We start from the raw sequence: 71,677 nt of genomic DNA on the forward strand, positions 1-71,677 counted from the left end.
TTATTCCAAAATTAATTTCGAACCTGTAAAATAAAACTAAAGTTAAAAATTAAAAAGAGAATAATCATACAAACAAGTGGACAGCCAGAAAAAAGTAGTATTTACATACAATGAAAAGCATAAGAAAAATAAATGGTCAAACACTTGATGCCTTGGTTATATATATATATATATATAAATATATATATATATTCGAATATGAATGCAGATATCTGCTCATCAATTGCACTTTTATAGACTGTCCATTTTATCCTCTTGGCTTTTATTTTGATACATTTACTTTAACTTCCAGGTCACGTGTCGGTCTTCTTTATTCTTACATCTTTTTTCAATATTTTCAATACAGAAGTTACATAAAATAGGCTACATGCTCAGATTTTTCATTACAAAACAAATCTGTAAATATATTTCACAGTATAAAAACAATATAAAAATAAGATAAATTATACAACAAATAAAATGTAAGGAAAGGAAAATAAGTAAATAAGAAAAAAAGAAAAAACAATCGGGGTCTGTTAAACCATTGGAGTAAATTCGAAATGTCTAAATAATCTAATGTTTTTTTTAACAATTTAGAATTGTTGAGTTTTAAGTATTCAATCGTAGTCAAAAATGTTTTAAAATCAGTATCTTTAAAAGTGTAAAAGGAGGGTTAGTTTTTTTTAAGCCATATTATTTTATTGATATATTTTATTTTTTATATTAATCAAATTAATTAAGTAAATTTCATCTGCCAAAAAAAATGGGATTGTTAAAAGCGAGTAATATCTCAACCTTTGTTAGTATATCTTTTTCAAAATGTTTTGAGAAGTTAAAGTTTGTAAATCAAATCAAAAAGAGGTAGCATGAAAATAATCTAAATATATATATGTCCTCTGTGTCCCCACCCATAAATTACGCCCTTGCCTCTAACAGATGGTGTATCATGAGGTGCACGGTGGCTGAATTCAGAAGAGAGAGAATGATGAAATTATAATGAGGCAAAAGCAGACACGCTGCAGAACAGTTGAGGAGAGAAAAAGAACATCAAAGAAGCTGCATTTACCATTTTTTGGGCATCAATTAATCATTTTCAAATCAACCGTGATTCTCCGAAATCCTCTGTGAACACCACGGTCAGGACAAGCAACTTCTGTGTCTTATATAGATGATTTATAATGCCATGTCAGGGTGTTGCAATGGACAGAAATTCTGTAAATGTAGCTGTAAAATGAGAAAGTTTGCCACCATGTTGAAAACAATCAAGCTAAAACCAAGCATCGCCCACCAGCCGGAGCAAACTTTCTCCTTTTACAGCTACAAGATGTTTCTGAAAACATGATGAGGTGAGAAATAGTCATTACAGTAACAACAGTAACAGAATATTAATTCATATTTGCTCAAAGTTACCGACTGCAGCTTTAAAGTACATCATCTTATTTACACCCCAATAAACCAGAGCTGTCTGTGGGATCCAAGGATTCAAAACCCTGATGATCACACACACCAGGCTTCATTCAAAATCCATCACGTCCTGCTCTGATATTTCCCTCCCCTCCCTCTCCTTCTCCCGACCCACCAAATGGATTACTGAGCTCCCCGGGGGCCGATGATGTCATGGACAAATGAAATACTAATACTGCCGTAGGAAGACCAGCGTGACTTTGTGTGGTTTCTCTGACTGCTGTCCTTTGCCCTGGTAATAACTTCATAATGATGATGTCGTCGTCATGTCAGGGAGCTAATTGCAGCAGGCTTTATGGTGTGTGTACCGCGGTAGTAAATGGCGTTGAAAGAGGTGAATGTTCATTATCTAATCATGACCATAAAACACTACATTAATGGAGCTCTCCACACTTAACCTCCCATCTATCTTTGTACATATGTTCTATGTGTGTAGTGTGAAGAGGCTACAACTAAATGATAAATAAACGCGATAATAATGCAAATTCGTTTCAACACCACTAATTTCTTTAACACATTAACGCGACTTGTGATTTTTAGGTTGTAGCGGGCTCAGTTTTAAAGCTAGAGTGAAGATACTGGTATCATATGGAACTAATAAATCTAATGAATCCATTGTACCAACCATGTCATACTAGCTTCTCAGCAACGCTCCAAACTTGCACTAAATTTTGGAGAGGAAAAACTGTCATGGCCATTTTCAAAGTGGTCCCTTGACCTCTGACCTCAAGATATGTGAATGAAAATGGGTTTTATGGGTACCCACGAGTCTCCCCTTTACAGACATGCCCACTTTATGATAATCACATGCAGTTTGGGGCAAGTCATAGTCAAGTCAGCACACTGACACACTGACAGCTGTTGTTGCCTGTTGGGCTGCAGTTTGCCATGTTATGATTTGAGCATATTCTTTATGCTAAATGCAGTACCTGTGAGGGTTACTGGACAATATCTGTCAGTGTTTTGTGTTGTTAATCGATATCCAGTAATAAATATTAGGGCTGTCAATCGATTAAGATATTTAATCACGATTAATCGCAAATTAATCACACATTTTTTATCTGTTCAAAATGTCCCTTAAAGGGAGATTTCTCAGGTATTTAACACTCTTATCAACATGGGAGTGGGCAAATATGCTGCTTTATGCAAATGTATGTATATATTTATTATTAGAAATCATTTCACAACACAAAATAATGACAAATATGGTCCAGAAACCCTCACAGGTACTGCATTTACCATAAAAAATATGCTCAAATCATAACATGGCAAACTCAAGTTCGAGTTTGGAGCGTTATTTAGCCTCCTTCGCATATGACATGGTTGGTACCACTGGATTCCTTAGGTTTTCTAGTTTCATATGATACCAGTAAAAGAAGTGTTACAGAAATTAGTGGCGTTAAAACAAGTTTGCGTTAACGCGTTATCACATTAACTTTGACAGCCCTAATAAATATATACATACATTTGCATAAAGCAGCATATTTGCCCACTCCCATGTTGATAAGAGTGTTAAATACTTTACAAATCTCCCTTTAAGGTACATTTTGAACAGATACAAAATGTGTGATTAATTTGCGATTAATCATGATTAACTATGGACAATCATGCGATTTTAATCGATTGGCAGCCCTACTAATAATGAACCTTATATGACATTTAAAAAAAATAATCACATTACACCACATTTGTATTTTTTTTGCAAAGAACAATAACAATTTTTTATTAACTCGAAATAATATCAGATGCAGCAAACAAAGATTAATTTTTCAAATCCAAGGTGGCAATATTCAAATAATTACATTCAGCCAAAAGAGGAAGAAAAGTATTAAAAAGAGAAAAAAAAGAGAAAGACAGAATTGAGATTTCAGAGGGAGGAGAAGAGTGAGAGTGTGACTGATGCTCATGGTGATATGTAACAGGATGAGGATGGGACAGTACATTCATTTTGGGTCATCTATACTCCTCATACCCTGTTAGTTCATAGTGTCTCTGCTGGGCGAGTTGTATGGCTTTGCTCTCTGAACTCCCACAAGCCTCTCTTCATTTAGTGTGCGCCCGGTGTCACGGTGTGCACCCGAACCCCCCCGAGGGTTGTGGGACCTTTTAATTAAGACGATGGAGGCTAATGTGGGTTAAACACAGACCATCTCTCTCTGTGAAGATTACACTCTCTATACTCCTAGAGCAGTTTTCACAGTCTCAGTTGTGTCTCACAGGTTTTGTCCTAATATTCACCACCGGGGGCCGGCGGAGTGGCGGAGTGGCGGAGTGGCAAGCGCGGCGGTCCCCGGGCCCTTCAGCTTTGTTCTAAAATGGTAAGTAGGCTATAGGGTGACGGGGGCACCACCACCGACTGAATATTCATACGCCCTCCTGCGTCGACGCTGTCCAACAGATGTTTGATGTCTTTTTATAGCGCTGGGTTCTCCCGCCACTATCACACACTCGCAGAGAGAGAATCTGGAGCAGTTCTCTCTGATAAGTATCCAACATCCACGCTCGCTTGAAGCAACAAACTTCACCGCCCAGAGACACAGAAAGGAACACTCTAAAGACATCTGTCTCACTCCAAGGCCCTGTTCAGACCTGGCACTAACACGCGTCCTGAGTGATCTGATCACAGGTGGACAGCTCTAAGTACATGTGTGAATGACATGGCCATCTAGGATGAAGATACCGCCGCCTGCTGGTGTGGATAATTATTTCCTCTCACGCAGGTGCAGAACGTACGCGCTAACTGGCCGCCGGCTGTAGTCTTTGCGCTGTGTTCGGGTGCAACTTGTCGGCCAAAACCAAGGAGACGTTAGGCGATATCACTACTGATATTTGTGTCTGCTGTATTAGCCATGTGTTTACTAGGTTGGTCCCGAATACCAAGCTTTGGTGAGAAATATCCGAAGGTATTTGAAGCTTCTACCCTGTTTCAGTGCAGCTGCCGGACTACTGTAAACACACACACCTCTATACACAACAAACAGTGATATCCGTCTAAGAATAACTAATAATAATTAATGTTGAATATGAATAATGTTGTGGGATTATTCTTTATTTCATAAAAAAAAAAAAAAAAAATTAAAGCATTCAAATAATGATTTGGAGGTCGAATACCATGGCAACGGTCGAAGCTTGGAAGCATTCGGGTCATCGTAGTGTTAAAACCATGTGTTTACTACGTGTTTATTTGCAAATAGAGCAGGAAAGTGAGATCGGATCTCAAGTGGTAACTGGAGAGATGCATGTGGTGTGAACTGACGTACTTAGAGCTAGATCTGATCACTCAGGATGCATGTTAATACCAGGTCTGAACAGGGTGTTCTTCTGTTATTTGGGTTACGATATATATTACCGAACAGACAGCGAGGAACACTTTGTTTGATCTTTCCACAAACCGTTTTCTGGGACAGCGAACCTCAAAAGATGAGGTGAGGAGGAGGTGGAGAGAAAGGGAAGGGAGGATGCAGACGGAGTGAAGAGAGGGAAAAAGACACGAGGGTGAAATAAAAAGACAGACAGGAGAGAGATACGCATCTCCTGTTCGTCAGGCGGTTTCATAATCGTGGTCTAATTGCCTGTCGGCAAAGGTAGCACTCAGATGTCCTCTTAGTTACGTAATGAGCCCCCTGTGGGGATGTATGGGAGGTGGGAGGGAAAGAAAGAAAGGAGACAAGGAGGGGAGGAGGGTGAGGGGGCAGGAAATGACAGGACAGAGACAGAAGGATGGAGACGGGAGACATTCATCAGGCTGTCTGTGTGTGTGTGTCAGCGGGAACTCTTCTATTTCTATTCTTATGAGGACAAAATGTTCTCATAAGGATAGAAAGAGTGCCACTTCTACAAAAGGGATTTGGATTTAGGGTTCAGATTAGATTTGGATTTGGAGGACGGGGTTAAGGTAAAGGTTAAGACTGGATGAAGGAATGTGGTCATGGTTCTTGGAAGTATAAAAAAAAATGTGGATGTGAGAGAGACAGCTGCTGGGTGAATGGAAAAGACGTTTCAACCACAGCCCCACACTGCTCGGGGAGAGGATGGAGGACACTCAGAGACCGACACAGCAAATGCACTGTGTTGTGGACAGAGCAAGCTGATAAATAAATACAGGAGGGAGAGGGGAGGGGGGACAATGGTACGCTGTCGTCACAGCGCCAGGACAAAAGCACAACCTCGCCACGCCAGCATCGCCTGCCTTTTAATGTCAACCAAAAGGACAATGACGCAAATCGGCCAGCTGTAACCTCCAGCTACAGCGGGCGAAAACACACAGGAGGTGCAACAGGATGTCAATCAGATTTTAGACTGGCTCATTTAAAAAGGGAGAAGAGGAAGGAAGCCAAGCTCTGGCCTGAGTGACAGCAGATGTGATGATGATGATGATGATGATGATGATGATGGTACAACTTGGGAGGTCAAAGGTGACGAATGAAAGGCACAGCTTCAATGGTTCCCCCTGAGTTGTCGCTGTCTTCTCCAACTCTCCTGACTGGGTTTTCCATGTAGTTTAGTTCAGAAGTCCGATTTAGCAACGTCATCCTGTCTGTATTTTCAAAATAATTTCCAGATTTATGTACTGTATGCCTCTAGTTTTATCTTCAGCACCAGCAAAAGTTCAACCTCCAATCAGTTACACCAGACACTGTTTTAAAGGGAATCGCTGCATTGGAGGGGGTTTGGAATGGATATACAGCGCAAGCTTTAAGGAGCTTGCTGACATCGTACAATACACACAATCACACATTTGCACAAAACATACAGACTCGCACGTTGAGGCTTTCCTAAACAACATTAAAGAAAGATGTGGGGACTGAATCTGTGCTTTAGATAATTGTAGAAAATAACTACGCACACCTTTTTCTACTCACAAGCACACACACGGAGGATGCGAGACAAGTGGCGTTATGCAGGCGGGTGGGATGCATTGATGCTCTGGTCCAATGGGATTTCCTGAGTTGTATGAATGACAGTCCCTCTGGGAGAACCTCAACGGGGCTCCTCGTATCACCATGGAGATGGGAGTTTCTGCATGTGTCACATAAATATGCCATTTTGCAAATATCATAAAAAAGAAGGGAAAGTAGAGAATAAAAAGGCAAAGCTTTTCAGGAGTCAGTATGAGAGGAAAGAAAGATTTTGAAATAAAAAACAAAAAAACAAAGAGCTCTTTGTGAGGATCATGACAAATGCAATAACAAACCGTATCACAGTATCCTCTTTTGAAATAAAAAATAAAATTTTTGTTCACATTTTGTTTTGTTTTTTTTCCCAGTAAACTATATCACACAGTGATAACGAAGAAAAGGAGAAATCTACAGCCACATTAGCTTCGTGCAAAAAAACACATACACTGGCACGCCGCATAGGCAAAGAGATCAAAGCAAGACAACGCATACAAAAATATAGAAAATCTCCGACGCAACTCTTCACAGAAAAAAAACGTTTCTGTCTTTTCCAACTGCGCCACTTCCTGCCGAAACACCGATCGCCGAAGGGTCACTTCAGGAACATTCTGTCAGTGTTTGCTGTCGTCGCTGCTGCTGCTGCTGCTGTGTATTTTTTTTTTAAGACAACCAAAGTTCTCGTGTCTTCCATGCAGGAATCCACAGAACCTCAAAAATATCCAGTAGCTATAGTTGATCATTATGGCAGATGTCCATCATAATGATGTTTGGAATAAGGTGAACAACAACATGTCTGAGTGATAGAAAACTAGTACAATAAAAGCATATAATTTCTGTTATATCGTTTGTGACAAATCTTTTTTAAACTTTGTTATTTTAAAATACATACTATGCCCTGTCACTTTGAAGACATTCCAGCATTTGCTCATAATTGGTAGTGACAGGGTTAAATAGTTTGGCATACTCAGCAAGCCATGCCAAAAGGATGCTATTGTCTCTTGCAAAGGAGGGGGAGGGTGGGAGAGAGAGGGAGGTCCCAGGATGCACCTCTCTCCCATTGGAGACGTTGGGGAGGTGGGTGGGGGTTATACAGAACAGCTGAGATTGCAAACCGTGCTCAAGACCGGGTCGGCCCATCGATTTCAGCACTTGCAAAACACATGCAAAGATAAGTCAGAGTTTTGGACTCAGTCATTCTGTCTGCCGGTTGGTGGCGTCCGTTTTTAGAGTCGCTTCACAGGTGGGGACGGAGCCGGAAACTGCGTGCGTCATTCCCCGTCACAGGACTGCTGTAGCACTCCTGCTTTCACACTGATAAAAAAGATTGTTTGGACGCCTTCAAAGGAAATAGTTGATACATCGAATGAGGGACGAAGCAGTCACGAGGTGGAGAGGAGGAGTTGAAATGCTGCGAGTAAGGCAAAGACGGATGATTTATGTTTCAGTCAGAGGGGGGAGAAAAAAAACAGCATGCGTGGCGGTTCAAACTGTTCAGATACCATGGAGGAGAGGGGTTGCAAAAAAGAAAACCCTCTAAAGAGTTTAGAGGGGTTAAACACTGAGGTGAGATGAGAGGAGTCATTGGTTGTTTGGCTCTCCTGCCCTCTCCTCCTCCTCCTCCTCTTCATCCTCCTCATCGAGAGACACGACCCCAGAGGACGCCACGTCGGAGACCCTCCGGTGTGGATCGTACTCCTCTCCGTTGCCCTCCGCATCCACCTGGCACACGGTGCTCTCATAGTCCTTGCAGGGGGTGTCGTCGTCCTCGCCGGGTGACAGATACGTCTCAGAGTAAGACATGGAGTAGCAAGGAGAGTCCTGACCCCCGCAGGGCCTGATGCCCCGCCCGTCCCCGTTCAGGTTGTGGAAGCCAGAGTCCCCTCCGCCGCGCCCGCTCTGCCCTGCCCTCTGCAGCCGGGCCAGCAGCAGCTCCTCGCCTCCCTGCAGCGCCGCCAGGATCTTGGCGGCGAGCTCGGCGGCATTGCTGTAGGAGTGGTTGCCGCGGTTACCGCCCAGGTCACGCAGAAGCGGGTGTTGCTCGTCCAGGCTGCAGAGGCTGGAGCACAAGGTGTCCGGGGAGCCTGCCGTGGGGGAGGGCTCACCGCTGCCACCGCCCTCTCCGCCTCCTCCTCCTCCTCCTCCGACCTCGCAACAGGGCCCTCGCAGGCCCAGGTGTTGGCAAAGCTGGCTGTGGATCAGTTCCTTCAAGTAGGGCGGATATGATGACATATCTAGAGGGAATGACACAGACTGTGAGTATCAAGTCCTCAAGGAAGAACAACAACAATAAGAAAAGAAATACATAATGTTTCCTGTCGGGTCATCAGATAGGAGCACCAGAGTTCGATTAAAACGGACTAGATGTCAGCTTGTGAAAGCGCCCTTATATAATATGAAACTGTACCCAAAGTAGGCTTTTTATATGCAAAATACAGCACGTAGAAACATTTTTAAAATATCAAGATATATGTAGCAAATTAAACAATTTGATTACAGTAGTGCTAAAAAAAACAGTTGCAAAATCAAAATGTAATGTGAAAGAGAGAGATACTGTAACTGAATTATCATCTTTGACTTTGCAGATTTTTTTCTACCACAAAGTTCTGAATAATGTGTCGTCAGTCAGAAGATCATGAAGAGTTGATTAATATGGAGGCATGGTACCTGTGAAACTCCATTCACTAAATAAAGAAGCCATAGATGGATATATGAAGACAGAGCAGCAGCACTGAGCTGAATGTTATTAGCTGCAGTAGTTCAGGTTATCGGTTCAGTGTAATCAAGAAGAAAGCTCTGGTCTACACACACACACACACACACACACACACACAGCCATGGTCAAATACACTCTGTGTATTTATAACCCGCTCACACACCATCCTCACACAGACGCTGTCTCTGCAGCAAAGGAAATGATATTAAAGTTGCAGGAGGGATATCAAATTGCGCCGAGGAACAAAAAAAAATGTTGGGAGCGGATGAAAACTGGGGCACTGGGACAATGAAAGATACAGAGAGAGAGAGAGATTGATGAGGGAGAGGCTGTGTGATGGGGTATGATGGGGAGGAGGGGGACCATATGAAGGAAATAAATGTGATTTAGCTTTACCACAGTACAATGTGTGTGTGTGTGTGTGTGTGTGTGTGTGTGTACCTGTGCTCTGTGTGGTGGGCTCGTTGGCAGGCAGAAAGTCCTCGTCATATGAGTCATCGTTGGACTCGTCACCGTCCACAGATGACCAGGCCCTCAGCTTAGCTTCCGCTATGGCAAACTGCTCTGCCACACCTGCAGACAAACACATATATACACGTAAGCTGCACGCGCAAATACATGGTTGGCATGGTGACCAGGAGGCAGCGGTCCGTGGTGTCTCCATGTCATGTAGCTGTTTTTGATCTTCAGGTCTGCGTTGAGGAACAAAGTGCACGGCGCGGTATTAGACTGGACAGAGAGAGAGTGCATTCCCATTAGAGTTCCTCAGTGGTCATTTGGCTGGTGCACTTAAGATGGCTGTCACTGAGTGTTTGATAGTGTTGTTATGCAGGTTGCATTCCTGCCAGTGCAGAGGAGACGGTAAGTTGGAAGAAGCACAAAGAAGATCCGAACAAAAGCACAGACAAAATCACTGTAATGCCAGAAGACATATACTTCAGTAAAGTAATTAGTGTTGACATGATGAGCAGGGTGGAATCACCTCCAGCATAATGTACATTTCCACAGCAGTAATTCCATCAATGCAACAGAATAACATCATTAGGGCTGCAACTAACAATTATTTTCATTGTCGATTTAATCTGTCAGTAATTTTCTTGTTTAATCGAAAAGTTGTTTGGTCTATGAAATGTCAGCAATTGGTGAAAAATATCGATCAGTGTTTCCCAAAGCCCAAGATGACATCCTCAAATGTCTTGTTTTGTCCACAATTCAAAGATATTCATAGAGGAAAATAAATAAATAATATACTCTATATACGTATATATAGACTTCTATACAATCAGACTTCTTTTTGTGTTCAATGTGTGTGTCTGGCTGAGGTGAGTCAGCATGTGCCAGAACCAATAAGCCACAAGGTCCAAGTGACCAATCACCTCCAATCATCATCAGGCGCTGGCCAATCAGAGAGTCCCTCTCGTTCTCTCTTTCTCTCTGTGCTCAGCCTCATCCACTTCCACTCAATCCATCTGTTTTGTATTCTCCCCTGTTCATCCCCCCTCTCTGCTTCATGTCATGCCTTTCTTCCAATCGTCTCTCTCAATAAAACGCTCCATCGACTCACCTGACTCTCCTCGTTCCTACCGTTCCCTTCTCTTTCACCGTGCAATCTTTCAGCCTTGTCCCTCACTTCTCATTTTGATTTCTATCTCTCTGAATCTCTCTCCTCAGTCTCTCTCTCTCTTTTCTGGTCAATGCTCAGTATTCATGCGTTGTCTAGCACAGAGAGCGAGATCGATGCTTCCATTCATCTTCCACTGTAGCTGGGCTCTGAACTCTCTTCACAAACACCGACACATCCTCCAGCTATTGCAACCGTGCCGGCTGCTCTTTAGTTCTCTTCTGAAAGCCTTTTTGAATTCCTTTAACTGTAGAAGAAAGACCGCTTTCACCTACATACATACTGTTTTTATGTCACTGACCCACATACAGCACATAAATGTCTAGAAAAGGGATAAAGAGATACTCTACGCCTACAAATAGACGCAAACAAAACCACATCTGTGCTCGTCTGTCTGTACGACAGCAACATGTAGGAGGTGACCTAGTTTAATGCAGAGCATGAGAATATTTTAACAATATTATCTCATGGCAAAATACAAGCTAAAAAAGATTCAAATTCGGATACAAGTCTGCATCTATGGACGACCAGGCATGAAAGTCTCATTCATTGGGGCAGATTGTCACGTTAATATTAAAAGGAAATGGTTACGCGGTCAAATGTCTCATGAAAATATGATTACATTTTATGTAAGTCTCAAACCTAAACTGTGTTTGTGACCCAACTTTGCAGAAATGCGCTTACCATGAAGATCTGAAAATGAAAGAGATTCTCTTTCTTTCTCTGTCACACACACACCTTTGCTACGTTTCTACTACGACTAAGACTTCATCACTTTATCTGAAGGTGTTTGTACACGGTGATACAGTTTGGATATAGAGTAGCAGGCTGTACGTAGTACACAGGTTTGCAGTTTTACACCGGTCAGCTCGCAACTACCAAGAGACTCAAAATGACTACAAAGAGATATAATATGACTACAAGATACATAAAACAACTACATATAGATGCAAATTGACTACAAAGAGGGGCAAAATACACAGACAAAAAATAACAACAACAAAAAACAATTACAAAGATACAAATAGACACAAAACTATAGAGATGCAAATCAACTACAAAAAGGGGCAAAACAACCACAGACAAAAAATAACAGCAAAGACCAAAACAACTACAAAAACACACAAAACAACTACAAAGAGAGACAAAACAACTACAAAAACACACAAAACAACTACAAAAAGATGTAAAACAACTACAAAGAGATGTAAAACAACTACAAAGAGATGCAAATCAACTACAAAGAGATGTAAAACAACTACAAAGAGATTTAAAACAACTACAAAGAGATGTAAAACAACTACAAAGAGATGTAAAACAACTACAAAGAGATGCAAATTAACTACAAAAATTGACAAAACAACCACAGACAAAAATAACTTCTAAAAGACCAAAACAAAGTGACACAAAACGACCAGAGAGACAAAAAAATTACTACAAAGTGACACAAAACAACCACAGAGAGACATAAAATGACTACAAAGAGACACAAAACAACAACAAATAGAAGCTAAAACATTATAAAGTCTGTGTGTCATCTTGCTCTTATGTAGGAGAAGTGGTGGGGTCCATTGTCTCATAATCCACTGATGCTCCTGCGGGTGGATATAACCCTCAGATTGTTAAATTGGGCTGTCACTTGTAGCAAAGACATTTGTCCAACACCTAATGCCAAATTTCCCACTTTGAATTTTCCAGCAGGCCTCTTTGCTCTCTAACACACACGTACAGACATGTACTTTCAACATAATCTCTCACTCACACTCTCTGTCTCTTTCATTCACACACACACACAGTGACATAAGCCTCTCTGTGTCGGTCAAGGCTCGGCAGCCAGTTTCATGCACTACGAGAGACACAGCAGGATTAGCTTCGAAGAATGCCTGTGTGTGTTGTTGGCACAAGTCAGTCCATCAATAGGACACCTGCATTTTCAATTCTCAGGATGCCTCCTACACAAACACACACCGTTGTTTTTCTCCTGTAGCTACCTTGAATACGAACCAATACTGTTCTGCACACAATAAAACACTCACTTCACACATTCGCACATGTACTAACGCGCTCGCTGACATTCACGCAGTGTCCAGTCACCCACAGTAACACCATCACCGGGCTACAAGGAGAGAGTTGACAAAAACAAAAAGAGTCAGCACAACCGGCTCCCTGATGGACGAGCGATGATGTAATCCGAAGAGACAAGGAGAAATATGATGTATAGTAATGTCTCCCCAACCCTTGACTGCTAGTCAACTTACATTGATTAAATCAAATAAAAAGGGTGTGTAAATTACTGTATTACATGCAATATGCAGGCTCAAACAGTTCTAAAAAGACCATCTAAGCTAAAGAACTATTTTGCGTTCCTTTATAAATCAGCTTAGTTGCACATGAAAACCACTATCCTAACCAAAGAATACTGAAATGGATCGTTTACTGTGATACTGGATCACAAAGATGGAGGCATGACAAGAGGAGAGAAGTCATGTAAATAGTGAGATATAAAAGAGGAATGAAAAAATGAACAGTGGAGGCTCAGAGGAAAATCGCTCAGTCACGGTGGCAGTAGCCAGGAGCAAAACCTTACTGTGCAAATTAACCTTGAGAGTCTGCATTGCAGGGAGCGAGCGAGAGAATGGAGGGAGAGCAGGGTGAGGAAGAGGAGATAAAGAGAGCGAGAGAGGGCACATTAAAAGAGGGGACAGTGTGAATAGGATGAAGGGGGTAATGAATAGAGGGGGCGGGAGTGAATGAAAGAAAAGTAAAAGATGAGGTGAGTGAGTAAAAGATGAGAGGAGACAGATGAGCTGAGGGTGAGCGGCGCTCTGAGAGAAGAAGAGTAATGAATGTGGCTGCAGAATCAAACATCCCATCGAAACCATTAACATGTGATCTGTATCTGGATAATGACATCTGATCGTGGGTCTTTGTACTTACACCTGTGATCAGCTCTCAATAGTGAAGCAATGCTGCTGTACAGGTATGTTCCTCACGACTAATTTCCCTGATGTTTAAATGGAAGTTTAAACTTAGTCGACTAGTCTAAAAGTAAGAAAACACATAAAAATGTAGCACAATTTAATCTATAAGCCATTTGAAATCACATTTTTAAATAACCAAATCATATTTTCAATGCTGCTGTATGTCCCCCGTGTCCGCTGTCTGCTTCAATCCATATTTGTTGGTGTTTAGCCTTTCAAAAACAACTTTTTCCACTGCGGTCAAAACCCTGTTTACTCTACCGCACGCACCTGTGTTAATGGGGCGGTCTAGCAGACATTCAAAGCTTCATTCAAAAACCTCATCAAAGCTTTGCATGTAAAAAAATGACATTCATTACGGCCCTATTTCTGCTGGCCAATCCAGTTGATCAGGAGATAAACAGACTGACCGCTCAAGCCAGCCGCTATTTCGGAAAGAGGAGGTGGTGGCAGGCAGGGGGCCGGGAGAACACGGCGGGTGGAAGATGAATCAGGAGCGGCTGATGAGATCAGATCAGAGCGGAGAATGTAATCTGGCAATATGTAATTCAAACGTGTACATTAATAAAATAATAAAATGTTTAACTGACTAGTATTTCTGGTGCAGACTAGCGAGTGAAGCAACGTTTCATCGACTAGTCGACTAATCGCGCACATCCCTACTGCTGTTTGGACTCTGCTTGTTTTGCCTTTGCCACAAAAGGGCTCATACAAAGCTTTTTGACGTGAGTTAGATATCCTCTCAACTTATTGGGTGGATTTGATTTGGTGTATCTGAGAAAATCTGAGTTTGGGCTTGAAGAAAACAGATTTCAAACAGACAGCAGTTACAACTGATATAGTGTTTGAAGGCTGGCATGGAAGTAGAGATGCACCGATTGCAATTTTATATATATATACTTGCTGGGCATGAATAGCATTAACGTTAGTTAATTCAAGAAATGAAGAAGAATTAACTGAATCCTGGCACTCTTTTTAAATAACATACTTTTGAATCTTTGGGCTCGAGGGAAGGTATCAAGTATTTTCAAGTCAAAAGGCTCAAGTCCAAGTGAAGTCACGAGTCACTGGTGTTAAAGTCCAAGTCAAGTTGCAAGTCTTTTTTTATTCTGTCAACATCTAAAGTCATCAAATTTGTGACTCGAGTCCAACACCTCTGCTTGTGGGCCTCCGCTGAAAGCTCAACACTAACACACTGTGTCCTGTTAAATGAGGTCACACTGTACAGACTGCATTGACAACTTGATGAGATCTGATTACAGTGAGAACAAACCAACGTCCAGATGTGGTCCAGCTAATCCGATAGCATTCCAATTGTAATACGGTCTGTGAGCAGGTGTGTTAACATGCATGCAAGTTTAAATAGGGTAAAAATGATGTGAAAAAAAACAAGCTTGTTTTAAGCTAAATTCTCCAAATTCTCTTTTTATTATTGCAACATCTTAAATGTTATTGACTGTAATTAACGATCATGTGACATAAATACTCATCTGCTCCTTTTTTTCATATGTTTACCTTTTTGTTACGATGTTTTTTCATTTAATTGGGATCTCTTTCATCGTTATTTTGCATATTTTCATGAGCTCTCTTGCTCTAGGTGTGTGAGTCATCTCTTCAGAGTGTTTGTTTTCAACTGATCTGTGCACATTCAAAAACCCTCTCTCAGCTTAAAGTGCAGCAAAGCAGGGTGTTTCTTTCCTGTAATATTTATGTAATAAAGAAGTTGCACAAACAGACAACAGAAGTTACTTACCGGCAGCGAAGCGCGCCTCCTGCTCTCCCTCAGTGAGGTCTGAGTAAGAGTTGAAGTCTGATTCCAGGGCTGCTGGAGTGTCGATGGGCCTACACCAGCCTTTCCACTCTATCAAGTGGGCCACTCTGCCCTGAGCCATGGCTGTGGGCTTTGTCACATGGTCCTTCACCACCTGGGAAATACCTGCAAAGAAAAAGCTAGGTTTTAGGGTACAGAATAACTTTTTGTGATGATTGAATGCTTGAAATATCAGCTGCATTCATGAACTTTCATGTTAAATGTTGCACTCACCATGCAGGGAAGATCGCGCTAATGCAGCAATCTCTTGAATGGTGAGAGCTCTTCTTGATTTTGGTAACATTTCAATGGTGTCATCAACATTCACCTGAAACGACAAGAACAAGAAGTGTGACTCAGGGGAAAACTGGTGCAGTAGCTCAGCTCAGCATGAATGTGAGCCGGCGTCTGAATACACTGTGACTCACAGGAGAACCCAGTGTCGTCTTTTCATGGAGAGGGGACTCCGGTGTTCACAGTACTTCAACAACTTCACTGTACTTCAAGGCCTTGGAAAGTGAAGAATTTTCTCTTCACACATCAATCAATGCTTTTAATGAGTCTCAAGCTGAGTGCCGACAACCACACGGGTGAGTGTGCATGCCTGCACGTGCACATTCTGCATGTTATGTCAACCCATTCTCACAGCCAACTCGTCAAATACCGACGCTTGGTCAGTGTCGACGTCTGACACACTGGGCGTTTGAGTAGCGTGTGGCGGCTGCCTCGCTAAACTGTTGTGTCTGTCATGCATGTGGCGTCAGCACCAGCAGCGTTTACTGCCAGCCCTTTCTTTCTACATTGAGTTTGCCTTTCATAATGGCAATTTCATTTCATTATAAATGTCATTTATATTTATTTTAGACAGAAAAAGGTTGAGAAGCGTGTGCTCATTTGTAAATAATAATAATCCATGATTAAAAGTCGGTACTTTATTAATTTATGGAGCCGTGCAAGTCACTGCATTTTCAAAAACACTGTCCTCCAAATATTTCAGAATAAAAGCCTTGTGTTAACAAATGAAGGGATTCTGTCCACAGAAAAAACACTAAAGGGCTTTTATTTTGAAATGGAAACAGGCAGTGTTAATATAAATATTAAATTTGTGTCATGTCTGTGACATAATCTGCAGATATGGACATTGAAACTGTAGTAATGTTGCTGGTATGATGGCAATATACTGTCAAAAGGTAATTTTCACTGTCTATCTTTGCTGTTAACCGTGCACAGCACACAAAACAATTGAATGAGACCTTGAATCTCTTGACTTATTTTACTGTAGTTTTGTTGTGTAACCTATGTGCATTACTAACGCCAGTTCTGTAACAAGCCTACTTATTTTACGTAACAAACGTACTTATCTTAACCCAAACCTTCTTTTCCTAAGTTATACAAGTACTTTTGTTCCCTAAACCTAACCACGTGTGCAAGTAAACCTAAAAACTAAGTAAACCTATGTTGGAAGTTTATTTTGAAAAGATACTGTATGTATGTAACGAGCAGAGACTGTATGTGTCCTGTGAACACAGAAGTTTATTTTGAAAGGACAGAAGACAATTTTGAAGGGTACTTGTCGAGTTGGGAGTGAGAATGTGTTGGTTATGAAGCATATAAAATTAGTAGTTCAACATGTTCATCATTCACATCAAGCAGCGTAATTTCCACATTTTTTCTGGAATGAGGCCAATTTTCTGAGCTTTCACATCTCAAATAAAGACATAAACCAATCACGTTGTGCAGAACGGGTTGCTTATATTTATGAAATCCGTAGTCTGAACCTAGACAGCAAAGTTTATTTCAACCTTGACACAGGCAGCGCAGACCAGATTGACTCCCTCTGTTTTTACCTTTCACAATAAAAGCCCTAGACATATAATATTATGAATATATTATCATTTATTATTATTTATTTATTATTATTACAGTGTCATTTATTCATCACGCCTTTACGTGTGTAAAGGCCTTTATGAAACACATCTGATTTGCGTATTAATTCACGTAGAAGAGTAGAAACAAAAGTTGAAAAAACAACAAGCCCATGATATTGGTGGTTAGTTGCAGCCACATGTTAACTAAAGTGGTTTGTTAGATTAGCCTGCTGGCTAATGAGCATACTAATAGTTTGTTCGGGTAACTGAGCTGACCCTTCTCAAGCTACAACTAAAGAGTCTGCATCTATATGGCTGCAGACAAGAAGGCATAGAAAGAAAAATAATTACTTTCTAGATTATTTGCTGATTATAATTATGTGCATTATCTGCACATAGCCGAGTGGACCTCTCCAGTGGTGCCAGATGTGGCTGTTAGGAGATTTCTGATGCAACTGCAAAGTAAATATATAGGAAAACTTCTTGAAAGGAAACTGATGAAGCTCTGTGTCCAGACAGAGACAAGGCAAGTGAGTTAACAGGACCAGACAGTGGACAAAAGACGTCTAATCCTGCCGTTCTGTCCTCCGTCAAATCTGTCTGCGTTGTAAAGTCAAACCACAGAGGGAGTATCGGGTGTTGACAAGTTCCTTTGTCTGCTAACTCTTTTTATAGCCCTACCTGTACTCACGTGGGAAACGGCACGTCAACAGCAAAGGCCACATGCTGAGCTGACGCCACCGTGTTGTTACTCAATATGGGTCAACAGACGGGGTTGACTGAGCAATCAGATGACGGTCTTAGGGAGACAAGACTGATTGTGTTGTGATCTCTCTGAACTAGAACAACAGAACCACAGTAGTAAACATAAGTATTTGGGTTGTATTTTCCTTCCTTTCATTAATGAGTCAAACCACATCTGATCTGCAGTGAACTAGAAAACACCAGACAACATGATGAACTTAAATCATCCCAGAAGCATCACGCTGACCTTGTCCTGTCAATTCAACCTCATTGCAACAAAACACCAGCCGAGCAACAAACAAACAAACAACCAACAACAAAACGATCTGTCAGAAGAGCGGAGGGGAATCCCGAGCTCGTGATGGTATCAGAGGCTGCCGCGAGGCGTGATAATCCTCTTGTGCCGCAGAGCAGCTCACAGATCAGAGGGAGGATAATCTGGAGGAGATGTGACACACGCCCTCGAGGAGGGTTAGAAAGATATATTGTGTTGGTCTTTAATTAAAAATCAGATGTCAGACAGGCAGTTAATGTTGTCCGCCCACAGCTGAATATGTTTTATTTGTTTTCAAATAGATGCCCAGAGAAATCATTTCAGTATGGTGTGGGAGGATTTTATACATCTTCAGGGATATCCAACATAACAACTCCTGCCTCACCCTCCTGAATGCCCTTAAACTTGATTTCATTACTACTTTTTCCAGTAAAGCATCCCGTGATGATATGAATGCTGTTTCAGAGACATTTCTACCCTGACAAGAATAAAGTTTGGAAAAACAACTTGTCATTTCTGGAGTTTGGAGGCACTAAATGTTCTAATTTAAAGGGCAGGTGTGTTTTTCCAAATGGAAACGCTCACTTACCAAAGTAAACTAATCGAAGCTAATCAATAAGGTTATGAATAATGTGAACGTGAGCACTAGCTGAGTCAGAGTTAGATTTGAGTTTGGAAGTATTTGAAAGGGTAGTTTGGATTTTTTTAACTGGGGTTGTATGTATACTCTCACATTCTGCGAGGTAAAATTACTGCTTTTGTGAATGTAGTCTGGTGGCTTTGAAGAGAGCGATATAACTGCTTCAGTTCCCCGTCGGAAAGCGCTGTCTGACGGCGAGGTAAAGTGGTTGTGGATGGGAGCAGCAGAAAAACATATTTCAGCCACCTAAAACAAATCAACACCAGTTTAAGTGCACACTATACCTAAAATATTCTCACCACTTTACCTCGCCGTCAGACAGCGCTTTACGTCAGGGAACTGAAGAAAGCTACCAGACCGGACTCCATTCACAAAAACAGTAATTTTACCTCACACATGCAGTACCTGTGAGGGTTTCTGGATAATATTTGTCATTGTTTTGTGTTGTTAATTGATTTCCAATTATAAATAAACAGTATACATACATTTGCACAAAGCAAAGCAAATTTGTCCACTCCCCTGTTGATAAGAGTATTAAATACTTGATAAATCTCCCTTTAAGGTACATTTTGAACAGAAAAAAAAAGATTAATCCTGATTAATCCTGATTAATCAGGATTAATCATGGACAATCATGCGATTATTCATGATTAAATATTTGAATCGATTGACAGCCCTAATAAAAATCTCAATGGAGCGTTCCTTTAAACATTACATTCAAATAAATCAGTGCGAGCTTTTTAAAAATTGGGTCCAACCGTATGAGCTTGAGCGTCACCTTGTTGCCACACAGCTCCACTTAACAACACCGCTGCCTCCCGGCTCTGCTCCCCTCCCCCCTCGACTCCCCCACTGCCCTACTGAACAGCAGAGCCAACACAGAGGACATGAGCAGCACTCAGAGCAGACCCGAGTACACCGCTTCAATTAGACTGCAGCTTTCCCATCGCATATTCCCAACAACATGCAGCACGCTCATTAGGAAAAACACTCGTGTCTTTAGTCATTTAGATATTAATAATAATAATAATAATAGCTTGGATTTATATAGCGCCTTTCATGAAACCCAAGGACGCTTAACAAAGACATAAATAAACACAACAACTGTAACAGAAGCTAGGGGCCATAGGCCTTGGTGAAGAGGTGGGTTTTAAGCCCTCATAAGAATAGCAGAACAAACACAAACATGATGTCAAGAAGTCTCTCATGGTCTGGTGAACACAGACAGTAGAGAGGCTGTCATGTCATGATGCTGCTCAGGTTCACTTTTAGCCTTTAAATCCTTGGTTAACTGTTGTCTCTGTGAGTCAGCGCGGCCAGGCTAATGCAGCCCGGAGAGAAAACACAGCAGATTCTTCAACACAACACGCATGTTAGGAGCTGAGAGCAGGCCGACAGAGGGTGTGTGACATTAAACGGACCTGACTAGTGTCTCCCTATCTGCGTCACCTGGAAGCCTGAACACACACACACTTCAAGGATTTTAGAATCTAATAACAAAACATGGCTTTTCAGGCTTAGTTATCATAACCTTTTACAAGTGAGACCGAGCCAAGACAGGGTCCAATAGCAGCATCCAACCCATAACAAGACAACAACACTGAATAACGGCAGCAACAATAGGTATGACAAAATACATCGCATCATACAGTGCATTAACAGGACAGCATTTTGGTCATGTGTTTCTTATTTAATTGAAGCAACTGCAGTTAGCAGTGATCACTTCCTTTATACGTTTAAAATAATCTAAAGAGATAAGGGTCTCAAGTTTAAGCTTGTCCTGCAAATTGTTCCAGGACCAAGGACCATTATATCAGTAAGCCTGAAAACAAATGTTTGTGCTCCAGCAAACCCTTTTTGTTATTGTGCAGACGTCACACAACGCCACAGGTTTCTGTGGCTAAGACGCATTTGTAGTAGGGGTGTCACGATATCGCGGTATCGACGATAACCGTGATATTTAAAAATGAGATATTGATATCATGTTGATATTACACATATGATAATATTGTGTAAATAATCCAGCGCCTCTTAAATAATTTAATATACACAGTTATGGTTACAGACTCTCTCTCCACCTCCCTACCAAAGAGTATAGAAGCAAAGAGACGAAACTTCGCTGCCACCATTTTGGACTGAAATCGCTTATTATATTTATAATATTTTCTTGATCAACAACATAGGCCATTTCGGTACAATATGACAATAGAATAGAAATTATTTTGTTTTACTTTTGTACGGCACTTTTTAGGCGGACGTTTTACTGGTGTCTGGTAGTCGCTTTCAGTCCAAAATGGCAGAAGCGTAGCTTTGCTGCTGGGTGCTGATGTTGCAATGGAACGAACAATTGACTTTCACTTCTTGGCAATATCTGTTCTTTGTCCCTAGACTCATATTTTGAGTGTAATTCCTTTGCCTAAAATAGAAACAAAACACCCAATAAACAAATTTAAAAATTAATTTTACTGATAGCATTATTATTATTATTTTCAAATTTACTATAGATACCGCGATAATATCGTTATTGTGAATTCTGTTGGTCACGATAATCGTGTAGTGAAAATCTGATATTTGTTATATATACTGTATCTGTTGGGGTTAACTTGTGGAATGGATGTGACTAGGAATTAAAAATGTGTAATTCACTTTGCAAATTTAAAAACATGTTTAAATATAAGGTGGTAAACAGGTGTAAAACTGAAGTATGATTGTTATTGTGTTGTTATTGCTTCTGTTTTGTTTTGTCTTGTTTTTATATAGTCTAAACTAAGTAGTGAATGAGCTGCCTATTAGAATATGCTAAGTAAAAAGGGTATAATAAGCTTAAGCTTCAGCCTACACCTTTTCGGTCAAAACTTTTTTTTTTTTTTTTTGTTTTTTCCCATTTTATTTAATTCCTTATTCTTTATTATGTGCATTCCTCACAGAACATTGTTAATAAGGACCGAAATGAATGACTACTATTACTGATATTGTGACAGCCCTAATTTGCAGCCTACTTATTGCTCTATTTGTAAGGTAATTAAGGTTACATCAGCAGAAATCTATTTTGTGCCATTGTACAGGCTGAGTGAGTCAAATACCCGTTTCTTATTTATCAACCGTCAACTGCAAAACACAATGAAGGGAAGTCATTATACAAAATTATATGTTTCAGTGGAACAGACTGGCGTGACATCTGCTTCCCTGCATGGTGGAAAATAACCGGAACATCCGTCTCTTCCTCCGACATGTTTCTGTCTCTTTTCTCTCTCTCTCTCTCTCTCTCTCTCGCTACGTCTCAAGTTTTCCACAATGGGAACATTTCTATGGCAACTGGTCACCATGGAACAATTCCTGCCGGTACGTCGCCTGCACGTCTGATTCGCTGATGACGTCACACACTCAGAACACCAACCGCCAGCCACAACAGCCAAATTAATACCTCTTGCACGTGCCTTCCCGTTTTCATTTACTGTCGCAGCTCAGTGATGCCACACGAGCGTCAGAGATGATGCATTTGCAGCATCAAAGAAAATACAAAGCAGGAAAATTTGGATGTATTTCAGTTTCATGGCTGCTCAAATACTAATTCACCGGAAAAAATCTGAATTATTCCCTTATACAAAATCTTACCAAATATGTCTTTTTGAGGTACCTAAAGTGGAAATCATGTGATAAGATCAGCCGGCTCTCACAGTGCCCAGTATTCAATAACAGGCCTGAGTAGTATAGTGAATAGTGAGCGGCTGCATTTCATAATGGATCACTTAGGTGCTGCTAATTGTCGCCTGGCTGGCTCACTGCGACACATCAGATTCACACCCAGATGGTGCGCACTGATGGATAAAAGAGGCAAGGTGGATTCATCACCTTCATTACCATAATCATCCACATCTCTGAGCCAACTGTAAGCATCCCACTAACTAGACATAAATACTGTAGGTTATTAACTGTATAACAACAAACGGCTTGTACTGCAGCAGAACCCCTTTTGCAGGATTCTCAGATTATGATGGTTCTTTGTAGATCCACCACTCTCACCAAAGTGCTCTCAAAACCTCTTCGGTTCTTACCTATTATCTAATTCATTGCTAAAAGGATTGGGAGCAGAGTATCCTGTCAGTCTATCCTCCTTTGCTATATGAAACCCCACAATTAAAGGGGTAGTTTGGGTGTTTAGAAGTGGGATTGTATGAGGTACTTCTCCATAGTCAGTGTATTACCTACAGTAGATGACGGTTGGCACGCCCCCAGCTTGGAGAAACAGACAAGACAATGTACTGCTGTGGACGGGGGCAGCAGCAAAACATGTTTTAGACACCTAAAAGAAAGGCTCACCTAAAAAAATCCATATCAGTTTAAGTGTACGCTATATTTAGAATATTTTCACTGCTTTACCTTGCCGTCAGACAGCTATACAGTCTATGTTTCCGACGAAGAACTGAAGTCGTTATCGACGTTCTCACCAAAGCAACCAGATTCCATTGTAAAAAAATATAATTTTATCAATCATTTAGTTAGTTTGTGGTATTAACTGAATTTGGTTAGTTCGGATTCACCAAAGTCACACAATAGCACAAACAAACTGACTGATCGAGGCAGCGGTAGACCAGCATCCTCCAGTAGTCTGTGTAAAATTACAGGTTTTTCCAATGGAGTCTGGTGGCTTTGGCGAGAGCATAGATGGACACAACAGCTTCAGTTCCCCGTCGGAAAGAGCTGTCTGACGGCAAGACAAAGCAGTGATTTCGATTTTTTTTTTTTTATTAATTTATTTAGGTGGGCCTTTCTTTTACGAGGCTAAAATACATTTTGCTGCTGCCCCCTTCTACAGCAGTACATTACTTCACTCCTGTGCTGGTACTTCTGTCTGTTTCTCCAAACTGGTGGCGTGCTGACCGTCATCTACTGTAGGTAATACACTGACTATGGATAAGAACCTCATACAACCTCACTTCAAAACACCCGAACTATCCCTTTAACTCCGGTGCAACCAGTGGAAAGTAAAGGGTGTTTTTCTCCAGGCTTTTGAGGTCAAATAAACTTAAATTAAAGTGAGCCACCACTACAAATGTAGCATCTCACAGTCTGTTCAGTAGTAATCTCTTAAATAGAGATTGTGTGTTATGTTTTGTCCAAAGGCTAGAGGCATTACACTCTATGACACTGAGATTTAAAATCCCAAATTAAAAATGAATAGCTAATTACTCTGAATGGCTTTCAAATAATTAGAAACCAAGTGGTTAACATTAATGAAAACTAAAATGGAGAAAGAACTCAGGGTTGAAACACACATTAATGAGGTAATTATCAAACCAGGAAAGGGTTGAGAAAATAATTTTCTGCTTCGTGTGGCGGATTACTGAGAGACTGTCATCTTTGATTAGGTAAATCTGATCACGCCTGGCTAGGTTGTAATACACTAGGTTGATAGCAGCTTGGCTCAAATGAGTCAAATCATATGACGTGATATAAACAGAAAATCCAATTATCTGTGTAACAATAAATACAAATACACAGTTAGCCTGCTGGAATTGAGTTTTCTTAACACAGTTGGTAAAACAATACTTCAGGCTCATTAAACCTCACAGTAAAAAGTATTTTTCTATCAATTGTTTGACCGCCTGATTGAAATTATTTGCATAAAAATAATAACAATTGTGTTTATTTTTAAAACAATACATACTATTTACTATCTGGATCATATAAGATTAGTATAGACCTTAAATCTGTAACATATTGTAGAACTGAATTTATACAGTAGATTGTTTGCTTTTATATACTGTAATTTTATAAACCCTTTACTGCACATTGAGGGGTCACAACAGCAACACCAGTAGTTTAAGAGCAACTTTATTGTTTTTAATTAAACACTAATGCTGTTCTTTATACTGCATGTGTTGATGGAGTTTTGGCTCTTTTGGGACTATTTTTTCTTCAAGCACCTTGAAGAAGGTGAAGTTGTGTCAGAAACCTATATTCTCCATTAACCCTTTTATTGTCGGAAATTACTAGAGGCTACCACTTTTCGAAAGCTTTTGCTCAGCATCTAATTAATTACAAAATTTCCATTTTGTATGAGTGAAAACGTATATTGATAAGAAGTGAAAGCCAATTGGTTGCTCCAATGCAACATCAGTGCCCAGCAGCAAAGCTACGCTTTCGCCATTTTGGACTGAAAGCTACTATCGGACACCAGTAAAACGTCCGCCTAAAGAGTGCTGTACAAAAGTAAAATAAAATTATTTCTATTCTATTGTCAGAATTTTAATGTATCTAATAAAATGGCCTGTGTTGAACTATAAAAATATTATAAATATGCATACTATTATAACTATTTACTTACTTACAGACGTCTCTTTATACATTCATGGCCACGGACTCATTGGGTGTTCAGTCCAAAATGGCGGCAGCAATACTAGCAAAAAAAGCACCGTCTCTTTGCTTCTATCCTCTTTGTATTAGTGGACCTGTTTTCTGCAGCTTTCACTGAATTTGAAGCATTGTTTGTTCAATTTGAAATCGTCATTATCTATTATAAAGCACTTAAAAATATCAACTGGCCTGTGTTTGAATGATAAGTGGCCTAGAGCTAAGACTAGGTGTAAGTGAGCTACAGGCTACATCAGCTAGACCAGGGGTCAACAACTTGCTGCTCTGGAGCCACATGAGGCTCTTCAGCTCCTCTCCAGTGGCTCCCTGTGGATTATTAGAAATGGAAATGAATAACTGTTTTTTGTTTTTATTTATCATTGTTGTAGGTCTATGGTACGACGTTACGACGGAGTACTAGGGCCACATTGAGGGGGAAAAAATAAATCTGAGATTTGGAGAATAAAGTCATAATATTACCAGAATAAAGTCATAGGTTTATGAGACAAAAGTCGAAAATATTATGAAAATAAAGTCATAATATTATAAAGTAGTAATTTTACGTGTTATTTTCTTTTTTTTCTCGTAAAGTTATGACTTTATTCTCGTAATATTACGACTTTTTTCTCGTTAAGTTTTTACTTTATTCTCGTAATATAACGACTTTTTTTCTCGTAATATTATGACTTTATTCTGTAAATCTCCGATTTTTCTTCCCTCAATGTGGCCCTGTTACTCCGTCATACATTTGCTCTTGGGCCCTCACTGCATTAGACTTATATACTATATACTTACACTATAAGCTGTGTTACCTTCATCACAATGCTCAAATGTTTTGCTGCTCTGGACAGATATTTTTTTTTCTTTTTTGCCTAAAATGGCTCTTTTGATAGTAAAGGTTGCTGACCCCTGAGCTAGGCTACATCAGCTGGGCTACATCAGCTGGGCTACATCAGCTAGGCTACATTACAAAACCAGACCAAACTGATGTAAAAAAAGAATGTTAAGGGCACCTGACTGAAGTCCAGTACACCCAAAGGTGCTGTCAGGATCAGTCTGCGCGCCAAGGAGGTCCGCGTGTTCCCCCAAAGCGCTAGGTCAGACTTGGAGCAAGCAGGGCTCCAGTCGACGCGCAACGAGCCGTCAATGGCCACTGTCAGGAGGAAGAGAGCCACGTGAAGGTTACAGCAAATGAACGAAATGTCGTAAAACTCATAGTCGCCCAGCCAGCCTCATTGGGTGTTCAGTCCAAAATTGCGACAGCGCTACCGCAGCGCCATCTAGCAAGAAAGCCATATTCTCCAACATTAACAAATTAAATTTATATTATTACAACAACGTTATTGTTCATAATGTTTGTTTTTTAGAACTGGAGCAGGGATTACCAACTATGAGTTTTAAGAGTTATGGCTCATCCTTTAAATTGCAGTAAACCATGCCAACCCCATGCCTCCACGGGGACCCCAGGGCAGCCACTGAGGGGCGATGACCATAATAAGGGAATGTAATGTAGCCGTATCTCACTGCAGTTTCCCCAAATTCAAACATCTACATACATAATAAATAAAATAATCCCCCAAAATGAACCTATAAGCCCACCAGTCAATTACTAAATGTCTTTTAAAAAATTTGGCTGCACTACATACAAAAAATAGAGTTTTTGAAGGCAACTGTGAAGCAAAAAGACTCAACGAACCGTCTGATTAGAAAAAAAAATCAAGTGTTAAAGGTCCCATATCGTGCTCATTTTCAGGTTCATGCTTGTATTTTGTGTTTCTACTAGAACATGTTTACATGCTGTAATGTTCAAAAAAACTTTATTTTCCTCATACTGTCTGCCTGAATATACCTGTATTTACCCTCTGCCTGAAACGCTCCGTTTTGATGCATTTAAATGGAATTGCAACAGAATTGCGTTGCTAGGCAACAGTTTGGGTCCATGTTTACTTCCTGTCAGCTGATGTCATTAACATACACTGCAACATGAAATAAACTGGGACACATTTAGAATGTTTACGTTTAAAACCGTGTAATGGTGTAAATATTGTATATTTGTGACATCACAAATGGACAGAAATCCTAACGGCCTGTTTCTAACGCACAATTTCTGAAAACGGGCTGTGTGTGTATTTTTCCGTGTATTGAGCGTTTTGATAGTTTAACAGTATTTATATAGCACTTAAACCTGTTTTATAATGTAAAAGACATGAAAATCTCATTTAATACAATATGGGACCTTTAAATCTGAATAAAATTAGAGTATATTTTGAATGTCTTTCTGCAGAACTTAAGAGGCATCTTTAGGCTTGTACCATGCACTTTCACAAAGTGTTTAAATAGTGGAAGACACTTCTTTTTTATTATGTATGGCACAAGTCTAAGCTGAACCCTTTCTTGCAGCTATACTCTGCAGAGACTACTTGTAGTGAGATAACATGAGGGTTTTGGGACGCGGAGGCCTACTTCCATGCACGTCAAAGCCATGCCATGTCATGCAGGTAAGGCCCTGGCAGCAGCCCAAAGCCTGTTTGATATTTTATGAAGTTCTGCTTTTTGTCGGAGGGAGAGAGCAACATAAAAAGCACAGAATAAGGGACACGCCTGCCTGTGATGGCATTATGCAATTTCCTTTTTACCTCCCTGATGTTTTATACACACTCTCTGACGTGAACAGACCACGTCATCAACACAACCAAACAGCAGCAGCGCATTGATGGAGCTGCAAAATGTCACTAAGCAACCTCCTGGCTGCAAAATGTCACACAACTTGCCTACAGATATGGAACTATTCGGTTGACTACATGAGTTTAACCTTTCTAACAGCTGCCCTCGTCATGACCTGACAGACTCTTGGACCAAAAGGTGCTGATAAACGCGCTCCTGGACCTCGGACAACTCCAAGCGTGCAGCAGAGCATTTCAGCACCTGGACACACACACACACACACACACACACACACACACACACACACACACACACACGCACACATGCAATCCTGCGCTCTTCAAATCAGATTTGCCAAACGAGATTAAAGAGGTGGGGGCCTCTAAATGTCAGTGCCTGGCTCGTCTTTCCAGCCCTCCGCTGCAGGGAGGCGTTTCTAGTTACTGTCTGTGAAAAGAGCGACTCGCTCGATTAGTCGCCAGCACCCATCTCAAATATTGAGTCCAATATCAAGACCAATCACTCACACACCCACCGGGGTCAAAGACCTGCCGTTTTAGCGAGCTCAAGTTGCCCACCAGCAGAATTCAATATGTGCCGTTTAATTGGTGTGATGAGATCAGATGCTCGGGGTGCATTGTGCGTCGTCGGATCTAGGCCACCTTGGTCAATGAAAGTATTGTCAAGAGGAGTGAAAGATGCGCACGTTGTTTTGTATGGCATGAGATTGATGAAAAGTCATTTGAGCCTCGGATGCACCCAAAAGAGATTTGATGGTCAGCAACTAATTGAGAGGAAAATGCTCACATTACTGCATGGATCAACCGCCTCCTCTTGTCTGTATAGATGGGTTTGTTGAGCGGGTTTATTGCCTCAGATTGTAAACGGTATTGCGCACAGAACATGTTTTGCATTCACGTCTGCAATGCACAAGTCCGGTAAGTCATTCTGCAGCAATGACCCTGAGGTCACCAAGGATGCAATTTAAGGGACATGACTGTGGGGCGGAATGGACATGGAATAAAATTGATGTTATTGATCAAACTGAGAGGTTAGACCCTTTTTCACTTTGCAGAAAACAGACTGAAACTTGTGGCGTCTCTCTTGTCTTGTGTGAGGCCCTGTGGTCCATCATCCTCCTCCATCTGTGTCTAATTTGTTCATTTGCTCGACGTCTTTTTATCTTAATTGATCTCCTTTTCCACCCTGACTGTGATCTCTCCACTGCAGCGCCAAAAAGTGGGTCCTCTTCCACTCAGAGCAAAATGCAGTCTTCATTTTTATTTATTTATTTCACTTAGGTCTCTCTCTCTCTCTCTCTCTCTCGCACACACACACACACACACACACACACACACACACACACACACTCCTTCTCGCTCTCTGTAGTTCCCGTTGTCGTGGAAACTGCAGATGGAGAGACCTCGGCTGCGCATCCTTCTCTCGCTCATGTCTTCCGGGCTCTCTGAGAGACTTATGAGAGACAATTAGGTCAAGACCAGCAGCAGGGTGATGTCACACATACAGGCTTAATGTGAGAGTCAAACAGGTGGCTATCCTTTATATCACACTATCTATCAATAAACTGTTCATCTGTCAAATGTTTCAAAAGTCGCTTAAAGGGTCATTTAATTGCTTGTCTTGTAATTGCTTTTCCCCCATGTTGTCCATGAATCTGTTTTTATGTTTTTTATTTTTTCCCACTCACAATGTTGTTTGGTTACGATTACCCAGAAATCATTATAGATATTTAAATCAATTTCCTCCCCACAAACATTAACCATACACTTCCACACAACACACACACTTATCTTTTTTTATATATTTACTGTATTTTTATTGTTATTATATATATATTATCCTAATGTTTGTTATCACTATTATGTCATCATATTATTTATTTATATTAATTGTCTCTAGGTGTAGGCTTCAGATAAGCCCAGTGTTTTTTTTTTGCCTCTTCCTGCACTTTATATTATTGATTTATTTTTCTGTTATGTTGTATAGTCTTAAATTGTGCAAAAAAACAAATAAACAAATAAACACTCTAGATAAACGCGCAGAAACGTGCACATATACAGTGGGTTTTATGGGTACTAGGGTACACTGTAAACACTTGCTGTTAATTTACAGCAGGATTTCAACAGTATTAACCTGTTATTACTAAAAACAGTGATTTACTGTTAATACAAAAGAAAACCTGTTACATTACGCTCATAGGCCGTTTTTTAACTGAACTATAATGCATTCTTAAAAAACAGCACTTTACTGCTGATCAACTGTCTAAAGTATCATCAGTAACAGTTTCATGCAGTATTTTTTTAATTCTGGGACCTGATCTGCTCATGTGAGGCTTGTACATTGTACATGATTGTAAAATCAGTGAATTAGCTTTATTGTTCTTCACTCACATGTTGTTCTGGTTTGCATTCTGTGCTTGTAGCCAGCTAGAGACAGACATTTTGGGAAAAGTGTCAACAAGTCTATTATAGCCTTTTTCCTAACAAGTGCCTTTAATTGTATTTAGTGTGACTATTCTTATGTCTGTAACCTGCTAAGTCTATTCATCTAGGCAAAAAATAATGTTTATTAAAATGTATGTAAAACCTAAATAGTGCATTAAAACAAATCAGTAAGATAATGTAAAAGAAAAGGTGAAAAACAGCTATATAATGTATCTTTAAACAGTAAATTAACTGTAAAATACTGTGAAATTAATAAAAAAAAAACAGTATTTTTCATTAACAGTACAAAGCTGTAAATTTCAGCAACAGTATAGTAATGTTAATTTTACAGTAACCTAAAGGCAACCCTCTTGCCAGTTCTTTACTGTTATTTTACTGGTAAATTCCTAACAGTGTATGTCCTTTACGCACTCCGCGACAAGGAGACAAGGCGCCATAATCATCAAGTGACTGAAGGCGACAGATTACACAACCAATTAGAGATAGAGAGAGGATCTGTAAGCATGGATATGACGGATAAATCACAGCGTGAAAAGGTTGCACATTACATCACCAGGAAGAAATAAGAGATATGTTTGTGTGAGAGCATGCATGGCTGGATGGATGGATGATGGAGATGGATGATGCATGATGGATGGAGATGCAGGTTTGTTTTTATGGAGACTACAGAGGAGACCCAGTCCAATAAATAACAGGACGGGGATATCTTGGGGAGACACGCATCAGAGGTCGGTGTAGCACATAGAGGACAGTGGATTGAATGGGGAGACACGCAGTCTATACAGCAAAAGGTGTAAACAACCATGAGAGCAAATAGATGCGGTGGCAACAGGGAGCTTGTTTCTTGGCAACAAGCATCTCTCTCTGCCTCAAAGCACTGAAGGAGTACCTTTAAATCTGCACATCTAATCTTATGTCTTTCACTTTAACACCAAGATTATCCTGAAATTCTTAGAAATGACGAACCTGCAGATGTTTTTTGCACGATGCAAAAAGGAGGATATAGGAGCATTAAAAAGGTGTCCTACCTTGCAACTAAACTGGGTCAGCGCGGTCAGAACCATCGTGTCTGGATGAGTCGATTATATACAAATATATAAAAAAGCTGTTTTTCAAAAGCAGAGCATCCCTCAATGGTGTCAAGAGCACCTCTAGTCTTCTCTGACTGGCGTGCTCACCAAAAAAGCTTCTTGCAACTCTCGAAGCATCGCGATGTTTAGGCTGCAGAGATCTTCCTCACCACCACCTCCAATACCAACCCACTAAAAAATGCACACATTTAACATCTAATTCCAGTTATCTCTATATAACGACCTTATTCGTCTTCTGCATATGACTCAGCATTGCTATCATATGTCTCTCATCTCAGGAACACAGCATGCTGTGCACTTCCAAGCACCCAAATCTCCTCCTCTGCACCCTCTGCTGCAGCAAAAACAATGCGAAAAAAACAAAATCAGGCTTCCTTTTCCAGCGTGCTTTTTTTTTTTTTTTTATGAGAGCAGATCAAAAACAACAACTCTTACCAATTGGCGCTTTGGAGCTGATACAGCCCATTTTCGCAGCAGGAGAGCAAAATCTATCAAATCTCTTTCTTTTTCCCCCACAAATTTCCCTGCAGTAAGAGCCTCGGAGAGCTCTTACCTCACTGATCTGATGGAAAGCCTCGGTCACTCTCCTCCTCCTCCTCTACGGAGGCTCCACTGGGTGTGCTGCTGGTACTTCTGGCACTTCTGCTCTTCTGTCTCCTCTTTCTTTTTCACTTGCTTCAAATCCATATATAAGATTTATACATCTTTTTTTCTTTTTTTTTAAGATTTGTGTTTTCTTGGATGAGTCTGGTGCTCTACGTCACCGGTTGAAGGGTCGAGTCCTGCAGGTTTCAGCACCACAAGAGGATGCACAGCGCTATGTGATGGGTCGAGTCCTGCAGGTTTCAGCACCACAGAGGATGGACAGCGCTATGTGTGTGTGTCTGGAGGCTACAGCAGCATGGGTCTCTGCTCCAAGAGAGCTGGCTTGCTGCAGCAGGTAGCTGGAGGTTTCCCCTCTTGGTCACTGCAGATCAAAGTCCATACACACCTGCACGGTACTCTGTGCGCTCCTGCAGTCGCCTGGTCAAGCAGAGCGTCATTGGACGGTGATACAACAATCCCACGCTGAACTGCTTATATATACAACCCCAGAAACGGGTTTCCGCCTCCTCGTACTGTTTTCCCCTGCTAGGTGGAAGCGGAATGAGATGTGATTGGCTGGTGTCACCTTACATGCCAGCAGGACATGTGGAGGAAGGGCGGAGTTAGAGGCACACACAGGAGGAGAAGCAAGTTGTCAACCCAGGGATTGCATTTCTTCTCATCTATCTCATCAGCTGACATATAATGACAAATGACTGAGGAACATGCTGCATATTTCAACAGGTCTAAAAAAGAGAAATAGAGTTGATGACAGCCTGCAGCAGGTTGTTGTAATAATAATAATAATAACAGCAACTAAACTTGTGCAGAAGGAAGGTAATTCATTTTTTTCCTTTCCCTGTGGAGAACAATCTAACAGTCCGAGGGAGAAAAGGTCGTGTTGGACCTTTAAATGCCCAAAGGCTGTTTTATGTACATGGTGTTGTGCGGTGATGCAATAAGATAAGATAAGATAAGATAAGATAAGATAAGATAAGATTAACCTTTATTAATTAAAGGCAGATAGTGCATGTTTAAAGCCAGATAGTGCATGTTTAAAGGCAGATAGTGCATGTTTAAAAGGCAGATAGTGCATGTTTAAAAGGCAGGAAGTGCATGTTTAAAGGCAGATAGTGCATGTTTAAAGGTAGATAGTGCATGTTAAAAGGTAGATAGTGCATGTTTAAAGGTAGATAGTGCATGTTAAAAGGTAGATAGTGCATGTTTAAAGGTAGATAGTGCATGTCAAAAAGGTAGATAGTGCATGTTAAAAGGTAGATAGTGCATGTTTAAAAGGTAGATAGTGCATGTTTAAAGGTAGATAGTGCATGTTTAAAAGGTAGATAGTGCATGTTTAAAGGCAGATAGTGCATGTTTAAAAGGTAGATAGTGCATGTTTAAAGGTAGATAGTGCATGTTTAAAAGGTAGATAGCGCATGTTTAAAGGCAGATAGTGCATGTTTAAAGGCAGATAGTGCATGTTAAAAGGTAGATAGTGCATGTTTAAAGGCAGATAGTGCATGTTTAAAGGTAGATAGTGCATGTTAAAAGGTAGATAGTGCATGTTTAAAGGCAGATAGTGCATGTTTAAAAGGTAGATAGTGCATGTTTAAAGGTAGATAGTGCATGTTAAAATGTAGATAGTGCATGTTTAAAGTTCTTAAAGTCCTAATAGTTCTCATATGATAATAATAATAATAGCACCATCCAATTATGGCAGCAAAAAGCACATGTGAGGAACATTTTTCACACGCAGTTCTGACATAGTTTCAGGACTTCAGAGCCTCATTTCATATCCTCCCACACTGTAGTGGTCATAGCTGCAGGCTTATTACGACCTCCAAAGTCCATGCACCAAAAATATAATTTCTAAAAATACGCGTTTGACATTCTCTGTGCATGCATGTTCAATCAAAGTAGCCCATTAAAGCGCAACGCACTCGAAGAGAGAGAGAGAGAGAGAGAGAAAAAGATTGGTCTATTGTGAGGAGGCCTATTGTGGCCTATTTGTAAAGCGACCCACTCGTGTCTCCAGGCAGGTCGGAGCTGAAGCATCTTCACTCTCCCTCCGTCTCTCTTAACGCCCACCAGGACTCACAACAGACCTGCAGAGCTGCTGACCCACTGCGTCTATTATCTGCTATCGGAGGACCTCTGAGAGGCTTTTACAATTCATCACCCAAAACAGAATGATGAAGCTGCCTCTGAATAGATGCTTTGTTGTATGCATGAGCAACATTTACGCGCACACAGTACTGATGGTATCTTATTGAATCGTGAGCGCAGAGAAGTGCAATGTGTGGCTCTATGAAATGACACACATCTGGGTGAAACATAGCCTATATGCCTTCAGGGCTAAAGTTTAATCTGCGCGTCTCTGGGAGACAGACTTTGATGTCTTGTCAGTCATCATATTTCACCAAATGGTCCTGGAAATGTAATTATACACGGTGGGTGTTTGATGGTCACTGGTGGCTGTTGGGTGCATTTCAGCCCTTGCTGGTTGCATTCTATAAGATCAAGGGAAACAGACTGAGACTTAAAGATATTCAGTCGACAATGGTGCCGAAAGATGCGAAAAGAGAGTTTGGATCGACGCTCCAGCGCACGTTGTGTGTGCGTAAACACGCGCAATAGAGAGAGCCAGAGAAGGACAGAAGTAGAGAAGATGTTGGTGCAACAGAGATGTTGGTGCAACAGGTGTTTCTCCACTATGTGCATGCTTCTTCAGAGCCATTATGAGAACATTTAGTGATCATAAATGACCATCTTTTTAACAGTAAACACTCTGAAAATGGCACCAAATAAAAAATAAACTGGGGGAAATGTGTTACTTTGCTCGTCACACATGCAACATGTGGGAGGACGGACATTCGTCACACAGTTATGTGTTTGCTCAGGTAAAGGTCTTCTCATGCTGTGATTTTACAGTGGTAAGACTGTAATCTTCTGTACTTCCTCTTTTCCTGCAATGCGCACTCAACTCCTATTTCATAACACATCAAAGTTGCGGCAGCTTCTGCAGCCTGGTCCGCCCTCTCCAGCTCTCTCCAGCTCTCTCCAGGCCACACGGCGCTTTGTCTGGTGCTCTAGCGCCACCAGAAGGAATGCTGCAGCAGTACAGGCAGCTGTAGGAGCGACAGGAGAGCTGCAGGAGAGCCTGTTGCTGCAGTATACAGTAGATGTGTGACTGCAGAGCTGAGAGTGGAGAGCATGAGGAGATGCTGTTATCAGAGCATCAGGGCACTATGTGTTCAGGCTGCATACCTGAAACCTTCATATCTCTTGCTCTCATCAGTCTGCAAGAAAAAAGGGTGCATAAAATAAAGACCAAAAATATTTTAAAGTATAAAAAACAAATAATCCAAACAAAAATAATCTGCAATTATTTAGCAGTTTACAATAAAAGCATCTCCATCCATCTGCAACCGCTTATCCCGTTAGGGGTCGCGGGGGGGCTGGAGCCGATCCCAGCCGACATTGGGCGAAGGCAGGGTACACCCTGGACAGGGTTAGATAAAAGCAATAAAACAATAAAACAATAAAAAACAATAAAAGCAGGAGCTCAATTCAGTAAAGGAGAATTTCAAGTGATAATCCAACCAAAATCCATCTTTCTCTCCCTTCAAGCTGTAAAAGTTGAGCATGAAAGTTCATTTCTGACTTTGGAGATAGTAGTTTGAACAAAAATATTCCACCAATGTTTCTTATCTTCTGGAGCTTTCAACTTTCACACTTTACAGTATTCATGCAGCATTTGTTTTGACCAAGATCCATCCTGATAACGACGGTGGGATGCGAGTGGACTGTCTGAGACAGCACAATGGATTCCAACAGTTACAAGGTTTCACTGAAGAAAAGAAATGTCAAAACTACACAAGCTCCTGCAGCATCCGTCCATCTGGTCAATAAAATATTAATCAAATTTCTGGTGCAAGTCAATGAACACCATCAGTGGAGGAAAAGCACTTGTTTTCAGTCAAGTCAACCCAAAACGAAGGCTGCAGTGTCCGCAGAAGAAAAAAGAAATCCCCAAATGTTCAACACCAGCCTGCCATCACGCCCACAGCCTCTCAGCTGAAGAACACGCCCCGGGCCGGCAGACCCCGACTGACTCCGCAGCACAAGACATTACAGCAAATCCTAAACCTAAAATAAGCCATCAATCGGACCAGGTGCTGAAGTGGCCGGGTAATGAAAAAAGGCTTTTGACCCAAGCTGAGAAAACTATCTGTTCCTGCTCCAGGGAGCCCAGGACAGCACAGAAAACAACAAGGTCAAAGGTCAGCAATGAGATTGAAGCCTTCAGCCAGCAGACCAAACAGGGCTTAATAGTTTCAGTGCTGAGACTGCAGACAAGAAAGAGCTTGTGATCGAGATCCTGCAGACTTCTGGAGGGGTGGGGATCTCATGAAGGAAAATGGGGATGGATGGCTTTGGAGAGGTGAAACAGAAGAGAAGAACAGAGTGACAGATGCTCTGACCCAGACTGCTGCCGGTCCCCAGCAGCAGCAGGAGGAGACGTCCTGTCCCCTCAGGGCTTCAAACCAGAGTCAGCAGGCCCTGGTGGTGGAGAAGCAGCAAGAGTGGGACATGAGTGCTGCTGGACAGGAGATGGTGGGAATCAAGCCATCTCTGTGAAGAATATTGGATCCAAACAAAACAACTAGAAGAATAAAGAAGCATTCTGACAAATCCCTACAGTTCTTCATATTAAAAGGACCAGTGTGTAACAACTAGGGGGATCTATTGGTACAGTGTGTAGGATTTGGCGGCATCTAGTTGTGTGGTTGCAGAATTGCAGCAGCGGAAGTCAGACGGCAGCTGGCGGTACCATGGATTTGCAGTAGTAGTACTGTAGAAACATGGCGGACTCATTGGAGAGGATCCGCTCCCAATGTAGATATAAACAGCAACGTTTATACGTTGAAGAACGATTCTTAGTTTCAGGTGATTATACACTAAAGAAAACATAGTTATTAATATTATATTCCATTTCTGCCAAAAGATCCCATCGTTACACACTGGTCCTTTAAAAATTGTTTTTACATTATTTCCCAGATATGACATCTTCAAAACAAAGGGATACCTTTATAGCTATTATTATTTATTTTAAGAGTCAGCGTTTCCTCCTTCCTCACCTTAAATATAACTTCAATATCAGATAAAAGAGATAACACGTCTACCTGCGTGTCCTCTCAAGCTGTTCAGCGTCACTCCACCATCTGAGCTATAAATGAGTATTGACTGACTGTGTGTAAAAGATGAGAGCAGGCCCATCATCTGAAACAAAACGATGGCCCCCGGCCAGTCTAAATGAGTACAAGGAGAGTCAAAACCAGGTTTAATAAACTCCAAACCCCAACAGATGTCCAAAATAATTACTACAATCTGTCTCCCAAAGATAAAAATAGGTGATCTTTAAATATTTTGCATTATTAATGGACCGCTGTAGTAAAGTCATCAGTCGCCGTGAACCTCAATTAGCACCGCGGATATTGGAGAGGATCAAAGGAATGAAAAATCATTTTTACACTCATCTCGTATCAAAGATTAGACAATTAAAGTTTTTATAGACTGAAATCTCATTGGCTGTTGAGACAATATCTAATATAAAAGGAATTTAATCACATAAATATGGTCTGTATCTGAAAATATACATGAATAAGTAATGTATAGTGACAAGCTCTTTCTAAGTGAAGCCTGAGGACATGAATGTACGCAACAACTCTGAATGAACACACTTATTAAAGGGTCACATTTCAAATCATAAATATAAACATAGCTTAAAGGAAGAATTTGACATTTCGGGGAAATAAGCTTATTTGCTTTTCTTGAGAGTTAGATGAGAAGATTGATACCGCTCTTGTGTGTGAATGCAGAATATGAAACAAACAGGAGATTAGTTTAGCTTAGCCTGAAGCGGTGACAAAAAGCCTCTCTCCAAAATGAAAGAAAATCCACCTGCCAGCACCTCTAAAGCTCACTGACTTAAAGCATTACATCTTGTTTTTTTAATCTGTACGTTGTGATTTTACAGGGATTTACATTCTGGAACTATTTATTGCCGACATCTGTCACCAAAACTCCTGGTTGGAGCTCTTTAATTATAGTGATACGCCTTTTGAATGTGCCAGTGGGTGAGAGTTGACATGACAACTGTATTCTCTAACATGGATGTTTAAACTTAAAGGGACAGTTTGGGTGTTTTGAAGCGGGGGTTGTATGAAGTACTTATCCATAGTCAGTGTATTACAAACAGTAGATGACGGTCGGCACGCCCCCAGTTTGGTGAAACAGACAGGAGCACCAGCATGGAAGCAAAGTAATGTACTGCTGTGGATGGGGGCAGCTGCAAAAACGTGTTTTAGACACCTAAAAAAAACAATATCAGTATAAATGTACGCTATATTTAGAATATGTTCGCTGGTTTATTTTGCTGTCAGACAGCTATACAGTCTTTGTTTCTGACGGGAACTGAAGCCGTTATCTGTGCTCACGCCAAATCTCTCGCTCTGGTGGCTTTGGCAAGAGCATAGATGGATACAACTACTTCAGTTCACAGTGGGAAAGGGCTGACAGAAAGGTAAAGTGGTGAAAATATTGTAAATATAGCGTACTCTTAAACTGATATTGATTCTTTTAGGTGGCTAAAATATGTTTTGCTGCTGCCCCCGTCCACAGCAGTGAATTGCTTTGCTCCTGTGCTGGTACTCCTGTCTGCTTCTCCAAACTGGGGGCGTGCCGACCGTCATCTACTGTAGGTAATACACTGACTATGGATAAGTACCTCAAACAACCCTACTTCAAAACACCTGAACTATCCCTTTAATGCAGAAAATGGAAAGCAGGCAATTTGTTGTTAAAGCTATTGAGGGATTAAGTGTCCCTTTATGGTTCGTAGTTATTCTATTTGATTAGATTGAAAATACAACGCTGCTTTTCTAACATTATGAAAAACTGATGTTTTGGAGATTTTTCACAAGATGGCAACGAATGTAGATCTGATTAGACGATTCAAAAGTTTGTATAATTTGTATGAAGGAGCCATACATGTCAACACATGATGTATACATTGTTACTGCTAGATGTATAGATCCGTTATATTGATAAAATGACAAAGCAACTCTCTATTCAAGGACTGTTTTATTGGTCTGACACAGCGATTCAATAAACTGCCAAATTAAAAACAAGATGAATTTACATTCAATAGGTTCTTATTATGTTGGGTTCAATTTTCTCTCAACACATTTTGTATTTAGACTAAACAGTTACTTGTTTCTGCCGTTGTAAGACCAGGAAAACTTCTTATCTTAGTTTGTGACTATTAATAATCTGATTTTCTTTGTCTTAACAAGATGCAACATAACCCTGGTTCAGGGCTTTACATCCACCCTGCTAGAGCAAATCCCTGCTCACTCCTCTATGACCTCTGACCTCCCTGATGTGGCAAGTGGAGTGAGATCATTAGGGTTCACTGAGGAAAAAGCACCTTACATCAGCACTGTGAGAGCCAGCAGCACACTGAGGAGGCTACTGAGCAGAGCTGCTGAGCCTCGAGCTGCTCCTGCTCCGTTCTTGTCGTCGGTGATGGTGGTGTGAACCACAGGTGCTTCAGTTTGCCCCGAGCAGTGCCTCAGGTCGGCGCCCACGCACGTGGCATAGGCCATGGCGTGGGCGATGTAGTTCTGCTCGTGGACGCCCTGGAAGAGGTGGGCCATTGGTCCGCGGGCGAGCACCGCCACATCCTCCCCACTGTGGGTGGCCGACTGTGTGGGGACGGCAGCATGCTGGATGTAGTCTTTGGTTTCTAGAAGAGAGACAGAAAGGTTTACAACTTGTTGCGCTGCCCAAAAGTGGCCAAATCAGTTGATGCAGCTTTAACTGAAGAAGGAGGCAGTAAATATGCTCTGAATAATAAATAATAATAATAATAAATATGCTCTGAATTCCGTATAGAGACCCTTTAACTGAATGGTCATTTTCTTTCTTGGTTTATAAAGAAAAGAAAGCTGATTAAATTAGAAAAAATGTCAGCGAGAGAAAAAGTACAGCTAATTATATTATAAGGAAAGGTCACACTGTATTATAGGAAGTGGATCTAAACACAGTAGGTAAAATGTAAAGGTCATTCCAGTTGTTTTGAAATAGTTTTCTCATCCCCACTGTGTGTTTCCAGCTTTTTTTTGTCCTTGAACACTCTCAAGAAGCGAATATGACTGTTTAAGGAGCGTTGTAACTGGTCATGGAAGTTGATCCACTGAAGTCTGTGATATTCTTGTGAGGGAAATGAAGAAACAATGTCTTACTAGTGTTGACATTGCGGATGTCTGGACGCGTGCCGTTGATGATCTTGTGTCCGGGTCCGTTGCCGTACATCAGCGTGGTATAAGGCAGGAAGTCTGAAGCCCACAGCGGAGATTTACCTGGAAAACACAGAAAGACCATCAAACATTTATCTTTGATTTATCGTTTTCTTTCTCTGCCTCCTAAACACACACACACACACACGAGAGGAGGGGTCTCTGGATCCCCAGGGTGCTGCAGGAGATCTAGAGCTTGTTGAGTGTTTCTCTCCAGATGAGCCATTAGTGGCGAGTCTCCCCGCTGATGAAGAGCTCAGAGTTTCACAAGCACATTAATCACTGCTGCACTGCTGGGAGGAGGAGGAGGAGGAGGAGGAGGAGGAGGAGGAGGAGGAGGAGGAGGAAGAAGAGGGTAAAATAAGGATATGGCTGGAAAGAGAGTGCAGTAAGCTGGGAACAGCACAACATAACACAAGGGCTCGATCAATACAGACTTGGAAGGCTGATACAGAGGTGTTTGTGGACTCAATCTTTAAAAGTGAACATAAAATATTTTCAAGCCCAAATATCACAGTTTTCCTCTTCTGGAGTCGGGTGGAAACGCCTCTGAAGCCTTTAGAAGACAACTACATACTTCACTGAAAACCCTAACAAGAAAAAGTCTGGGTTACACTTTATATTACATAATAAATTCCAGTGTAAATATGTTGCACCAATGGCTATGTTTACATGCACACTAATCCATAATTCCACAATTATTCTGAATATGACAATACTCTTTTTTCTGAATTAGGCCTTATTCTGAATGGAGCATTTTCCCATTAACCCATTTGTGCCTTAAGACTGTATTTAATATGATAAGGAAAATGGTCAAAAGTCTTGAAAATTGGTACAGATATACTTTGGACATGTATACAGCACATTCAGAATATGCGTCTCAATTGGGGTTTTTACTGCAGTTTGCAACACACGGCCTCTTGCCTGTTTACGGCCAGCTCTGTGCGTTGTACACAAACCAACGTAGTCTATTCTTGTGCACAGCTGTAAAAAGAAAAGCTTGAGGAACAGTTTTGCAAAACTTGCAGACAACGAAGGTACACCACGGGAGCAACATGCAGCTGGAAAAGGAGGGAAATTAAAGTTATTTAAAGGGCATAGCCGTAGGACGTACGTAATGGGGGTGTTCTACGTGAATGTAAACGGGAATATTAGTGGAATAATCATTTTCATTAGCCATGAAAACAGCTTAGTAGGAATATTATTGTTGTTTTTTAAATAAGTGCAGAAAACGGAATATTTTGTGCATGTAAACATAATCAGTAAAAAACATACTGGGTACCTACTGGTGGGGAAGAAGTACACCGGGTAAGGGGGTAACAAATGTAGCGTTTAGGAGGGACCTAGAAAGTAATTACACCACAAGTACTTTTTGAAGTATTAAAGCCTTTCAGGGTGCAGACATCCCAAAAGGCTTAGCCTATATTTCCTTTCACAATAGCAATGTAATGAGCAGGAACCAAACTATGTGTGGCACAACATTCTTCTTCAACATCAGTTTCGATTGTGAAATGGATCTTAAATTGGACCCCAGAACTACATTACAGTTCCCCACTATTGTCACATCATTTTATCTTTATAGCTACAGCTACAGAGGTACACCTGTGAACACCTGTGTATACAAAAATAAACACATACAGTTTAAGCATAGACAGACGCACAGATAATTCAATGATTATACATGTTCACAATTAAGAAAAGCATTTATTAGTGCGATTGCAAATACATAACTTCAAGCTTTTAAAATGTTCCATTGAAATAAGAGAATGTAGCTTCATATTTTTGTTGTGAAAAAGCACGAAAACATACAATGTACCTTGGGGATATCATATAAAACACACCACTGACATCTAATACAATACCAACCAATACATCACTTTAACCCTTGATAACACACTCTGTCCCTCCACGAATGTGATTGGTTCATCTAGAGTTTGAAGCCTCCAGGTAATAAAGGAGAGAGACAGTGATGGAGAGGAGACAGAGAGATGAAGGAATAGAGGTAAGGAGTAAGTAACGTCGATGAAGAGACGCTCCAAAGGAAGATTAAAAGGCGAGAAAGACCGATAGAGCGAGGAGAACGTAGAGAGAGAGAATAATGTAAGAGAGAGAGAGGCGTCAATGTCGATGGTCAGAGACAGGCAGAAGGAAGAGAGACGAGGAGAAGGCGAGGGACTGAAATAGAAAGGCTGCCAGCTATATGTGTTTACCCGGGCTGTAATTGCAGGGGAGAGAAAGCAGAGGAAATGTCAAGCTGCTGGTGGCAGAGGAACACTGAAGCTGAGAGGAAGCAGGCCGCGCACTGAGAGGCATCACGCACACACAAAGACACACGCAACAAGCACAAAATGCCACCTTGGGTGTCTATTGTCACAGGATATAAACACACCTGGAGGGGGGGATGGATGGATGGAGCAAAGGATGGAGGAATTTCTCCTGCGATAAAACTCAAAACTCTCTGTGAGCTGATTTCACACGCCAGCAGTACTAAATCAATATATTATACATCGTAGGAAAGAAATAATTGAACAAAGGAAGTCAAATCATAATTACCCAGAATGCTCTGCCCTCGAAATGGGTATCCATTGAAGGTAAACGGGTGGGAGTGGTCGGCCATCACGATGGTGAGAGTTTCATGCTCTTTGGTGAGTTCGAGGCCCTTGGCGATGGCGTAGTCGAAAGCAACCGTCTCGTGGAGCGCCATGAACGCCCGGCCAGCGTGGTGAGCCTGGTCAATACGCCCACCTGACCACAGAGAGAGGGAAGGGTTAATGATGAGGGATGGTGAAGTAATGGCTTCTGGTGAGAAGAAGTGCATGGTTTTAGAACATTTAACAGTGACAGTTTAATTAAACCAGAAACGACTGATTCATTTTCTCATTTATCCGTATTTAATTAGTCTGACTCAGAAACACAAAGATTCATTTACCCAGAAGTAAAAGAAAATACTGTGATGCAGCCATTGGTGCAGTAAATCGTGAACCTAGAGCTGTAGACCTGAGACTTGAGCAATGGCGCAATAAACTAAACTTGACAATATACAACTACAACAAAGAAAAGGAAATGCAGCTACAAATAAGACTGGGAAACTACTTAAAGCTGGGTGAAGTCGGTGGAAGGGAAGGTGATTCTTTTTTCTGCTTTTTGAGAAATTTGCCAGAGTTATTTTTTTCTGTTTCACACAGGGGGGGTTTGTCTCGGATGATTTGAGACTTGACTCTGACTTAGTGATGTCACAAGAACTGAACTTGTCACTGAACTTCGGTACCAATTCGATGCCAAATATTCTGAAAATGTGACGGTAATTGTTTTTTTACAGCACCACAGGTACCGCCAGGACTCAGGACTGACACCGTCTCGTCGTCCCGGGACGCAGTAAACTCACTATCAACGTGTCCAGGGGACGCATTTTTTTCCCTAGTAAGGGGTGGCTGTGGCTCAGAGGTATTGCGGGTCGTCCACCAATTGGAAGGTCGGCGATTCGATCTCCGGCTCCTCCCGTGTCGAAGTATCCTTGAGCAAGATACTGAACCCCAAATTGCTCTGAATGCTGTGCCGTCAGTGTGTGAATGAGTATTTAGATTAGATCCTGATGGGCAGGTTGGCACCTTGTATGGCAGCCTCTGCCATCAGTGTATGAATGTGTGTGTGAATGGGTGAATGCTGACATGTAGTGTAAAGCGCTTTGAGTGGTCGGAAGACTAGAAAGGCGCTATATAAATGCAAGTCCATTTACCATAATGCTACAATGCGAACAACAAATCTGTGTTGAAATCAACAGGACGAGAGCTAGTTAACGTTAGCTGTTAGCTCTGTGCAGGACTGCTAAAAGCTAACATTGACTAGCTCTCGTCCTGTTGATTCCAACATGGGAGAGCCATTGATTTACATTACATACATTATGATGCGTTCAGGCTCTACTCAGTAAAAATGAGCATTGGGCAAAGGTAAATTAGAACGTTATCATGATGTGTTCAAATGTAATCTTGTAAAATGTTGTTTTTGGTGAGAAACTTGAATAAATCCAGTTTGAAGGAGATGTTATAAAATAAATAATAGAGAGGCATTATGACCTGTTGAACTTTCTAACAAAAACCAGTATGTAAACGGTAATAAAGGAGTGCATGTTGAAGTACATGGGATTTATTGTTTTACCTTTTTTACCGTGGTATCGAATTGGTATCAAGAATCATGGAATTTCACTGGTATTGGTATCGACTACTAAATATCTGGTATCTTGACGTCCCTACTCTGACTTGTCTCAGATGACTTGAGACTTGATCCCGACTTGTCAAAAATGACTAGACACTTGACTTAAGGATTGCTATTTCCAGATTTGAAACTTCTCGGACTTATTTCAAATGACTTGCGACTTGTTTCGAAAGTGTGATAAATCACTGAGTGGGATGGTGAACTGTTATTTTAATGAGCTGTCAAGCCTTTACAGTATCACAAAACCACTACCCACTACCTTCACACTGTTGTGAAGCAGACAATTTATTTCACATAGACGTGAGTCAAAATTATCCCTTGGAATAAAACATAAATTGGAGAAGGGGACTCACTTCCTCCAGCAGAGAATTTTAGATAAAGCTGGGGGATAAAGTTTGTTTTCTTGTTTTTTTTAACTTTAGCACATTGTTCTGCTGCTGTCCTCTCCACCAGCCGTGCTGGAAAGTGAAGTAGACTCTGGTTAATAAGTTGCTGTCTCAGTGAGCTGTCAGTGATTGGGTGCACCATATGCCCGCTTCTATTTATACATTTGCCTGTTATTTTAAAGTCATTGTGAAGACACTCGGTAGCACCATGGAGTCCCGAGGCGGCTGCCTCAGATTAAAGGAGAGATGGATGAGGAGGTCGGTGAGGAACAGAAAACACGTCAGCCAACTACTCTCCGCTAGCAGCACACTGCGGCAAACTCATTGAGCTGTATGCAGAATCAATGTCAAGTCACCAGTTCCACTGCAGGTACGCAATGTTCTCCAAACAGGAGGTATTCTGGAGGTTGTCGCTACAGCATTACCGTTCAAACTCAATATCAGGGCTGAAGTCGCTATAATATAAATGTAAACACATATTGATGTTTCAGCAAACCACAACAATTACCAGAGTAGTCCTTTAATTGTCACTTGGGGCCCCTTTGTGATTGTAACAGGATCAATGATTCAATTGATCCACCTAGACCTGTTTTTCCCTATTTGTAGCCGACCTGTCACCTCTCTGGGGATTTCATTATCCAACCTTTGACGGATTAGGTGATGGAGAGTGTATGGAAATGGGTGAAGCTGTTGTCCTCACCCTCCACGAGCAGGAAGAAGCCTTTAGGGTTTTTCTGGAGGATGCGGATGGCCTTTTCTGTGGTCTCTACGATGGACGGGTCCATGTTTGGGTCCCTTTCCGCCTCGAAGTGCAGATCACCAGGTTCAAACAGAGCTGGGGGAGAGAAGGAAAGACCGAATCACTTGGATGTAAAAATACAGGATGTGAGTTTTATCAGCCTACAGTGGAGGTGCAGCAGAAAGGAAAGTCCCATCTTCCTCCTACTTCGGCTATTTTCAGCACTCAGGAAGTGATAAACCACAGTGTGAGGCTAAAATCCAAAATCTCTACAGCAGCAAGAGCACTCAGTCCAGAAAAAGCATGATGACTGATTCTCGACATTTCCTCCAAGAACTCCACAGAGTACCTTTAAAATCTATACTGGAGGAGGTGGAGGCGAGAGGAAATACTGTGATTTGAACATTCGGACCCAAGTGGGTTTTATTTGGAGTTTATTCCGGTTGGGTAGAGTTGCTTCACAAGATACATGTTTCCAGCCAAGAGTCAGATGACAAGATCATTACCACTTATACTGTATGTACATATTTACCCACTCCCATGTTGATACGTGTATTAAATACTTGACGAATCTGCCTTTAAGGTACTTTTTGAACAAATAAAAAAATGTGTGATTAATTTGCGATTATCAGGATTAATCATGGACAATATATTGAATCGTAACCCCTGTATCATGATACGTATCGTATCACTAGATTCGTGCCAATACACAACCCTAGAATACAGCATCATAATAATATGAACATAACAGCTAAATGATGTCATCAAGTCTGTTATAGTAACCAGGACTTTGTATTTACCACAGATTTGATAAAATAGCTCACGCTATGAATGTTTTTGCTCCTTAAAAACGTTATGTAGGTCAGGTACAGTAGGTCGAGGTGAAACATTCAAGACTGACATCACTGATACGAGATGAAATGAGTGAACCAAGGACACTGCAGGCCTATTGATGCTGTGTTCTTCAAGGGCCTGATGGGAATGTGTTGCCTTCATGTACGGCTCTGCTGGAAAGAGAAAAGCTTAAGAGGGCAAAGGGAGGTGAATATAAAAGAAACTCACCCATGAGGTAGTCAGTGGTTTCAGGGTCAACAGCACTGAAATCGGTGTTATTCCAAACGTAGCGGGCGACCTGTGTCAGGACATAAACATTCACACACTGAGTGGGAGGAGGACAGGAAAAGTCTTTGTGCTTGTTGTGAGTCACCGGGCTTTTCTTCGCTGTACGTTCTAGTTTTCTCACCTGACAGTGTTTTTGTTTACAATCTGTGAATTAATGTGTAGCATCTTTTTAAAACCATGATGTGTTAATGTCAAATCATCTGTGACCAATGACACCATGGCTGTACATTCTATAAGCAACTGTCAGTCGTCTGGGTGATGATATTCATTACAAATATTGTACGTATGTGTGTCTATAAAATGTGGTTATTATTCAAAGTGTCAAAGTAAGAAGTTATAGTGGTGATTTAAATGAAACACAGCTCCTTTCATTAAGTGTTTTGCAAGAAAACAAGTGTGTCCAACAATTTATGTGCATTTAAAAGTGTAATGTATCATTTTAGAAAACAGTAAATTATATTCATTGCAGACTATGAAACATTTTTAAAGTTAAAAAAAAACATGCAACTGCTTTCACCATAAAATAAATACTAGTTCTGCTTCAGGAGGATTGACAGCTTTAAAATGGTCAATTCACTCAAATGGTAAAAAAATATCATTTGTAATAATAATCTTGTAAAATGTAGTTTTTACCCAACTTGAATAAATCCGCGTTGGTTGAAGGAGACGTTTTCAATGCAATATAAAATAGATAATCGAGAGGGAATAATGATCTGTTTAACAAAAGAAAGTATGCAAATGGTAATAAAGGAGTGTATGTTGAGAACATGGGATTTATTGTTTTACTTTTATCTTTTACTGGGGTATTGAATTGGTATCGACTACTACATTTCTGGCGTTGTGACAATTAAAAGACACATATCAAACTTAAATGTTAGCTGCATTACAACTGTTGTCGTGCAGCAACGCTTGTATCGATTCTAATGCAGCTTCACTAACATACAACAACAAACCGTAGTACACTACATCACATTTGGGGTGGGGCCAGATTGAGCAGCGAGGTGGGAAGTTCACATGCCAGATGGCAGCAGAAGCAGAGCTTTTACTCTGGGTGTAGTTACTCTTTGACGGAGAGATCCTTAAAAAAATGTACTTGTTCTTAAGTGCAATGCCATCCAATTCCCATTATTTTGTAATTTTGCAACCACCCTTTTGTCTGAGAGTCGCCCCTGAAGGCTGTTTTCTTGGTCACTCTGGTTAAACAAGTGTTACCTTTCCCATTTTCATGCTCTTCCACTCCTCGATGAGGTTGCGTCCGTCTTTTCTTTTCCCCCTGGAGGAGTAATCTCTGGGGTATTCTGGATCCTTAGTGCCCCTTGGGGTCATGTACTTTCTACCACCACCGATGATCACCTGGAAACAAACACACACAAGCACAAACATTTGAACATGAGGTGTGTTGAAAGCTAATGAGAATGATGTGCATTATAGAGGACCTTACATCTATGTCAGTGTTTTTGAGGAGCTGGGAGGCGATGTCGGTGCAGCCGTCCCTCTTGGCGCCATCGGGCATGTCAGCGTCACTGTACCACTTCCTGCTGGCGCTGTGGGCGTAGCTGGTTGCTGGGGTGGCGTGTTGCACCCGCGTGGTTGTTACAATGCCGACAGACTTGCCTACAAGATAGATTTCATACTTAATGTGTAGTAGATGTATATAGGCGGCCTACATTCACTCTGCATGTTGTAATATATGAACAGCTTTCAGAGCCATTAATCAAAAACGTTCTCAACCCCCTGAAGATACTGTGTTATTATTATTACGGTTATGCTGAGGTATGGGGTAGTAAATATACTTTTGCCCTCTTAACCACCTTGATGTCCAACATTGCTCTTTAAATCCCCCTTAAAGCCCCCCAGTGGCAGTATAAGAAAGACACTTTGGCAGACAGCAGGGACACGGAGATGGATGGGATGGAAGGAACACACAGACTGCACCGAATTCCACATTTTGATTGTGTGCTTTTCAAACAACAGCGTATGCTGTTTACGTCTTAACTTAGAGATTAAACTTATTAGAAGGACATTATTGGTAAATAAATGCCATGATATAAAGTATTAAAACTTTGTATATTGTGTGTTCGGAGCACGTCTAAACAATACAGACCAATTAGAAGCTAAAAGTATACAGTAGGACTTCACTATACGTCCTTTAAATGATCCTTTCTCTCAACATAAAGGTTGTTAGTTGAACCATTTGAGGACTTTGCTACGAGGACCATTTCTAAAATGTGTTTTTATGACATCAAAGACTTAAAATAACTTTCTTGTTCTATGTAACACATACACACACCTGAGTCTCCAGTGCTGTGCTGGGGTCAAGGCCATGCTACGCTATGTGTGTGTGTGTTAAGAGATATTCATGACCGTTGATAACACGGGAACACGATAAGAGTCAAGGTGCTTCCCTGTTCAGCACATCACCCTGCAGTGTAACCTGCGGCTGAAGGCTGCTATTGCTCCCTGGTGGCCCCGGTAATCCCGCTCTGACAGGACACCACGGCTCACAGCTGAGCGCTCAGCGGTAAAATCGGGTTTTGCTGAGGCTGTATAAGACCGGAGGGATTTTCTTTTGCCGGGAGCCAGAGCTAAAGTGTGACACGGCAGGGCTGAGTGTGTCAGGTATTTGCCTGCTACCTGACAAAGAGTCACAAAATCCCATTTGTTACTTCAATCACAGCACCGTCATAAGACATCCTGCTGCATTATCCCGTCAGTATCGTCAGCTATGCCAGTATGCGCTATATTTGCTCCTCTGGGTCTATTTACTGAGTCACATGTGTTGTGATGCATTAGATAATAAGGATAATACACTTTTGTATTCTCCTGCACTAATTAGTCTCACCAGCATCTTTGGCCCACTTCAGGATGGACGTGACCTCGTTGCCCTTCTGAGACTTGCAGACTCCGTTGCGAGCCGCTGCACTGACTCCGATGGTGTTCAGGTTGGTTTTCACGCCACACAGATACGCTGTGGCGGTCGCTGCACTGTCTGGGATCTGGAAGTCCACACTGTAGGTCTGCACACACACAAATAAGATATAGTGTTGGACAAAATTAACTTAAACTTCTATGTTTTTCCGTGTGGAAAAATTGGTCTTGTGGCAGAAAATAATAAAAAGATACGAAAGAGAAAAATTTAATATATTAAGAAATTAGCAAATGGAGCATTACGTTTAACAATAAGCAACAATGACAGCACTGTAATCTATCAAGTAAATAGAACCATAACAATGAACTGCAAATTAATCTTTTAAATATCTGCTTATCTTTATTTTGACCGACTTCCATTCTCTAAATAACTCTTTCGCTCTTAATTTGCAAACATAAATGACTCTTTCATGTATGATAGGATCTTCTCAGTGTCATCTTGTTTTGAAAGTGTGTTTGATTTTGTAAAACATTAGACAAACTCTTGTTGAAATAGCACTGATAAGTATTATTACTTTGCATGAATAAGAGGTGGATCGTTGGTGGAGCTGAGGCGGCTCGGGTGCAACATGGTACAACACCCACCTGTAACTTAAAACAGCCACGCCCTCAATTATGCATAACTTCAAGCCTTAATATAAGTTAAACGGGTGAGTTAGATAAAAATTCACTCATTCATTAAAGTTGTTGAAAAGTTATCCTGGTTAAACTCCAACTGCAGTGGTAGGAATGCACAATTTAATTTGATTTCCATAGAATTACTCCTCTCACAAGGCCACAGGGCTGATCACATTCATATTCAGTTGAGGGTGTATTGAGCACCTACGGGTGACTTGGCACAGCAAACAAGTCTCTTGGATTATATTAATGAATAGATATTAATGCACTGGGCATTTACATATTTGTGTGCAGGTACATCTACGTGTGTGTGTGTGTGTCTGTGTGTGTGTGTGTGTGTTTGTGTGTGTGTGTGTGTGTGTGTGTGTGTGTGTTATGTTGTGTGTGTACCTTAGCTAGTCCCACGTTAGGGAAGGTGTCCATGGTCATCACTGTCTCCTCTCCTGTCTGGTTCTCCAGCTGTCCCTTGAGGATACGGGCCGCCGTGTAGGTTGTGATTCCCATACCTGATGCGCACAACACACACACACACACAACACACGCACATCTTCAACTCATTCCAGCCTCAATAAACTCCTAGCTTCCTCTACTATAACTTAAATGTCTCTCTGTAATGTGTTCTTGCTGTAGAGTCTCACTGTACTACGCCACATCTTCTTGTTTTCTTTGAAATATTAGGGGTTTTTTTGCACTGCACATTGGTGAAACAGAGAGAAAACTGCAGGGACCAGGACCTAAAAAAGCAGGTCAGACACTGATTCCTGATTCTGCTCGTCCTGCTTTTAGTTTTCAGCCAGCCAAGTTATTAATGTGTTGTGTAACCTACCATCTCCGAGGAAAAACAGGATGTTCTTGGCCACATTGGTGTTGAGCTTCCTGTCCAACGCTGACTGCAAAGTCTTCCGGGCCTGAGACCTCCAGAACTCCGGGTTCTCCTCCTCAACTACAGGCAAACACACAGATCACTATGATGTTTTACACTTTGTAGGTTTTACAGTGTAATAACCAAAAGACGAGCAGCAGAACAAAAGCTGCAGATTAAAGCACAGCATGCACTTTTGGGGGAATCACATATCTCACTTTTCCTTGAACAGACTTAAATGTGTTCAGTATTTGTGTGTGTGTGTGTGTGTGTCCTGCAGAGATCAATGTGAGCAGAAATAAATAAAAAAAGTTGACAGCTCTTTGTTAAAGCCCTTTGGGATTTAAATATGTGTACTAGCATGTTTGTTTGTAGCTGTCATACCTCCCTCACATGCCCTCTTATCTACTACAGTACATCTCCCTGTGCTGTAACAGTCTGATACAGTAGTCCACTAACAAGCAGTAAATGCTGATAGCAGCCAGTTGCCCAACTCCACAAGTACCGAGTGTGCTTATTTGAAAAGTTTGGAAGCCCCTTTCCAAGCGAGCAGTGTACAAAAAGAGTAAATGATTGTAAAGGATGAAAGGAAAGGAAGAGGCTGAGGAAACTGAAATGAGGGTAACAAGAGAGCACAAAGTGAGAGGAGAAAGTACGCCCTGAATGGGTGCTGATTACATTTTAAATCAGGACACAGAATAATAGAAAACTAGTCTGACTGCAGGATAAAAAGGTGAGGATCATACATCAAGCTCAACATTTTCAGGCCTCTGTTATCTGAAAGAAAAATCTGGTTTGTGTGTAAGCAGGACAGGAGAAGGATGGAAAACTAAAAAAGTATGACTGATTTATGTGCCTTCACTGCTGAAAATGGCACACAGAGAGAACCAGTAGAGAATCAGACAGGGCCAGACGTCCAGTGAAAATTTTATGGATTGTTTGACGGACCACCGGCCCAACGATGCGGCCATCCAGGGGTGGACTGGCCATCGGAAAGCTATTCTAAACAAAAAAACTGCACCAATCCATCTGTATTTCTACTACTAGGGAAGTTAGTAACCCTGCACACATTTATCAGGGAAAAAAAGGCATCAGCAGTCATTGTGTGCGTTGGGGAGAGGCTGCACAGAAAGCTGCCAGAGCCGGTAGAAACATTTTATTATTGTTAAAAATTTCTGCCAAAACATTTTTCGGCTCGTGCCCCTCCAGGCGCTCACATTGAAGGGCCAAAGTTGTGTGTATTGCTGAAGTGAGCACACACTGACTAGTTCACAAAACAAATCTAATCTTCTATTTTTCTTACCTTTGGCACTAGACGATCCAAATGCAACCAGCAGAAAGAGAGCCGATATGGCCACTCTGGTCAACTCCATGGCCATGTTGAGGGTGGAGAAAGCACAACTCTAACCTCCCAAAAGATCACCTCCTCGACTGAAATAATACTCGTCTCCAATCACACCAGCTGCCAGTCATGTTTAACAACATGTCATAAATGCATAATGACCCATAGACCTTTGGCAAACGTATGGCCTCTGACTGAAAAGACTGTGTCGTGGTTAGGTTGGAGCCAAAAATAGGTATAAAAAAAAGGTATAAAAATGTAGCTAAATGACTAAAATAGCAAAAGGAGGTTGAGGTCTGTATACTGTATGTGTCACTTTGATCCAGTAAACAGTATTTAACTGTGTTCAATTAATGACAGTAAAGCTTTAATGATAGTGTTTAATGATAAGAGGGCATTATTTATGATGCTGTGCTAAAGATCAAACGAATATAGTGAATGTGCCAAACAGCTATGGAAAGAGTGTGTGTGTTTTCTAATCATAAATGAACTCTATCTGACAGATAATGCAGCGGGGGACCCCGACCGTTATGTAAGTGAGAAAGACAGAGTCCGTTGGGACCGAGCTGAACGGCACAAACACTCAGCCTTCTCTTTTTCAATGAATACATTAGCAACAGAAGAATATGTATCAGCAATCATGTTTTGTTTGATTGCTTGTCCAAAATTTCTCCATCGCTGACAGTGATGAAATAAGAGGTAGCATGGCAACTGATGCTGAAGCGTGTTTTCCTTCTTATTCAACAGGTAGTACCATGCGTCACACTGATAATGGGACATTTATTAGAGCTAATTTGATCACGTAATGCTCCCAGTGAGTTCACTGATTAGCCTTGCAGATGTGGACGGGCCATTGAGGACGAAGACTGTGGTAATTTGTTAATATTCAAAATGGGTTATGATTAGCAGGGGAATTAGCACTATCAATGGAGGCAGGTAGAGCTATTAAATGGAAAACATTTACTTATTATACTGCAAAAGCAGACATAAGGATAAGGACGTCCATTTTCTGCTACTTAATAGTCTACTTCTACTCCACTATATCACTATATATCCACTAAAAATATATACTTTTTACCCCATTACATTTATAATTGATAACTTTAGTTACTTTGCATGTTCAGATTAATAATACAAAATGTAATCAACAAATAAATTATGATGTATTTTTATTAGGGCTGTGAAAGTTAAGGCGATAATACTGCCTTAACACAAATTAGTTTCAACGCCACTGTTTTCTTTAATGCATTAATGCAACTTATAGTTTTAAAGCTAGAGTGAAGATACTGGCATCAAACGTAAGGAATCCGTTGGTACCAACCATGTCATACTAGCTAATAAACGCTCCAAACTAAAATTTGGTGAGGAAAAATGGTCATGGTCATTATCAAAGGGGTCCCTTGACCTCTGACCTCAAGATATGGAAATGAAATGGGTTCTATGGGTACCCACGAGTCTCCCCTTTACAGACATGCCCACTTTATGATAATCACATGCAGTTTGGGGCAAGTCATAGTCAAGTCAGCACACTGACACACTGACAGTTGTTGTTGTCTGTTGGGCTGCAGTTTGCCATGTTATGATTTGAGCATATTTTTTATGCTAGATGCAGTACCTGTGAGGGTTTCTGGACAATATTTGACATTGTTTATGTTGTTAATTGATTTCAAATAACAAATATATAAATACGTTTGCATAAAGCAAGGATATTTGTCCACTCCCATGTTAATAAGAGTATTAAATACTTTACAATTCTCCCTTGAAGGTACATTAAGTTAAAAAAAATTGCAATTAATCTCAATTAAATATTTTAATCAGCCCTAATTTTTATTATTATATCCCTGGGAGGAAATTCACAAGCTACTGAGGTGTATATTAAGTAATTAATAGTAGCCCCATGTTTACCGCTGAAAGATTAAAGTGATTAACACATTGAAGCATCAATAATTATAACCCAATAATACAATATATAATATTCTGAAATTGGCCTTTCTTTTACTTTTGTTGTGCATTTCTATGTTAATTCTTTTGTAGGCCTACTTTTACAGAAGTACGATTTTGAATGCAGGCCTTTTACTTGTATTTCTTTTTGTGATTGAGTATTTCTACACTGCGGTATTGCTACTTCTACTTAAGTAACAGATCATCATCTGAGTTAATACTTCTTCCACCACTGGTGAAGGTACACTGCGGGGTGAGTCAAACCGGCTGACAAGCTGTCAATAATGCTGGTGAAGAGACGCGACCACACTGTGTCCTCAGTGTGGGTCTCAGTATAAAGAGAACAGCAGCCAGCGGGACGGCACACTGTTGCACACACCCGCTGCCATCTGCTGCAGTGTTAGGATTCGTGATGGTATGATGTAAGCTCATTACTTTACTGTAACCTATACACGGCGGTGTGTGTTTGTGTGTAACTGCAATGATCTCCGTGGGGAAAAAACAGTCAAACATAACAAAATGGACAATTCTAATGTTACAAAAATATAGTAAGTAAGGGCCGTGTATTGGCAAGAATCTGGCAAAAGGATACATATTGGATACAGGGGTTATGATTCAGTATATTGCGATACTGTAAGCAAGGCGATATATTGCAATTTTTTTAAGGTCTGTCAAACGCAAATTTGTGTTAACACCACTAATTTCTTTAACCCATTAATGCAATTTGCGATTTTTAGGTTGTAGCGGGCTCAGTTTTAAAGCCAGAGAGAAGATACTGGCATCATATGAAACTACAAAACCTAATGAATCCATGTGATACTAGCTTGTTGGGAAGGAGGATAAATAGCTCGCCAAACTTATGATACATTTTGGCGAGGAAAAACTGGCATGGCCATTTTCAAAGGGGTCCCTTGACCTCTGACCTCAAGATATGTGACTGAAAATGGGTTCTATGGGTACCCACGAGTCTCCCCTTTACGGACATGCCCACTTTATGATGATCACATGGAGTTTGGAGCAAGTCATAGTCAAGTCAGCACACAGCCTAAATACTTGACAAATTTAACTTTCATCTTTGCATGTAAACTATTAATTAAAAATTGATAGAGTGGTTTTTGAGAATCAATACAGTATCACAAATTAAAAAACAGTCAAACATAACAAAATGGAAAATTCTAATGTTACATAAAATATAGTAAGTAAGGGCCGTGTATTGGCAAGAATCTGGCAAAAGGATACAGATACAAGGGTTAAGATTCAGTATATTGTGATACTGTAAGCAAAGCAATATATCTGAAAAAAAATATCTGAAAAATGTCTGAAAAAAATGTTTGAAAAAATGTCCGAAAAATGTCTGAAAAAAATGTCTGAAAAAGATCTGAAAAAAGTCTGAAAAAAAAGTCTGAAAAGAAATTTTGAAAAAAAGTCTTAAAAAAAAGATCTGAAAAATGTCCGAAAAAAAATATCTGAAAAGTATCTGAAAAAAAAATCTTAAAAATATCTGAAAAAGAAATCTGAAAAAAAAGATCTGAAGAGAGGCGGACAAAAAAAGTCTGAAAAAAAAGATCTGAAAAATGTCTGACAAAAAAAGTCCGAAAAAAAAGATCTAAAAATTGTCTGAAAAAATGTCTGAAAAAAAAGATCTGAAAAATGTCTGAAAAAAAAATCTTAAAAACAAGATCTGAAAACTGTCTGATAAAAAAAGACTGAAAAAAAAGATCTGAAATTTTTTTGAAAAAAAAGTCTAAAAAATAAAATGACAAAGAAATCTGAAAGAAAGGATCCGAAAAATGTTGCATAAAAAAAATTTGAAAAAAAAATCTGAAAAAAAAGATCTGAAGAATGTCTGACAAAAAAAGTCCGAAAAAAAGATCTTAAAAAATGTCCGAAAAAAATGTTCGAAAAAAATGTTCGAAAAAAAGATCTAAAAAATGTCTGAAAAAAAAATCTTAAAAACAAGATCTGAAAACTGTCTGATAAAAAAAGTCTGAAAAAAAAGATCTGAAATTTTTTTGAAAAAAAAGTCTGAAAAAAAGTCCGAAAAAAAGTCTGAAAAAAAAGATCTGAAAATTGTCTGAAAAAAAAGTCTGAAAAAAAGATCTAAAAAATATCTGAAAAAATGTCCGAAAAAAAAGTCTGAAAAAAAGATTTGAAAAAAACGTCTGAAAAAAAAAATCGGAAAAATGTCTGAAAGAAAAGTCTGAAAAAAAGATCTAAAAAATGTCTGAAAAAATTGTCTGAAAAAAATGTCTGAAAAAAAGTCTGAAAAAAAGTCTGAAAAAATGTCCGAAAAAAAGATCTAAAAAATGTCTGAAAAAAATGTCCGAAAAAAAAGATCCAAACTGTTGCCTAGCAACGCAATTCTGTTGAAATGCACTAAAATAATAATAAGTATTAGGTTTTCTTTTGTTTATGAATTGGATAAAAACTGTGGGCACCCACAGTTATATAGGTAGATAGGCAGGTATACGACCAGCATGCACCTGGGTGGGCTTATGTTTTTTTATGTTTTCTTTGTGCTTTGTTTGCTTGTTTTTTGGATAAATAACTAATCAGAAAGACATAGATTTTGCATGAACAATGGGCTCATTTGCCTGCGTAAACCACATACCCATGGTGCGTCAGTGGCCCTTTGATTGCAAAATTTGGCAAATGGCCACTACAACCATAATTATTCAAATAGGCCTTGTAATTGCAGAGATACACTCTATTGATTTTGGCATGTCATTTTCGAGCAGTTGCCTGAGCCAGAGGCCTAGGGTTAATAATGTATTTCTCAAAATGTTAAACTATATTTCTGCTAAATAACATCAGTAGAATGAGGGAATGAGAAAAAAAATATATCAAAATAACACACAGGTATTAGGGACATATAAATTCAAAGAAATATGTGAACTGTATACATATTTATAAGTGCGTGCATGTATTTGAGCCTCCCACATCAATCCGGCTCCCATGAGACATAATGTGAATGCTTTTCAGTGTACGTACTCAGCGGTGTCACGTGGGGTTTGGCTCTGCTGCTGCTGTGGGTGCTGAGGGTGCTGAGGTCAGGGCAGAGAGGTGTCGGCAGCTGAGCTTCATCACTGACCTCCGGAGCACCTCCTGGGAGACGAGGAGGGGGAGGAGGAGGAGGCGAAGGGAGATCTTCAGGCAGACAGAGAGAGTCAAATATTCTACGTGTTGTTAGATGTTGGTCCTACACTCACAATGATCAATTTTCAAAATTATAATGATATAAAACGAGCCTAAAATCTCCTTTATGCCTGAAATTAGCAGTGTCATATGGGATTGGGAGGTCAAAGCACTAAAGTCATCATTTAAACCTACCCTTTGTGAGACTTTGGGTGGCTCTGTGTCACGTTTTCAGTTGTAATGTTGTGTCTTTGTCCTCACTGAAGAGGGTCAATATTGTTGAAATGGATCATTTACCATTGGACTTTAACTCACCACCAACAGCATGCTTAAGCTCTGCTCTGCTGTCTACACGGTTAGTTTCATCCTCGCCGGTTAGCTGAGATATTCATGATTAAATGTTCATCATAAAATGGAAGTTTTCTGAAATGTTATGTTTAAATATGCAAATGAGGCATTATCTAATGCTGTTTTTGGTGAATTTAGGAGAAATCTACAGACTCAAATAGACAAAGTAGTAAAAATAATTTTGGATGTTTTCTTTCCACTAGTCTGAAATATAATAGAATATATGTACAAACTGTCATGAAAACCGACTGCTATACTGAATGTGGGTAGTATACACAGTGCAAAGGCGCCCTCTAGTGTATTTAGGATGGTGAGGAGATCAAGTTCACTGAAACTGTATAAATGGTTGGTATTTTATATCCTGATTCCAATATTTATTCTGTAATTTGTCTATTTCCTTTGTGCATTGCTTTGTGATATAATAGTTTGCACATCAACAGCACACTCAAAAATCAAGCGTTTCTTAGTATTCATACTGACCTTTTTGAGTGTTTTTTATTTTGTCACTTGTCCACTGTAAACACACTGCAGACTTAAATAATTAGGATGTAGTATGGACTTGGGACACAGGAAGAGAGAACACCTCAGTGGGCTTTTCGTATTTGGATATTTTTTGGATTTACTTGCCTCAGTTCACCCACATTACAAACAGAGATGAAATCCTGCAAACACTTGTACAAACAGTCAACAGATGTGCACAGAAGGGTGTTCTATAAACCATTTAAATCCTATTAGCAGGCAGCAGATGCAGATAAACACAACTGAAGAAATGTATTTAAAAACCTTTTGCAGATGGCTTTAAATGGCATTCCAGCAATATCCACAAACCATCAAGCAGATGTGCAATCTTAAGTAAATGTCAAACTAAAAGCCAGAAACTCCGCCATACAATCCTCGTGCTCTTTCAGATACTCCAGCTGAATCTTATCCAGCCAGTCCCGTCTGTGTTTGCTGACGTAGGGAGATGCTGGAGCTCAGCGGTCCTACAGGTCATGTAGGTTCGTCTCTCAGGTGAAGACCCGAACAACATTCACATTTAGTACAAATGTTCACTGATGAGTGCCTTTACAAATCAAACACATGGCCTCCAGACATCATTTTCAAAACTTGTCAATTTAAAACAGCTTTCAGGTGCAGTGTAGTCATGGATGGATTACTGAACGTGCCTACTGGGCACAGGCCCAGAGCCCCAAGAGGTCAGGGCCCCCCTGAACTTCATCTGCAAAATCTCACTGGAAGAGACACATACCAACTAGGAAGAGACTCAAAATGACCACAAAGAAACACAAAACAACCACAAAGAGGCACAAAAGGAATACAAAGAGATGTGAAACAGCTGCAAAGAGACAAAGAGACTCACAACGACTACAAAGAGACACAAAAAAACTACAAAGAGATACAAAGCAGCTAAAAAGAGATGCAAAACGACTACAAAAAGAGGCAAAACAACCACAAAGAGACACAAAACTACTACAAAGATACACAAAACAACTACAAATAGGCACACAACTACTACAAAGAGACTCAAAACAACTACATAGAGATGCAAAACGACTACAAAAAGAGGCAAAACAACCACAAAGAGACACAAAACTACTACGAAGACACACAAAACAACTACAAGTAGACACAAAACTACTACAAAGAGATGCAAAACAACCACAATTATTATACACTAAAGAAAACATAGTTATGGGTATCCATTTCTGATAATAGATCCCCCAAAATCCTAGACACTGGTCCTTTAAGCAATGACAGAAACCTCTACTGTTGGACTCTTTGTTGCCCTGTTGTTGTTTTTGTTTTTTTAAGTTGCTCTTCTATCACTGCCTTTTTGTCAGAAGGACCATTTGTAATCTGTGAATAACTTTGCATTGTACACTATACTCTCTTTATTTTTGGTACAGAGGAAAAGATATTGTGAGAGAGTTGCCAGTTCAAGCCTCCAGACAGAAACAGAAATATCGGTGCTGAGGGAGTGGAGGAGTGGGCTTCAGTCTCTCTGGCTCTCCGCCTGAACACTCAGCCCCCAAACAGACACAAATAGAGAGTGTGGTTGTCCTGGACAGCAGCTCCTAAATGCATCTTGGTCCAAAAGAGTGTGTTTGCTCTGTAAACTTTGCTTCAGCAAATAATACAAAAAATAACCTCAGCGTTCCCACAGTTTTACTTTCAACATTTGCAGTCGATTATGTTTGATCAGAGCTCTGTTTTTCATTTTCAACCAAACATCTGAACTCAGATGTTCTCTGTTAAGCAGCACTTCACACAAAAGCAGACACATTTTTGTAGGCTGTAATTCAACCTCTGTGTAACCTTACCCAGAGTCAGAGTCATCATTTCAAACTGCCCTTATCAGCTTATCTGACTTGTTGCGAGACCTGCTCTCTCCCTGCTGACACGCTCAGCCTTATCTCTAACCTGCTCTCACTCGGCTGCAGTATCACAGTCAGCTGGACCAGTTTTCAGATGACTTTTTCACACTGTTGCGTCACCAGTTAAACCTATCATTCCTTTCCATGTAATCCCTCCAAAGTATATTTGCACAGGTTACTGTACAGTTCAGTTTGTTATAGTTCAGATTCTACAGCAGGAAAATCCTGAGAGAGATTACTTACGTTGCATTCCTATACGCAGATATTCGTTTTTGCATTTGGATCAGCATGTTCGGAAAAACAAGTGCATGCAGTTAAGAATGCACCATTTTAAAGGAAGTGTGTAACATTTAAAGGGACTGTTTGTAAGAATTAGAAATGCTTGTTAACAGCGACACCTGTGGCCGTTAAGTCAACGAAAGTCAGCGTCAGGCTTGTGCTACAGCTCGCTCTACATAGACATGAACGTGCATCGCTCAACACAGTGAGGCGACACACGTCTGCTAAAACCACAATATCACTCTATATTTCAGCTGCTTGGCAGTAATGTTAGCTGACCTGAGCTGACTCTCCATGAATCAATGCTGATCCTAGTGTTGGCTTTTCCTGCCTCAGCTTCCCGACCGCAGTGGGAGGGAGACACCGGCACCCGGTCGGAGACGATAACGTTTCTTGCTGCGGAGCCCCGTCACTTCACAAGACACGGGAAACCTCTGTTGGTCTGGAGGAGCTGCAGCATTTTTTTTCTGCACAAACGTCCACTGTACATTCACTTGATATTCTCAGAGCTAAATTAACTCTTCTGCAGTGTGAAGTGTGCGCGCATGAACGTGAGTTGGAGCGAAAGAGCGAGAACGAGCGCAGTGTGTGAGTGAAGGCCAGCAAGCAGGCAGAGGAGCAGAGTACAGCAGAGACTCCGGCCCTGGAGACCAGAGCCACGGTCTCCCCTGCGTCCTCCGACCGCGGCCAACACTGTTTAACAGACGGGCTTCACTAGATAGAACTTTGCGGTTTTGGTGCTTCCGTGTAGTTTGTGTTGGAGTCTTGTCTGAACAGCGTAGCCACACGCGAGCGCGCATGAGACACCGACCCGGATTGATTTATACATGTAAGAAGTTACAAACAGTCCCTTTAAAGGGATCTATTAGCAGAAATATAATATTCATAACTCTGAAACACCTAAAACTAGTAATCGTTGTGTTTTCCTTAGCTTAGTATGAGCCATTTATATCTACAAAGGGAGCAAGTCCTCTTCATGGAGTCCACCATGTTGCACAGTTTTGCCATCGGCGGCTCACGTTACCGCAGTTTCGGAAAAGGGAGGAGGGAGCGGAGGGGGATTCAGTTGCTTGCAATCAGCAACCACACCTCTAGATGCTGCCAAATCCTACACACTGTACCTTTAAGAAAATACTGCAGTGCTCCAAAACCTTTTAGGATGCAGAATAAATCTGTCCAAAATGCAACACTATGAAAAAAAGGAATTTAATTGCAGCCTAAGGGGCTATATATAAATTATATATATATATAAAAATGATAGAATCTCATTGAAATCAGAGTCAAATCCTCTGTGTGGAAACAATGACAGGATGAAAGATTCAGAGTTTTGCAGAATCATTGTTGTGTTTCTGTTTTGTCTGTCTGAAACTGAGCCAACTGCTGATGTAACCAAATATTGAAGACTCGAGGACGGCCAAGTCAGATTTTCTGGAGTTCCCCAAGAAGTCCAGCAGCACTGTGTGTTCAGTCAGTGAGAAGCAACGAACCCTTTAAAAACCACATCCCACAGAGGCTTCATCCATTGTTCCAGTCTGTAGTCCGAGCTACCGAGTTACATTATTTCCTCCCAGCGACTAGCCTTCTGGGTCAGCTGAACGGCTTCAGTCAGCAGGCTGCTTGTCATAAGACATCAAATTACACCTAAGTTACTTACCTGTTCCATCCGCAGATGAAGACTACGAGATGTGATTGAAAGCTCTGGAAAGAAAGCTTGTAAATGGACCTTGACCTTTTTGTCAATTCAAAAAACCTGCATAAAAAACGTTTACGGCACCAAGCCCGCCGGGCTCTGAAGCTAATTTTCATAGTGGCCAAACGGCGGTACTACAACTTCTGTGTCAGTCACGTGATGCCATTGGGCCCAGAAATACTTTTTCCCCATCGACTTCCATTGGGAAAGAGACGTCTGTAAAATCAGCGGATTTGTTTTGAGGTGAATCAACTTCCCAGTACGAACACTTGATTAGCCCTTAATTAAATCATTAGGTCCTAAAAGTTGTAAAATACACCAATAGGTGAATCCAGAGTTATTTTCCTTCCTCCGGTCATGTGAATGAGACCCAGAACGAGGCTGGACCGAGGGTCACGGGCGCCAGAAGTAGTTCACTTTACGGCCCTGTTCCACTTTCTTTTTAAGGTCGTTAATCATCGTATATCCCTGCAAATGCCCCTATATTGCAACACGGCAAAAAAAAGACGTTTCAATCATTCCCGTCCCCCTGTGTGTCTAAACTATCTAACGTAACCACAACCTGAACTGAAGCGTATATTTACACTTCAAGTCTATTTTTTTTTGTTGACAATACGTAAACATGAGGTTGATGCCCCAAAACACAAAAACACAACTCATTCCGGCGCCACGGGCTGGGAGGCGGAGTTAAAGGAAACACTACTGCGCCTGCTCTATGGGCCCAATTCATGCGGAAGATCGCCAGAAGATTCGGCCTACAGCGCTGTATCCAGTTCTCTTTATGCATCCATGAACTACAGGTGGCTGCATGGGGACATTTTTGCAAATCCCGACTGGAAACATTCCTATAAATAAAACTAGTTCATACAACACAATAAAAACCACACCCGTGCAGTCCCCAGAGCTGACTTTGAATGGCTTGAGGAACACAAAGAGAAACGTATAATAGAAGTGATGTGAATGTAGTATTTAGGATCAGAGAGGCCAGTCGAGAGGCCAAACAGTCGTCACAAATACACAAATGTGTCTCTTTTATTGGCAACAATCTTTATTATCTCTTCCAGTTTTGGATGTGAAAAGAGGCATTAATTTTACTTTAATTAAATATCTTTTTTTAATAAAGTAAAGCAAAAAAGTATTTACAAATTTTCAATTAACTTGTAATCAATGACTTGGGTTGGATAATTACAAGCACCTTCTGCCGAGGAGAGAAAAATATAAATACAGGGAAAAGACTGCTGTTTTCAAGGAAGGGGGGATTACGTGACAGTATGCTAGCAGTTCTCTTTGAAAAAAAAACAAAAACCATTTATATATTTACAGAACTCTCCTGAAATGCATTTCCACTCTTGGAAGCAGAAAAGGCCGTAGGATTCGAACTGTTAAACTTTTTTTTTTTTTTTTTAAAGACCTTTTTCAATATAGTTGATTTTTGTCTGTGTACTTTTTTCAAGTTTCAATAATGTTACTGTATCTTTTTAAAATCCAGGCTTTGTAGGAGGTGAAGATGCTCTTGCTCTCCCGTTCTCAGTCCACAGTTTGTTTTTTGAAGCGCAGGAAAAACAGACACATGGGGAGGGTATGTCGGGGTTGAGGGGCGTCAGGGAAGAAGCAACGCCGCCCCCCAGCAGCAAAATGGTCAATGTTCATTGCCCCGCTCCTCAGTGACGCCGTCCTCATAAAGTCTGCGTGAAATCCTCTGGAGTCCACTACCGTTACTGTCTGAAATGTCCGATAGACAGCGCTCGCCACTCTTCTTTGTAGTTTTTTTATTTTATTATAAAATGCACACTCCAACCATCCAACACCGGGAAAAGAAAGAGAAACAAAAAAAACTAGCCGTCTACATAAAGCGCCGCATGTAGATCAAACACCGTACATGTGACATGACGATGCTGCTGTGTCACATTGATAAAGAATGAAGTCATCAAAAATATAGATGTGAACAGCGTTTTAAAGTTTTGAATATCTGTCATTAAGCAAAGTATCTTGAATAGTGTTGCCGTGGCGAGGACAAGCCATTTGAAAACAGGAGGTAAAATCTAAAAAAAAAAAAAAAAAAAAATACTGAAGGAAACAGCGTCATCTCCCCACGGCTTGTAACGCTTCTCAGCATTCGCTCTCTCGTATCTATTCTCTCTATTTAATTCTCATGTATTTCAAAAAAGACATTCAGTTGCGCAAGGAAAAACAAGAAACCCAAAACAACAAAACAAAAAAAATAACATGATCGAACGTTCGATCCATAATACAATCTCTCCCAGTTGAAGAATTTTTTTTCTTGCTTTTTTTTCTGTTTATGCAGAAGGGTTTTGCTGATTCAGGTTCTTCTGAATCATCCCCAAGGATCCTCTCTGAACTCCCTCCAGTCCTCCCAGCGGTCCGAGGGGCCCCTAGCTGTTGTCGGACTCGTCCTCTTCCTCGTCCTCGGCCTCGCGGAGCCAAGTGAAGAAGGCGGTGACGGACTTGAGGGCCACGCCCTTGCCCTGCTGCTCGGCGGGGTCTTTGCAAGACTCCCACTTGTAGAAGGCCTCCTCTTTGATCACGTCCTCGTCGTAAAGAGTGTCAAAGAACATCCGTAGCAGATCTGAAGGAGGGAAGAGAGACGGGAAACGTTAATAAGATATTTTCATTATTTATTACACAGCTTTGTTGAATAAAAACGTTCTACGGTCTGTTATTTCTTTACTGTCTGCACACAGACAACCATGTAGAGTCTCTGAAAGTGGTAACAAGGATAACAACATGAGCCTGATGGCAGCGACTCACTTGCAGGTTGCTCCAACTGCGCCATCAGAGCCTGCAGGGCGTACAGAGCCTGCAGCTCCTTCTGCTCGTCCTTCAGGTATTTCAGCAACACCGTGGCCCTCTGCTTGATCTGGTCACTGTCCATCTTGTTGGGGTTCTCCACTGCAGGCAATCAATTTAGAAAAAAAATCATTTAACGGGACTTGAATGGCACAGTTTATGAGTATAATATTGGTTTCATCATCCATTAGTGGTCTTTAATGAGGGGTCTAAAGGGTGCATGCTGACTCAGTGACTCACAGATGACTGCCGACTGGCAGACGCAGGTCATCAGAGCTCTGACAAACATGTTGGAGGACGTCTGCTGCTCATCCAGGTTGGCCTACACACAAAGACACATTCATTTACACACATGAAGCGTCGTTCATAAAACAAGAAGTAAAGATTGTGAATGGAACCAAATGGACATGAAAATAAAAAAAGAATACTATAAATAGTATAAATTGCACACAAACAGGAGCACAAACCTCAATCCAGTCAAAGATCCTCTGGTTGTCGGCCTTGTCCTGGATCAGTCTCTCCAGCTGTTTGCTCAGCTCTGCAGAGCTCAGCTCCTCCTTCTTCTTACTCTCCTCCGACTCGTCGGCGAGTGTGAACTCCACATTCTGGTTAACGCCACGGAGACAGAAACAGACTCATCGTTTCAATATAATCTCATCAATACAGTATCATAATTATATTATAGGCCTCCAATAAAATAGACGATGAACGGTTAAATATTGTGAGAATATTGCAGCACATTTCCTCAGCTGATGATGAAGCTGATGATGAAGCTGATGAGCGACCTCTCACCTGTTCTGTCACAAACTTGTTGACGTCTACGTCCTCGGGGAGGAAGTCTTTCCACCGGAGGCCAGCCTCCCGCCACATGGTGCCCGCCTTTTTATGGCTCTAATGAGGGAGATACAGATCGGTTGTAGACTGATGGGACACATTCGCGGATCACGCTAGCTAACATTCATCACGGACAAATGAACCGATTCATATTTACTCATTGTGAAATCAAAAATAGTAGCAACTGGAACTAAAGACTTATTAGTTCAGTTCCCCATCGGAAAGGGCTGTCTGGCAGCAACATAACATATCTGTTTAAGTGTACGCTTTAGCCCTGAGCAGAAGAATACACTATTAGATACAGTATAGTATAGTAGATATGGGATTATAATGGACTGGTTCTCACCATTCCTTTGCAGAGTAACGTGAGGATTTGGACCAGCAGGACTCCAGCTTGGCCCAGAGGGATCAAAGGCTTTGAAATCTCCCTGGAGGAATAACAAGGTCAACACACAGGTTAGACATCAAACAGCCATACAAGTTATCTCCTCTGGCAGACACGCTGAGGGGCCGAGCGAGGCCTGGGACTAACCTGAAAAGTTCTCCCATGGGGATGCCTCCCTCATGGAGCATGGGAGTGATTTGCTCTGCCAGGTACAGCCAGATGTGGGGGATGTCTATTGCCATGTCTTCAGCCACCTCCAGGATTTCCTGAAGCCTGGGGAAACACAGTTCAAAGTTTATTCAAGGTTTAAAGGATGAAGAACAAATTACTCAACAGATGGGAAAACTAAGCAACGTGGCACCACACTGACACAAACATATGGAAACTGACCTTTTTGACTAAGCATAGCGGTTTAAAGATTCTTTAATTTCAGCTTAACGCCTTAAAAAACATGACTTTTCAGAGACTAATTCACCAGCTGCCAGAGTTTTTTTTAAAATCCTGCTGTTATAAACTTTATTTCAGTCACTTGAAGCTTATTACATATACTCTTCTTATGGTGATTCACGTGTTTTCTGTGACACCTTTTACACACAACATAACTACATTCCTTTTCCCTCTCTGGAGCTCCGTACTGACCCGGTATAGTATTGCTGCGTTGGGAGGGTGTTGTTCTTAATGAGCTGTTGCAGCAGCAGGCCCATGCGCTCTCTGGCGATGGTGCTGCGCTCCAGCGTCGACTCCAGTCCGTTTCGTACGAACACAAAGAGCAGCTGAGTGCTGTTCATCTCCTGCACACACTGCAGAGCCTCCTGTTGGGACGGAGAAGAACATACAGGTTGTTGGAAGGCTGTTAGTGGTGTCGGCACGCTAAGGATGTAACTGTGATGTAATATACCTTGTACGAGGTATTCACAGGAAACAATACCAGGGTTCAAATTTTTACTCACCCCTATACAAATTGTTTTATTTATTAGCGCGTATATCAGTGCGTACCTTCATGTCGTTGATATGGAGGTACTCCTCGGTGATGGCGGTGGACTTCTTGCTCAGCTCTTCCTCGGTCAAGGCAGGCTTGGTGGGGGGCGGGGGAGGTGGAGGGGTGGCAGCTTTCTCCCGCTTCACCGCTAACACACAAAACAAAACAAATAATTAAAAAATTATATTCTAGAAATCTGAATTTACTCTAACTTTTGCTTCCCTGAGAATTTTATTCTTAGTCTAGTAGAAGATTCTCAGATTCAAATCTACGCTACCGCTAATGTGACGCCGCCTACCATTCTCTTTGCTCCTGGCTCGGTCTCTGCTGCCTCTGTCGTCCGTCATGCTCGCTACTCGGCGGACGGGATCGGCCGATCCGCGCTGCTCTCTCTCCCGGCTCCGCTCTTCGTTCTCCCGACTGAAGCTGCGCTTGGTGACCTGCAGTCGGTTTCGATCGCGGTGGTCGTCCCGCCGCTCATCCCGTCTGTCGAATCGGTCGCCGCGGTCGAAGCGATCGCTGCGCTCTCGACTCGAGCTGTTTCTGTAGAAGGACAGAGGGAGAGTTGAGTCAGGGAAAGATAACACAGAGACTAAACTCTAGGGTCCCGCTGTGTCTGAATACTCTGAATAGTCTTTGAGAATTGCTTCCTGTTCCTCACCTCTGAGGAACTCGTCTGTCCGAGTCCTGGGGAGACCCCGCGGAGGACGACGGCTGCTGTAAGGCTGAGAACCTGTTTGTGCTGGGGGCTGGACGGCCGCCTGGCTCCGGGCCTGGAGATGAAACATAGCACGTGTTGAGTTTAAGCTTTGAGGTGCTCAACTCCATATTTTCTTGATGTATAATCACATCAGTCCGGGGAAACCTACCAGATTCTGCAGGTTTGGTAGTGGAGCCACCGCTGCTGCCCTTTCCCCAGCTCCCCCATGTGCCTTTACCTCCGGGGGCGAGCAGCTGATTGTTGAAGTCAAGAACAGGAGTCTGTAAGAAGAAACGATTGGTTAAAAAAACACTACGAACAGGATACAACATTAACCCTCTGACACCCACTTAGACCTGTTTTTGTCTTTTTTAGGGGATACAGGGGGTCTTCATGTAATTCCAACACTATTTAGGGACCCCAGTATGCAGAAATATTAAAATACACCATTTTTAGAATAGTCAAAAATAACACATTTGTACTGTATTCAAAACACTGGGTTAAAAGCATCCTCTCTATCCTACCTTAGTGATTTTGCTAAGGCGAGAAGTGTCAATAGGTCGGTTCTTGGAGATGGGGACTGTATTCCAGCCCTCGTCCTGGGGAGGATTACCGCGGCCTTGGTTGTGAGGGCCCCCGCGACCTCCTCCTCCTCCTCCTCCTCCTCCACCCATCCTGCCTCCGGGACCGCTCGGCTCCTTCTTGGAGATGAGGGCTTGCTGCACCTTCATATGCTCCCTGTGCTCCTCTGCCTCAGCGTCTTTGTGGATCTGCTCGATGGTCTTGGGGCCCTGTTCGCCTCGCCGGGGCACCCAATTGTTCTGGGACGGGGAGGAGGGGAGACATTGTGAGTACAGGGCGTGTGTGATGACATTGACAGTTACATTTTGGGCATAATTTGGATGGTAAAACATAACCTCAATCAAAACTTTTGAAGTATTTCTCATTTTGACTGATGATACAAAAACATCTAGGAGTATTAGTAGTGCTATAAATATAGTATTCATGTAAGAGACTAGAACTGAAAGGGATCCAGAGATCAACGTCCTAGGGACTCTTCTCTTCAGCCTTTGCCTAGAAAGGAAAGAACTAAGTGTGTTTCACAGTTAAGCTGGGCCAATGTGCTGACTTGGAGCAGCTGATTTTGGCTTGTAAAAACACTGAAGACAGCAGGTTTTGTAACTGTGTGGGCGAGACTGGGAGCCTAACTACAGGACTGCAGCATTCCTTCAGAGAAATAAGCTTCAACAACACTGGACTGGCTTTACAACACAGCTAAACAAATTGAAAGTATATAGGTGCTCAAACACAAAAAGCATGAACGCACACTGCAAAATATTCTCCAAGCTACAATATGTGTGCAAAGTAGCACGTGTGTACTGTATATGTATGTTTACCCGTCGAACGTCCAGCACATCCTGCAACATGAAGCGGATCCTGGAGCTGGTCTTCTTCTCCTTTATTATCTTCTCCATCTGGGTGAAGTACTGGTCCATACGAGGCTGAGGAGGACCACAACAGTTTGGTGAGTCTATCTGATGCACTAACACGATCTAACCACACATTTATCAGCATGCATATACTGTATGTATGTGAGTGTGCTGTACCTTGGCCTTCTCAAAGTCTAGGTCCTTGCCAATGGTGGACAACAGTCTACACAGGCACTCCAGGGACTCCTCGTCGTGGTTTTTGAGCAGCTTTACAATGCAGTCGTGCATGATGACCTCTGTGAGCATTTTCAGCTTGAACAGCTCGCCGATGAACTTGATGTTGCCCAGCGAGCGCCTCCTGGCCTGGTCTTTAGCGAGTTGTAGCTCATCAGAGAGCCGCTGCTTCACCTCCGGCTGCCGGACAAACAACGTCACACAGGAAAAGGATGATGACAAAATAGGAAATAGTAGAAGGTAGCTGTATGAAAACTCTTCCTCCTGATATTTGGTCAAATACTTCCCATCACACACACAAGTTTAACTACCAATCAAGTAATAAATGAAGACCCCAACCCATATTTTATGAAGCGTTATTTTACCACTGAGGCAGCCTCCAGCTCTTTCTGCTTCCTCTCAAAGATCTCGTCGTCATCTTTGTCCTTTTCAAACTCCTTCTGGCATCGATTTAGCAGCAGCTTGCGGAAATTCACAGTGACTTCCGGCTTATCTGTGGTTTGGACTTTAAGCTGAAAAAAAAAAGCAGGAAAAGACATGGTGGAGGGTTAACGTCTGGCCACACTGGAGGCACGAGCAGCACATGACGGCTACCTCGCTGAACTGCTGCATCTCTCACGCGTGTGGTGTTCACACTTTCTTTCTACATAAAGTTTGCCTTTCACAATGGTCATTTCACTTCATAATAAATGTAATTTATATTAATTTTAGACAGAAAAAGGTTAAGAAGTGTGTGGTTATTTGTAAATAATAGTAATAATCCACAATTAAAAGCCAGTTTTCCATGGCAATACTTCCACTAATTTCAAGTGTTTCTTCATTTAACTATTCTCCTCCCATTCAAATGATTTTTTGGTCAATATCTAAGCTCAAGTACCTGCATCAACAACTCATCTCCATTCTATTGTAATTGTTGTTGTGTGTGCTGCGTTGTTTTAGCAGTTAACAGATGTTTCAAAGGTCTGTCCTGTCATTTCCTTGTAGCAGATTGACAGCAGATTTTTAACGGGTCTAGATGCAGTGAGATAATCAACTGCTGAGTGTCCGCCGGTAACACTTAAGTTATTATTATGATACAGTTTCCTTATCAAATACCCAACTTTTATTAGCCGTGGGTGAGGTCACTGATAAAAGGACCCACGGTGGTGATAAGATGCAACGCTCCAATGCTGATAATCACTCGGGCTTACATGGATATAACAGGGAGTTACTGATCAGCCAATAATTATTGTCACAATTAATGTGGTTCTATTATCCTCAATCTAAAAATACTTATAATGCTTATAATCAGTTATTAATCAAAGAAGTCTGTATGACTTCATGTTTACTCCTCTGGTTCGTTTGTAAAAAGTCAGTGTGAACAGGAACCGGACCAGATCTTTTCCCCTTGGTCCGGACCAAATGAACCCAACTACATGTGTGAAAGCATCCCAATAGTATCTCAGAGAACCTTTTCCCAGCAGGATGAATGAAGTGCATCTTATCTTCAAAAAGTCTTGAAGAATGAATGAATTATATAAAAACATAATGCTTGGCTTGTGTGAATTTAGTTTAGTCTTCAGAAAATGTACTGTCCTCCAAAATAGTCTGAGGTTTTAAAACATCATCCTGCAGGCTTATGCCTTTTGCATGAGAAATTTAATTGACTTAGTTTATTTTTTATCATAGCAACACACCATTGAGCTATCAGCATAACTGCAGGAGTGAACACCTAAACCACCTCAACAGTCCTAGAGTAAACATTCACACTTATTCATCACATATTTCCATACTGTGTGTGGCAACACTTACCCCCATAAGGCAGCGGCACATGTTA

The 71,677-nt window shown here is 41.1% G+C and overlaps 3 protein-coding genes across 18 annotated transcripts in view; all 3 read right to left on the reverse strand.

The window, feature by feature from the left end:
- Positions 1-7,796: 7,796 nt before the first annotated feature.
- Positions 7,797-32,710, reverse strand: fam131ab (family with sequence similarity 131 member Ab). Of its 6 annotated transcripts, none has more exons than XM_074641225.1 (6): positions 32,120-32,710; positions 26,360-26,499; positions 15,701-15,794; positions 15,410-15,592; positions 9,496-9,627; positions 7,797-8,572 (listed from the first exon to the last, which is right to left on the reverse strand). In XM_074641225.1, exons 3-6 carry the CDS (start codon positions 15,768-15,770, stop codon positions 7,920-7,922), a joined length of 1,038 nt encoding a protein of 345 aa, XP_074497326.1. In that variant the 5' UTR covers positions 15,771-15,794; positions 26,360-26,499; positions 32,120-32,710; the 3' UTR covers positions 7,797-7,919. The 6 variants fall into 6 exon arrangements, with proteins under 6 accessions (XP_074497326.1, XP_074497320.1, XP_074497324.1 ...); XM_074641219.1 differs by lacking the exon at positions 32,120-32,710 and adding an exon at positions 32,002-32,117; XM_074641223.1 differs by lacking the exon at positions 32,120-32,710 and adding an exon at positions 31,504-31,905.
- Positions 32,711-39,280: 6,570 nt separating this feature from the next.
- On the reverse strand, positions 39,281-52,824 carry alp3 (alkaline phosphatase 3). Of its 2 annotated transcripts, none has more exons than XM_074641226.1 (11): positions 52,685-52,824; positions 51,346-51,462; positions 50,910-51,025; positions 49,816-49,990; positions 48,415-48,587; positions 48,186-48,326; positions 46,914-46,983; positions 45,813-45,947; positions 43,068-43,259; positions 40,461-40,577; positions 39,281-39,961 (listed from the first exon to the last, which is right to left on the reverse strand). In XM_074641226.1, exons 1-11 carry the CDS (start codon positions 52,758-52,760, stop codon positions 39,645-39,647), a joined length of 1,629 nt encoding a protein of 542 aa, XP_074497327.1. In that variant the 5' UTR covers positions 52,761-52,824; the 3' UTR covers positions 39,281-39,644. The 2 variants fall into 2 exon arrangements, with proteins under 2 accessions (XP_074497327.1, XP_074497328.1); XM_074641227.1 differs by having other exon boundaries at positions 50,910-51,253; positions 52,685-52,769.
- A 10,697-nt stretch (positions 52,825-63,521) lies between these two features.
- The window catches only part of eif4g1b (eukaryotic translation initiation factor 4 gamma, 1b), a 40,057-nt gene continuing 31,901 nt past the window's right edge, over positions 63,522-71,677 (reverse strand). For all 10 annotated transcript variants that reach the window (XM_074641243.1, XM_074641242.1, XM_074641246.1 and 7 more), the window contains 17 exons: positions 71,653-71,677; positions 70,227-70,373; positions 69,805-70,041; positions 69,595-69,699; positions 68,722-69,018; positions 68,367-68,478; positions 68,159-68,270; positions 67,796-68,040; positions 67,515-67,645; positions 67,158-67,330; positions 66,666-66,791; positions 66,480-66,561; positions 66,092-66,190; positions 65,767-65,904; positions 65,540-65,621; positions 65,261-65,401; positions 63,522-65,078 (listed from right to left, as the gene is read on the reverse strand). The exon at positions 71,653-71,677 is cut by the window's right edge and continues 386 nt beyond it. In XM_074641243.1, the coding sequence (XP_074497344.1) occupies positions 64,885-65,078; positions 65,261-65,401; positions 65,540-65,621; positions 65,767-65,904; positions 66,092-66,190; positions 66,480-66,561; positions 66,666-66,791; positions 67,158-67,330; positions 67,515-67,645; positions 67,796-68,040; positions 68,159-68,270; positions 68,367-68,478; positions 68,722-69,018; positions 69,595-69,699; positions 69,805-70,041; positions 70,227-70,373; positions 71,653-71,677 (2,446 nt within the window). In that variant the 3' untranslated portion in view covers positions 63,522-64,884. The remainder of the gene's footprint in view (positions 65,079-65,260; positions 65,402-65,539; positions 65,622-65,766; positions 65,905-66,091; positions 66,191-66,479; positions 66,562-66,665; positions 66,792-67,157; positions 67,331-67,514; positions 67,646-67,795; positions 68,041-68,158; positions 68,271-68,366; positions 68,479-68,721; positions 69,019-69,594; positions 69,700-69,804; positions 70,042-70,226; positions 70,374-71,652) is intronic.

This window comes from Sebastes fasciatus, chromosome 7 (genome assembly GCF_043250625.1).
Source record: "Sebastes fasciatus isolate fSebFas1 chromosome 7, fSebFas1.pri, whole genome shotgun sequence".
Classification (NCBI taxonomy): Eukaryota; Metazoa; Chordata; class Actinopteri; order Perciformes; family Sebastidae; genus Sebastes; species Sebastes fasciatus.

Coding starts and splice junctions, on each gene's coding strand:
- fam131ab (XM_074641219.1), bottom strand. CDS start 32,032: ATGGGCTGTATCAGCTCCAAAGCGCCAATTG. Junction 15,593..15,700: donor AGCGCGATCTTCCCTGCATG/GTGAGTGCAACA, acceptor TTTTCTTTGCAG/GTATTTCCCAGGTGGTGAAG. Junction 9,628..15,409: donor GGAGGCGCGCTTCGCTGCCG/GTAAGTAACTTC, acceptor GTTTGTCTGCAG/GTGTGGCAGAGCAGTTTGCC.
- alp3 (XM_074641226.1), bottom strand. CDS start 52,760: ATGGCCATGGAGTTGACCAGAGTGGCCATATCGGCTCTCTTTCTGCTG. Junction 48,588..49,815: donor GAAGTGGGCCAAAGATGCTG/GTGAGACTAATT, acceptor TCTATCTTGTAG/GCAAGTCTGTCGGCATTGTA. Junction 45,948..46,913: donor AACCACTGACTACCTCATGG/GTGAGTTTCTTT, acceptor TCTCTCCCCCAG/CTCTGTTTGAACCTGGTGAT.